At 35.3% G+C, this 72,089-nt stretch overlaps 2 protein-coding genes and 2 pseudogenes across 2 annotated transcripts; 3 read left to right on the top strand and 1 right to left on the bottom strand.

Annotated features, from left to right (window-relative positions):
• The first annotated feature begins 5,888 nt into the window (after nucleotides 1-5,888).
• LOC116136157 lies at nucleotides 5,889-14,314 on the top strand (annotated as a pseudogene).
• Nucleotides 14,315-27,298: 12,984 nt separating this feature from the next.
• On the top strand, nucleotides 27,299-42,278 carry LOC116136132 (annotated as a pseudogene).
• Nucleotides 42,279-44,318: 2,040 nt separating this feature from the next.
• On the top strand, nucleotides 44,319-52,366 carry LOC116136131 (disease resistance protein TAO1-like). Its single transcript, XM_031421837.1, has 6 exons — nucleotides 44,319-44,411; nucleotides 44,494-44,642; nucleotides 46,541-47,645; nucleotides 48,471-48,562; nucleotides 48,626-48,887; nucleotides 51,629-52,366. The coding sequence occupies exons 1-6, from the start codon at nucleotides 44,319-44,321 to the stop codon at nucleotides 52,364-52,366; spliced, it is 2,439 nt and encodes an 812-aa protein (XP_031277697.1).
• A 2,803-nt stretch (nucleotides 52,367-55,169) lies between these two features.
• On the bottom strand, nucleotides 55,170-70,648 carry LOC116136163 (phospholipid-transporting ATPase 3). The gene is made up of 27 exons (XM_031421857.1): nucleotides 70,272-70,648; nucleotides 68,367-68,432; nucleotides 68,154-68,215; nucleotides 67,773-67,854; nucleotides 67,430-67,540; nucleotides 66,118-66,195; nucleotides 65,886-65,982; nucleotides 65,116-65,222; nucleotides 64,641-64,706; nucleotides 64,172-64,293; nucleotides 63,942-64,038; nucleotides 63,783-63,860; nucleotides 63,579-63,695; nucleotides 62,023-62,172; nucleotides 61,825-61,929; nucleotides 60,198-60,340; nucleotides 59,858-59,959; nucleotides 59,706-59,769; nucleotides 59,408-59,620; nucleotides 58,331-58,496; nucleotides 58,136-58,215; nucleotides 57,776-58,015; nucleotides 57,139-57,360; nucleotides 56,887-57,054; nucleotides 56,030-56,392; nucleotides 55,776-55,882; nucleotides 55,170-55,527 (listed from the first exon to the last, which is right to left on the bottom strand). Exons 1-27 carry the CDS (start codon nucleotides 70,443-70,445, stop codon nucleotides 55,224-55,226), a joined length of 3,684 nt encoding a protein of 1,227 aa, XP_031277717.1. The 5' UTR covers nucleotides 70,446-70,648; the 3' UTR covers nucleotides 55,170-55,223.
• Between the last annotated feature and the right edge of the window lie 1,441 nt (nucleotides 70,649-72,089).

Genomic DNA, 72,089 nt, shown 5'->3' with positions numbered 1-72,089 from the left:
TAATCAATTGGTAAGATGTTGAATATTACTTCTTTGGTCTTAGATAATACCATGATAACAGAGTTAATAGGGAGGTTGGAGAGACTTAATACATTGAGAATGAATGAGTGTAAGCAGCTGCAACGTTTACCAAGAAAATTTACCAGATGAATTCGGGATGCTTTCGAGCTTAACAATAATAAGAGAAGAAAAAACTCATACTCAACAAAGCCTTAAGCATGTTCTTCCATCTTCTTTGTCAAACCTCTCCTTGCTGAACGACTTGGATGCTCATGCTTGGAGATTATCTGGTACAATTCCTGATGAATTTGAGAAGCTGTCATCACTAGAGAAATTGGATCTGGGTCACAACAATTTTTGCCACCTCCCATATAGTCTGAGAGGTTTGTCATATCTGAAAGATCTAGTTTTGGCCAACTGTAAAGAGTTGAAGTTTCTTCCTCTACTTGCCTCAAGTCTGGTTAAATTGAATGTGGCAAACTGCACTGCATTAGAAAGCATATCCGATCTGACAATCTTGGCGAGTTTACTGGAGTTTGATCCTACAAATTGCACCAAGAACATAGATATCCCAGGTCTTCAATGCTTGAAGTCTTTGACAAAGTTATACATGGGTGAATGGGATGCATGCTTTCCAGAAATGAGGGGAAGACTTGGTAAGGTTCTCTTTCTCCCCTCATCAACACACACAAACAGGCACACATGTATGTTATATTAATTTATGGAAATGACTTGCACTGCTTCTACCTCCTAATGTAGGTTGCTTTAAAGTACTTGCGCAATTTGAGTGTCCTAGGAAGTGAAATTCACGACTAGTATGCGCAAGAGATCCCTTGTTTTGCAAACCGCATAAACCATTCAATCAAAGGTATCATTATAGTTGTTGTCTTCTCCCTTGGTCAGACTAAACAGGAGGCTTTCAGAGATAAGCTAACAGGAATTGTTGACATTCACGCAAAGATAATCCGACTGGATGTTACAATTTATACTACTGTACTAGATTTGAGGGAGGTTCCAGAGATAGATGAAGATCAACTCCACTTGTGTCGATATGTGGACTTCAGCAAACTGGTTTTAATGCTCAAAGAAGGTGACAAGATACAGATTGCAACACGAGAGACACCATATTTTAATGGTCTAACTTTGAAAAAGTAGGGAATTCATCTGGTGTTCGAAAACGATGATGATTTTAATGACGAAGACGACGAAGAATCATTAGATGAACACCAACAGGCAGTATCAATGAAACTAGCCAATATTTATTGGCTCTTTGTAAACCAATCAAATTGTTACTCTCAGGCATATTCAATTGGACCATGTATTCTATACACTACTGTTTTGCATTGTCTTGAACGTTGAAGTGATTGCATATTCTTTTTTATTCGTCAAAAAATAACTTACTCACAGTAAATATTTGCTTGCTTCATTTCTCTTCTTCAATAACAGTCATCTATTTACAACAGATTGGGTGAGTAATATTGACTATACTATACTACCACTTGTTTTAGAAATATTATTTAGCACATTACAAGTTTACAACACAAACAATGATCATGGCTAAAATTTAATGTTCATGGCTAACATTTAATATGCACAGTGACTCATTTGTAAGATAAAGAATATTTTATTGTTGTACCAACTGTCAATGCGACAAATACCATCTGAAGAAGTCGTTTAAAAGAGACATTTGTTTAAAATGCCAAAAACGAACACCAAATAAGATTGTTCAAAAACTCTAGCCATGAAAAAATCTAAGTTTTCTAGGTCATGAATAACAACCAGAGTTCAAAGCATTTCCGAAGGTCTCAGAGTACGATCAAGCCTAGGTCACCAGATCTTAATAAACAATCACCTCAAATTGGATGCACAACACTCAAGCCACAATTCACGATCAACCACTAGCTCGCGGATCAAGATAAAGTCTCATAGATAGCATGAAGCGACCAGCTTTCAATTCTTAGCAACTAGCATAAGGTCGTCTCTAGTAATGTGGTCACCTTAACTCTCAGATCGGGTGCATGTCTCCAAGATTAGCCAAGTTAGGTCGTGGCATAATTATGAAGTTCTTGAAAGCCAACACTTTGAATCTCAAAAACTGGAGAGCTTTTGTTATATCTAAAATAAGGGCTAATCTATGCTGGTGTCATTAAGCACCAATCAGAGTTCAAGAAAGTTTTCCACCATTCAAAACATGTCACATCTCCAAAGGCAAAAGGACTATAGCTGTTAACAACCAGCTAACTCAAGAATTTGTCTATGAATGAATTTGGTTCGTACACTTGTCCAAGTGCCATTTAATTTAAAGATATTCTTTGAGTTCTCAACGAATTGGAAGACATGAGAGATTTGAACGAAATCAGGCCACTTGTAAAAGTGTAATCATTACATAGAGCACAACGGGTATACATAGGTAGCTCTCCCTCACAAAAACGAGATCAGAAACTCTTGAATTCAACAAAGAAAATAACAAAGACACACTACTAGAAAGAGATTGACTTGACATTCTCTAAAAACACTTAAAATATCAAGCACTTGTAATATCAAATCACAGTTCGCAACCTCTTGTAATTCTGTCTAATGACCAGCAACAGATCGATATAAAATAATACAGTAGATGTATGATTTTCTTTAAGCATCTGAACCACTATAAAAATCTTATTTTCTTCTTTATTTTTTACATCTTTGCATACTATTGTACAAACAATACCTCACTCATTTACTATAATCGGTCACGTGTAATTTCTTAGCATTTTACACTTGCAAAGTTGTTGGTGTCAAAATCAAGTATCAACAGTATATATATAACTCATTTCATGAGTTACAATTCGACCTCGACCCTATTCAATGTCAAATAGACTGTAAAAATTTTAGTTTAATTTAATTCAAGAAAGGTCAAATTCGATGCAATATAATTCGTCCACAAAAAGTAGTTCAATATTACATGAATAGACTAACATTAATAAATAGTTTATGAAAAAGCTACCATTGAGTATATAAAAAATAAATCTTAATTATAATAAATAGTTTTAATTTCTAATTTTTGGAACATTTCTTGTAGGGTTTAGAGCACAACCTCTTTTTTGTCACACCTCTTTATATATATATAATTCTTATATTAAAAAAATTATTTTATCTTATTTCTTTATTAATGTTATTTCCTCGAATTTTCTAGATTAATGATTCTTTTTACATATATTTAAAAATAACCCTCTCAAATGTTTTTTTTTTTTTTTTCCTCTTAAGGACAAGTAATAATAGAGAACACAATGGTTGCTTGTCTTGCATGCAGTATATTCGAGAGGCTGATCATCAATAATCAGTATTCAGTAGTGACGATTATTATTGAGTCCCTATAGTTAGATTTCTATGCGCTTTCTGTTAGAGCGCAGCATTCTCTCCAAGTTCCATTTTTGACAGAAAGATAACACCATTTTCAAATGATGTCAGCCCTCATTCTACACGTAACAAGTATACTAACGTTTCCAGTAATATTGAGAGCTTTAGTAGGTTCTCACGTTACTTATTGTGAAATCTGTCAACTAGTCTTTGTCACTTAACACACACACACACACACATATAAATATTGCAAGAGGTTAAATCTTCCGGTATTTTACAAGGTTGATCCTTCGGATGTCAGGAGGCAAAAAGGTCCATTCGAGGAGGATTTTGTGAAGCTGGTGCAGAGGTTTGGTGAAAATAAGGTTGGTCGATGGAGGAGAGCTGTGGAAAAAGGCTGGTGACATCTCTGACTGGGATTCTAGAATTTGGTAATATTTTTTTTTTTTAATTTCTACGTTGCTTTCTGAACTTTCTTTGTTTGCTTGTTTATTTTCTCATGTGTTAGTTGTATTGGAAGACTAAACAAGACTTTTGATTTTCGAGAGGAGAGAAGACTTTTGAGTTGGACGGGGAAGAATCTTTTTGTATGTTAAACTTTGATTGGTAAATCTTACATAGAAATAGGGTTTTAGATCTGCAATTTGGAATAGACTTTGCATTGCTTTTACAATGTGGACTATTTTCTCATTAATGTTTATTTAATTTGGAATTGGGTTATTTGGAGATTTTTAATCTAAAGTTGCTTAGTATTGAGATTTCAGCAATATTTCCTAAATATTTCAGGATCTTTTTATTTCATCAGTTTTAACATTCTTATAACTTTCCCGATATCCTGTAATTTCTTAATTATATTTGCATATTGTAATTCACGAGTCAGCTATTGCAACACAAGAGACATTATATTTTAATGGTCTAAGAACATCTCCAATGGTGCTCTTTATTTTAAAGAGCATCTTTCATATAAATAAAGAACATCTTTATTAATTTTTAAATATAAAAAACACAATTTTTATTCAAATTCAATAGAGTCTTTAAATTTAATGAAGATACTCTTTATTTTTTAAAAAGAGACTTAATGAGAGAGATAATTAATAAATAAAATGCATAGGAATTTGTAGTTTATTAATTAAAATTAGGATAGAGAGTGAAATTTAACTCTCTAAATGTGAAGAGTCAAACTCACTCTCTAATTTATATTTTAAAGATAAAGAGTATGTTAGACTCTTGCTTTTATAGATAGACTCTTTATAATAAAAAGTTTGAATTATATAAAGAGTCATTTGAAAATGCTTTAACTTAAAAAAAAAGTATGAAATTCATTGTTCTTCGAAAACGACCATGATTTTGATGACGGAGACGATGAGGAATCATTAGATGAACACCAACAGTCAATATCAATGAAACTAGCCAATATTCATTGGCTTTTTCAAAGAGCCTCTTTGTAAACCAATCAAATTGTTGCTCTAGGCATATTCAATTCAACCATTTATTCTGTACACTATTGTTTTACGTTGCATATCCTTTTTTATATGTCAAAAAATAATTTACTCAGTAGACAGTAAATATTTGCTTGCTTCATTTCTTTTCATCAACCCATCAATTACGGTCATCTATTTACAACAGATTGGGTGAGTGATATTGACTATACTACCACATTTTTAGAAATATTATTTAGCCAATTACAAGTTTACAACACAAGGATATAATATTTTATTAACAATAAAGATAGGCTGACAAATCTTTCTCCCGGACTTTCTCTCACAAACGCGACGTAACAACTCACAATTAATCACTTTGCAATCGGGTAGGCAAAACTCATTATTGGGCAAGCGGGATCTATTGCGAATTAACCAATTGCTAGGGATGATCAGTTCTAGGTACTTTGTATTTTTTAAAGGAACCAGAAGGGGAACCGATTGGTTCCTGAAATTTGGAACCGGACGGTTCCGGTTCCTTAGTACCTAGAATAGAAAACTGTAAACTGGAAGACAAGAGCTTTGGTAAGAATGTTGAAAAGGTTGAGAATAACCTTCATCAATACGGCTCTTCACATTCCACCACCACCACCGCTAACGATGTCAAGTTTATCAATTGAGAGAGAGCAATAGGGACGGAGAGATACGATGGAAAATCTTTTTTCCGAAAATCCCACAGAATCATTTATATGCAACAAAATTACCAAAACGCCCCACTCTTTAATGTTATTTTTATATTAGTCTCGATTCTCAGTTCCTATTCCGATTCTGGTTTCTGACCGTAAGAGTCGAAATCGGAACCATATAGTATTGATTTCAGATTTTTGGAACTGGAACCTACATACCAGTTGATAGTCGGTTTTGAAAAGGAATCGAACCCTAAGTATCCACCGATTCCGGCTGCGATAGATTCTTTTTCATATCCCTACCAATTGCGTGGTGACACTAAGTGAGAATGTTCGGTAGACCTAGTATTACCCTTATATTAATTATTTGCAAAGCAACTAATATTCTTTATTTCTTTGCAAAAGCAACTAACATTCTTTGCAAAAGCAACGAATATATTCTTCCTTTTTCTTCTTCTTCTTTTACTTTTACTTTCTGACAACCAGAGCCTCGACCTTGACATTAATGACCCAAATGGCAAGTGATGCTGCTTCATACACACCGGAATCTTTCAGGCTCCGTTGGGACGTGTTTTTAAGTTTCAGAGGTGAAGATACTCGCCACACCATCACGCACAGCATATACGACTCACTTCATCAGCATGGAATCAGAGTCTTTAGAGACGACGAGGGCTTGAACCGTGGGGAAGAGATTGCCCCTAGTCTGATTGAAGCCATCTATGACTCCGCGGCTTCCATTGTCATTCTCTCGCCCAATTATGCCTCTTCTAGGTGGTGCCTTGAAGAGCTGGGTAAAATATGCGAGTTGAATAGACTGATTCTGCCTGTATTCTACCAAGTTGATCCCTCCGATGTTAGGCGACAACAAGGACCTTTTAGAGAGCATTTTAAGAGCCATGAAGAGAGATTTGGACAAGAAATGGTGTTGAAATGGAGGAAAGCTATGGAAAAAATCGGTGGTATTTCTGGTTGGGTTTTCGTTAACAGGTAATTGGTTGATTCCACGTTGGGTTGTGTAAGCTTGGAAAGCTAAATTAGATATTTAATTCCATGTTGTTTGTATTGTACTAGATAATAATTTAATATGGCAAAGAAACCCCAGGTGCATTTTAATATTCTTTAATGTCCAATGAATCCTTTTTACTCGCTGACGAGCTCAATTAAGGGAATTTTAAATCAATCAAGAACGATCATGGGACCCCAACTATATTTTTATATCAAATGTGCACAAGTGCATTATAAAAATGGAAAAGTTATTTCTGCTTTTGGTCAATTATTGTTGTTGATGATCATATAATTTTGCAGGGACGAAGAGCAGCTGGTGCAACTTTTAGTCAAAAGGATTTCGACTGAATTGAGTAATACTCCAATAAGAGTGGCTGCTTATCCAGTTGGACTTAATTCTCGTGTGGAACAACTTGTGAGGTTGTTAGATGTAAAATCCAGAGGCATTCTGGTTCTGGGGCTTCATGGGATGGGTGGGGTTGGTAAGACAACCCTTGCAAAGGCTGTTTACAATAAATTTGTTGGGCAATTTGAGCATCGCAGTTTCATTTCAAATGTTAGAGAGATTTCAGGAAAAGATGATGGATTGATATCTCTACAAAAGAAACTTATTGATGATCTTTACCCTGATAATAAGGTGGTTATTACAAATGAGGTTAAAGTAAATATTGAGGCTATCAAGAGGATACTTGAAGAGAGAAAAGTTATTGCCGTTTTCGATGATGTTGATGATATAAGCCAACTACATGCACTATGTGGAAAGAAAGAATGGTTCTGTGAAGGAAGTCGAATTATTATTACCACAAGAGATAGAGGCGTTTTACCTGAAAATTATGCGCACCACGAGGTACAAAAGTTGGATCCCTCTGAGTCACTCCGACTTTTCAGTTACCATGCACTTAGAAGAGAGAAACCTGCAGACCAGTTTTTGGATCTGTCTAAGCAAATTGTATCACTTACAGGAGGGTTGCCATTGGCTCTTGAGGTATTTGGTGCTTTTTTGTTTGATAAGAGGAGGATCCCGGAATGGGAAGATGCAATGGGAAAGTTAAGAAAGATTCGTCCTGATAATCTTCAAGGAATACTAAAGATAAGCTTTGATGGGCTAGATGAACAAGATAGGTGTATATTCCTTGACATCGCATGTCTGTTTGTTGAAATGGAGATGAAGAGAGAAGAGGCTATAGACATATTGAAAGGTTGTGGATTTAGAGCTGAGATAGCAATCTCAGTCCTTGTGGCAAAATCACTCATCAAGATTGCTGAGGATGATACTTTGTGGATGCATGATCAACTTAGAGACATGGGCAGACAAATTGTTCAACAGGAGAACCTTCTAGATGCTGGACAGCGTAGTAGACTGTGGAATCGTCATGATATCATGTCTGTGTTGATGCTGAAAAAGGTAATGGATAACAGCAAATGCCTCTTGATTAACAATCCTTATTTGTTCTGCTTTTTTTTCTCTCTCTCTCTCTTTTTTTAGAACAAATTTTCTTAAATCCCTAGACTTCATGTGCAATTGCAAAAAAGCATTAGACCTGACCAACTAAACTAAATTTCTGAAGTTTCTTTTGCTGAATGAAATCTCCTCATACCATCAATTTGGTCGAATGAAATTAGAATTTCACCAATATTGTGTTAGCATGCCAAGTTCTATACCAGCGACATTTTCGCAGTGACAGATTTTTTGAATTTTTGGATGCAAGAGGAGCTCATGCGTCCATGTTTTCATATGAGAGTAAAGTGGTCTGTTATTTCTGGTTCACTCTCCCTGTACTGTATTTGTAAATTTCCTTTCCACTTGTAGATTTGGGTGTCGCTGTCAATATAAAAAATCAGTATAACCACTGCAAAACAATGTAATTTAGTTCAGATTTTAACATGCAGAAATTCACTTAACTGGCAAAGGTTCTCCCGAAGTGCATACACGGGTGTGTGCACTTGCATACCGTTGTGGACATATGTCACTTAAGAGTTTTTCTTTTTTCCTTTTTTAGTGACAATTTGCTTCAGTCACAGTGAATTAGCATATCAGTATTGATAATTTTGTTGAGTCTTGGATGAAAGAGAAAATAACTATGTATATGTGATATAATTTTATTAATAGCCATATGAGTGACATTATATCCTCATCCTATCTTAGACTTTACATGGTTTTACATTGGGAGTAGTTGTTTTCCCTCCTAATTGGTTCTGTTCGTCTTTAAAGTAGTATCCATATTTTTGGCCACAGGGAACAAGAAGTATACAGGGTATTGTCCTAGACTTTAAAGAAGGAATCTTGAAGAAGAAGAATTCAAGTGCTGACACAAATTTCTGGGGTAATCATGAACGAAGGCTAAGTCTTATCCCTGCTGTTACATACTTGAAAGAAAGATACAAAAAATGTTATCAACATGGATCAGAAAATGAGAGAGAGACTATACTTTACACTTAATCTTTTGAATCAATGGTTTGTCTGAGACTGCTTCAGATCAATTATATAAAATTGGAAGGGAAGTTTAAATTTCTTCCTGCTGATCTGAAGTGGCTGCAGTGGAAAAAATGTACAGTGAAAACGCTTCCTTCTGATTTTTGTCCTTTCCAACTTGCTGTTCTTGATCTCTCAAATAGTGCCATTGAACATGTGTGGAGTTCGTACACTAACAAGGTATGCTTCACTTCTTATCATCATAATTTTGGCTATGACCACAAAAATAAGATGTTGGTAACCAGGACGATGTTTTTGGTGCCTAAGCAGGCTTCTCACTACATAGTTTTCTGCTTTCTTTTAGTTTGAGTTACCAAAAGCCACTATAATGCTCAGGGTTTGTTCTGCCAATATGATGTTGGACTAATAGAATAGGCCTTAGGTTATTTTAGTCTTTGCTTCAATTAGATTAGGGATTTGATTTGTCTAGAGTATTTTTAGAATTTTATTTTGTTTGTGACTGTTTTTTATGTTTATTTCGTATTTGCTTAGGATTAGATTTTTGTTTTACAAATTTACAAAGAGTAAATGACATGTAACCACCCTGTTTCATAAATTCTAGATTCTAACACTTAAATTAACACCGTTAATAGTTTTTAGATTTTGGCACGGTATAAAGAGTGTTATTATCAAACTTCCTTGACAAATAGATTAATAAATTCTTTTTAACCCCCAAATTAGTAGAATTAGAATAATCATCTTACTTTCAAATTTATTTCAATAACACCCTCTTCTTCAACCCTCCTTCCCTTCTCGTTGTCCACAAAACCACAAACAGGTGGTGTGCACTTTCTGGCAATGTTTTAAAACCCAACCCGGGGTGAAACCCGACAAAGTTTTCGGGTCCCTGGTTGACCGGTTTAACCGGTTAAAAATTTTAAAACTCAGCAAATACACCCCTAAAAATTACCTGCAAGTCCCTACATGTTTGAACTTTATCAAACACACCCCAAATGAAAATCGACCGGCTCTTGATCGACAGCGGCGACACCCCAGATGCAACCCCAATCGTCCCCTGAGCCTATTTCCATTAAAATCTATCCAAGATCTGGCTGAAATAGGTTTGATTTCAGCCAAATCTCACCGATGCCGGCGTGGGTATTCCAGGCCAGATCTCATCCACGTCGGTGCCGACAAACCTCCCCATCACCCAGGAATTACTCCCTTGTTCCTTCTGACCAAAACCCACCTCACCGCACCCCTGCTAGCCTCTCTAATCGTTGGAAAAATCCCATTGTTGCCGTTGCCAAGTTTGTTCGATTTTCGATCGATTTACTCACCGGAAATCAACGTCGTCACCACCATTGCATTCACCGGAACTTAGTCTTCAAAAACCCTAACCTTCCGGCCGTCGATTGTTCGCCGATCATCCTCCCAAATCTTAGGGTTTTGGGATGAATCGGAAAAGTTGAACCTGGCTCGTTGAAGCTGCCGGGTCCCAGTTCAACCGGTAGGGCCGGGCTGGGTTTTAAAACAATGCTTTCTGGGCAGACTTCAATCGCCAACTCCTGAAATCAAATCAAAACAAGAAAATCAACACAGATACATTTCAATCAACCGCAAACAAACTCCAAACAAAACCACAGTCTAAAACTCCTTTCAAAATCTCCGAAAATCCAACCTCCAAACAAACCGATAAACACCAAAATCGAAAACCCTAGAAGGCGAATTGCAGGCGATTGGGGGCTGGGTTGTTGGGGTTTTTTTCGGAGAGATGCCGGCGAATCCAATGGTGGTATCGGGGATAATTTCCAGTGGCAAATTCGGCCAGAAAGTGGCTGAAAAAGTTGGTAATCGCACGAAAAAAAACAGGTGGTGTTCGCGAGCGATTGGTGGGTGCTTCGGGGTGGGAGTGAGATGGGGTTTCGTGGGGAAGATGTTGGGGTGTCAATGGTGGAGTTGGAGAGGTTCATTGGTGCTAGATTTTGGCCAAAACAGGCCAGAAACGGCGGCTGTTAGGATGGAAAAGGCATCACTCACCGTCGATTGATTGATTGTTTGATTGCCGTTTGCGATTTTTCTAGGTTTTTATCTTTTGATTTCGTTGATTGATTGTTTGGTTAAGGGTGATGAATCTTGTCGATTTGGGTGAAAAATCCGGCAGGGATTCACGGAATACGGGCGTTGGCAATTTTTATTTTATTTCAGATTTAACGTAACACAAATGATTGATCGATACTTTAAATAATTTTCTATTAATTTAAAAGTAGTAATCTGGAATTTATGAAAAGAACTTGCCGTTTCGCTAAACCCCATGTGAGAACGTGTCGTTTACTCATTTACAAAATAAAAACTTTTTATTGTGTTTGTTTTGATATTTTTATCTTATCCTGTTTAAAATATATGTGTGTTACTATTCTCAAAATTCAATCTTGCTCTCTTCAATTTAAAATATTTAATTTTTTTTAATCTTTTAAGTTTATTAATTTAACTAAACACTTTTAACAATAAAAATTTATAAATTAATAAAACCATTTTCACCCACTCACATATTCTCGATAATTGGTCATCACCGTTAGCATTTAATAGGCGGATAGGAAGTATTTTTGTTAATTTTAAAACTTTTATTATATGGAATGTTTAACTAAATTAACAAATATATGAGATTAAAAAAAAATTTATCAAACATATTTTCAAATTCAAATCCTATCTTTATAATAATATCTTAACTCAACTTTTTAAAAAATACTATTCAAAAATACTATTATTATTAACAAACTTTGGTTGGTGATTGATAAGAACATGGCTTTTCTCCTCATGCTTTATCTGTTTCTCTTAGAATTTCTCTGCTTTTTTGCTTGTTCTCCTTGATATATCCTTATTCATTCTCTCTATTGTGCAACTCCATAAAAAAATTCAATATGATTGTTTTCTTTTATCACAAAGGAAAATTTTATTGTTTGCCAGGTGGCTAAGAACTTGATGGTCATGAATTTTCGCGGTTGCTGGAATCTAGCTGCTATTCCTGATTTATCCGAGCATCAGATCCTGGAAAAGCTTGTTCTTGAGGGTTGCATTAAACTGACTAAGATTCATGAATCAGTTGGTAATATGAGTACATTACTTCATTTGAACCTCAGAGCATGCTCAAGCCTCATTGAATTCCCAAGCGATGTCTCAGGTCTGAAACATCTTGAGAAACTTATCCTCTCTCGTTGCTCTAAATTAAAGAACTTACCGGAGAACTTAGGCAGCATGAGATCTTTAAAGGAACTTCTTCTTGATGGAACTGCTATAGAAAAACTGCCTAAATCAATATTTTTCCTTGTAAAACTTGAGAAGCTAAATCTAGATAACTGTCAACTTTTGAAACAACTACCTGAATGTATAGGAAAGCTGGATGCTCTGAAGGAACTCTCTCTTAATCATTCTGCAATAGAAGAACTACCAGATTCTGTTGGATCCTTGGCAAACCTTGAGCAACTAAGTTTAATTGGCTGTGGATCAGTGACTGCAATCCCTGATTCTATTGGGAATCTCAAGTCCTTGATAGAATTCTTAATTGGTGGAACTGCTATAGAAAAACTGCCTACTTCCATTGGTTCATTATCATATTTGAAGGCTTTCTCAGTTGCGAAGTGTCAACTCCTTTGCAAATTGCCTGAATCAATTGAAGGATTAGCTTCACTTGTTGAGCTTGAGTTAGATGGGACATCCATCAAAGATCTTCCAGATCAGATTGGTGGCTTGAAAATGCTTGACAAGCTTCAGATGAAGAATTGTATATATCTTAAAAATTTACCGGTACCAATTGGAAGCGTGTTGAGTCTTACTACTCTGGACATTTTTGAAGCCAATATTTCGGAGTTGCCCGAATCCATTGGGATGTTAGAAAATCTTATTATGTTAAGAATGAACAAATGTAAACAGCTCCAGAAACTTCCAGCTTCAATTGGAAAATTGAAGTCTTTGGTCCATTTGCTAATGGAGGAAACTGCCATAACAGAGTTACCAGAAAGCTTTGGTATGCTTTCAAGCTTAATGGTATTGAGAATGTTTAAATAGCCACGTTTAAAAATGCCTGGAAAAACTGAGCCAATGGTTACTAATGTGGTACTGCCAACATCTTTCTCAAATCTCACATTGCTGGAAGAATTGGATGCTCGTTCTTGGAGAATCTGTGGTAAAATTCCTGATGATTTTGACAAGTTGTCACGTTTAGAAATCTTGAAACTAGATAACAACAATTTTCACAGCCTTCCATCTAGCCTGAGGGGACTCTCCCTTCTCAAAAAGCTTTGGTTGCGCGACTGTGAAGAACTCCAGTCTCTCCCTCCTCTTCCCTCTAGTTTGGAAGAGGTAAATGTTGCAAACTGTTTTGAATTGGAAAGAATACATGACCTTTCAAACTTGGAGAGCTTAAAGTTACTGAACCTTACAAACTGTGAGAAAGTGATGGATATTCCTGGCCTTGAATGTTTGAAGTCCTTGAGACGTTTGCACATGAGTTGTTGCAATGCATGCTCTGCAGTAGTGAAGAAAAGACTTTCTAAGGTTCTCTCTCAATCTCTCTCAGTTCCTCAATTCCTATCATGTGTGTGTAAATTGTTACTCTTATAAATTTTTCTCAACTACGACCATCCTAATACTCTTAATGCTGAGTTCCATGAAGAAGATTTTGTCTAGTTTTGACTGCCTCTTATTGCAATTTGTAGGTTCATTTGAAGAAATTACACAATCTAAGTATGCCTGGAAGCAAACTTCCAGAATGGTTTACTCCAAATATTGTTAGATTTTCAAAACGGAAAAACCTAGAGATCAAAGCTGTGATCATAGGTGTAGTCGTCGCTCTTGACCATCAGATACCAGATGATGTGAGATATCAACTCCCTGGAGTAGTGGACATTCTAGCAACAATCACGACACCGGATAAACCTATATTTAACACCACTTTGGATTTACAGGGGGTACCAAAGACAAACGGTGATCAACTTCACTTGTGTCGATATTCAGTGTATGATGATCCTTTGGTTATGATGTTGAAAGATGGTTATAAGATACAGGTATCCAAAAGAGACCCACCACTTGTCAAGGGGGTTGAACTGAAGAAATGTGGGATTTATCTGGTTTATGAAAATGATGATGATTATGATGGGGATGAGAAGTCATTAGAGGAAAGCCAACTATCTGTATCAGAAAAGCTAGCTCATTTTTTTGCTTCTTTTGGAGAAGATGAAGATGATCAAATGTCTGAAGCAGGTACTCAAGTTGAACAAGAAATGCAAGAGACCAAAGAAAAAGAAGGTACAAGTTCATCCAACAATGATAGTTACTTTACTTTTGTCGCAATTGTTGTTTCTTTTACCATACTGTTGATTAGTTGGTTGTGCTTCTTTTTGTTGAGAGAGAGAGGTTTATGAAACTTTATTATGTGAATAATATTTTATTTTATTTTAGAGTAAGCNTTGTTGCAATTTGTAGGTTCATTTGAAGAAATTACGCTATCTAAGTATGCCTGGAAGCAAAATTCCAGAATGGTTTACTCCAAATATTGTTAGATTTTCAAAACGGAAAAACCTAGAGATCAAAGCTGTGATCATAGGTGTAGTCATCGCTCTTGACCATCAGATACCAAATGATGTGAGATATCAACTCCCTGGAGTAGTGGACATAAGAGCAACAATCACCACACCGGATAAACCTATATTTTACACCACTTTGGATTTACGGGGGGTACCAAAGACAAATGAGGATCAAGTTCACTTGTGTCGATATTCAATGTATGGTGATCCTTTGGTTACGATGTTGAAAGATGGTTATAAGATACAGGTATCCAAAAGAGACCCACCAGTTGACAAGGGGGTTGAACTGAAGAAATGTGGGATTTATCTGGTATATGAAAATGATGATGATTATGATGGGGATGAGAAGTCATTAGAGGAAAGCCAACTATCTGTATCAGAAAAGCTAGTTCATTTTTTTGCTTCTTTCGGAGAAGATGAAGACGATCAAAGAAAAAGAAGGTACTCAAGTTGAACAAGAAATGCAAGAGATCAAAGAAAAAGAAGGTACAAATTCATCCAACAATGATAGTTGCTTTACTTTTGTCACAATTATTGTTTCTTTTACCATAATGTTGATTAGTTGGTCGTACTTTTTTGTTTTGAGAGAGAAAGGTGTATGAAATTTTATGTGAATAATATTTTATTTTATTTTATTTTAGAGTGAGCTTAAGCTACATGCCATTTAAATCTGTCACAGCATTGGGTAACAATGAATCATTTAACGCATTAAGCAACTCACGTACAACTTGAATCTGGAATTAAACTAGCTTAAATTGCACTGTCGAAAACAATCTCCTTGGTACTTTTTTAAGTAGCTGTACATGCATGACAAACCTGGTAAATTCTATGATGGATTCGTCAGAAAACAAAAAAAAAAAAACAGATTTGTGGTGGAACAAAAATTAAAAAAAAAAAAAAAAACAACAAAATATGCACAAGCTAATTTTACAAATTTTTGTAAAGATGACCGTCAAAATTTCGTACACTAGTAGTATTTATGGGATTATTAGTTCTTTTTTGGTAATTTAGGCCGTGACCTCATGCTCACTGTTTTAAAAGCTGGACCGGACCGGCCGGTCCAACAGATTGGACCGTGAACCGGTCATGTGTCCTGTTTGAGTCAGTATAAAAACCGCTATTGCGCAATAAACCGTTTTAACCCGTCATTGGACCGTTTAAACAGTGCTGGATCGCCGGTCCAATTGGACCGCAAGAAAAACAGGCCCAACCTGAAAAATGAAAAAAAACCCTAATTTCTCGCTTTCTCCTTTTGCGTTGCGCAATTCCTTCTTCCTCAGTTCCTCTACGCGCAAAAAACTCTAAAAAAATTTGAATGAAATCACGAAAATCTAAAAAATATCACAAATCAAAACTCAATCTTGCTGAAATCGCAACCATTCATTGCTGAAATCACAACCATTCGTTGCTGAAATTGATCGCAACTCCAGTCTCTGAAATCGCGACGATCCTCACCGGAAATCGACAACGCGTTCCTCCTCACCGGAAATCGACGTACATGAACCAGTTCGAAACCAGGTTCTTTCTCTCATTTTAGTTTCTCTGTGTGTGTTTGGTTGTTAAGAAAATGTAGGAAAGAAAGAAAGAACTGTAATTTTTTAGATAGGTTCATAATATTCGCTTTTTTTTCTCTCTTTTATGTGGATTTAAGTGGAGGGACAGAATGTTGTAACTGATCTTATCTGATATTTTGGAATATTTTTTGGGGTGGTTTTATTTGACTAGTTTTAGATGTTTAAGAATGAAGCCTTTGATTTTTTTTTTTTTTTTTGGTAATTTACAATATAATTTCGAAGGAAGATATGATATGGTTAAGTTCTTGAAGTTGGTAGCAGAAGCTGGACTTTATGTTCAACAACGCATCGGTCCATATGTCTATGCTGAATGGAACTACGGGTGAGAATTTTTTCTATTCTTTATTCGATAATGGTACTGCATATTTGTATTTTCGATTAAACATTTAAAGTAAAATTTTATATAATTTTCTTTGATTTTCTAGGCAGAGGATTTCCTCTTTGGTTGCATGTTCTACCGGGAATTGAGCTTCGAACTGATAACGAACCATACAAGGTTTTCACTATGCCTATTTTATGCTTTCAGTTTGTTGATTATTGGTGTTTATTGATTTGTCGGTTATTAAATTTCTTGGTTCTCTGTTTCAGGCTGAAATGCAGCGCTTTACAACCAAAATTGTTGGTCTGCTGAAGCAGGAGAAACTTTATGCTTCTCAACTCTCAAGGAGGACCCATCATGTTATCACAGGTCCTTACTTTGTTTTTAATAATGTTTTACTAATGATGGTGTTTGGCTTTATTTTTGAACTCTAATAAGTTGATTTATTTTCATAATTAATAAAATGAGTCATATATTGATTACTGTTTGACTTTCTTATTTTATTGAAGAGTAAAATCGCTGACAGTGTACTTATTTTTTTCCCCATTTTTGTTTTGCCAGATTGAAAATGAGTATGGAAACATTGATTCGGCCTACGGGGTTACTGCAAAGTCATATATCAAATGGGCAGCAAGTATGGCTGTATCTCAGGATACAAGAGTACCGTGGGTCATGTGCCAACAATCAGATGCTCCTGATCATGATGTGTGATGACATCACCGATCCAACCGACAGTGTTGGACCGGTTGAACCGTGACCCAACCAGCAGAGCGGGTTGCCCTCCGATCCGGTTTTTAAAACAATGCTTATGCTGGCTGTCCTAGCAACATACCATGCCTTTTGTGGTGCATATATCATGGTTATTAGTATTCTACAATACGTGAGACGTATCCTATGATACGATTCGATATGGGTCGTCAATGATACATATCAAAGAGTATATCTTAAACTTTTCGATAGGTTGATATGTATCCGTTCGTATCCTTAAAAATATCGATATAAATCGATACGACTTTATTAATTTGGGTCAAATGCCCAAAAATTTTTGCAGGTCGGATCTGGGTCACCCAACTCGGTTCACTAAAACTTACCCAAATTTACCAATTTTTCATGGAAAAAGTGAAAAGAAAGATGTGTTGTCCATTTTGCATGATAATAATAATACAAGTGGAGATATAGATATTAACATTGATCTTGGAAATGATATGAATGGTTGAGAAGAAAAAATATAGATTCTTAATTTTGTTATTAATTTTTATTATGTAATACCATAATTTAAAGCCAATAATACCACAAAATTCATTAATTAATCATGGGGATGATATTAATTTTTAGAAAATTTTTATTATTTTATAATTTTTTTTTTTTAAAAAGGCGTATCCTACCATACGATACACAATACACGATTCGAAAAATCTGGTATTTGATACACAATACGATACGCGATTTGACAACCTTGGCATATATACCTAACTTTGACGCAAAAAAAGACTCGTACCCGAGCGAATCAATCGCAAATACAGTATGTTTTGATCATTCTCGTGGGAGTTGAGCTATTGCAAAGCTTCTTGCCTCTTCAGGTGTAAGCTGGTTAGCAACCCCCAACAACCCTGTTCTTCTTCCGTCAAGTTCGTGCCGGTGGATTTTTTGTGTTAAACAATCAAAAGAAATAAGAAAAAGAGGAGGCTAGGGTTTCATTGATACTGCACAATGCAATCAAATACAAAAGAATGATTTAACCTAAATACAAAGAGACTATATATAGGCTAAACAGAGGAAATAATGAAAAGACTATTCTACCCTTAATAAACAATAAAACAAAATGACGCTATATTTCTTAACATCTCCCCTCAAACTCATGATGCAATGGCTACAAGCATCGAGAGTTTGCCAACTAGAAAACGAAAACGGGAAATAGAATGCGACTTGGTAAAGAAATATGCAATCTGCAAAGAAGAATAAACAAAGGGCAAGGTAATGGTGCCATGCTTGAGATGATGACGAGTAAGGTGACAATTGATCTCAATGTGCTTAGTTCGTTCATGAAAAACCGAGTTGTGAGCAATCTGAATAGAACTCTAGTTGTCTCAATACATAGGAGTGGGATGAGAAAGAGAAACTCCCATATCTGTAAGTAACCAACGTAATCAAACAATCTCTTTGGTAGTAGATGCCATAGCATAATATTCTACTTAGGTTGAAGATTGAGAAACAATAGATTGTTTCTTGCTCTTCCAAGAAATAAGAGAATCACCCAAAAATATACATGAACTAGTAACAAACTTGCGATCTGTGGGATCACTGCCATGATTAGCATCAGAGTATGCACGCAGCTCCAAGGAAAAGGTGGATGGAAGTAAAAGACTCTGAAAGACTGAACCCCAAAGATACTGCAAAATACGAAGAACAGCTGCCCACTGAACTGTAGTAGGAGAAGCAACAAACTGACTAACAACATGAACAACATATGCAATATCTAGACGAGTAATAGTGAGATATACCAAGCTCCCAACAATAGTACGATATAAAGTAGGATCTGACAAAGGTAAACCATCAGAAGAAGAATACTTTGCGTTAACCTCAATCGGAGTATCTACAGTCTTATTATCAGTTAGTCTAGCCCGCTCAAGAATATCTGTAACATATTTCAACTGAGAAAGAAGATAACCTCTAGGTGAGTAGGCTACCTCAATACCTAAGAAATATCGTAGAGAACCCAAATCCTTTATTTCAAACTGTCTAGCTAACTCTGTCTTCAAAACTGAAATACCATCAATATCATCACCAGTAGTAATCATGTCATCAACATATAAAGACAGAATGAGACGACCTGCATCAGTGCACTTAACAAAAAGAGCAGAATCATAATGCTAGAAGCAAATCCAAGGGAAGAGATCATAACAGAAAATTTCTCAAACCAGGCACGAGGTGCTTGTTTAAGACCATATAACACTTTCTTGAGCTTGCAACCATACCCAGAATCATGTGAAACACTAGGAGGGGGTGCCATATAAACTTCTTCTTGAAGATCTCCATTCAAGAAGGCATTTTTAACATCAAGTTGAGAGATATGCCACTGACGAACCAAAGCCATTGCAATAAAAGTATGAATAGTAGTCATTTTTGCAATTGGAATAAATGTCTCGTCATAATCCATACCATACTGTTGAGAGTACCCTTTTGCAACCAACCTAGCTTTGTATCACTCAATAGATCCATCAGAATTAGTCTTGATCTTATACACCCAACGACAACTAACAACACTTTTACCAGGAGGTAGAGGAACCAAATCCCAAGTACCCGTCTTATGCAAAGCAGAAAGTTCCTCATCCATAGCTTGCTACCAAAAAGGATCAAGAATTGCCTCTTTATAGGAAGAGGGCTTAGAGAGACAATGAATAGAAGCTAAAAAGGAAGTAAAATATGAAGAATAACAAGAATAAGCAAAATCTGGTAACTTTGTGGACTTACGAATGCGTATGGATTGACGTATAGGTGAGATATAGGTGAATCCACAATCTCAGACGGAGCTTGAGGGACCATAGGAGAAGAGGGAGCTTCAAGTGTGCCAGAGAGTAAAGTGTCAGTACCTACAGAATGATCAGTATGAATTGGTCGAGTATAAGGTAAAGGTAACTGGGTAAGAACATGAGAAGGGGTATTTGAAGTACTAGGAACCTGAGATGACAAACTATCAGAATCCTCAGAAAAAGGATCTATACGAATAAGATCAGATCTAGTCAAGTTATGAGTAGTGAATGGAATAGAAAAGAAAGGTATATGCTCAAGAAAAACAACATGACGAGACACATAAAGTTTATGAGTAATTAGATCAAAACAACGATACCCTTTTTTACCTTCACCAAGAAAGACACAAATAGCAGATCGAGAGGACAACTTGCTACGTTCTACATGAGGACGAAGAATGAAACAAGTACAACCAAAAACTCTAAAGAAAGAATAATCAGGGGCATACCCATACAACTTTTCGAAAGGAGAAAAACTTGAAATATGAGAAGATGGAATTGTATTAATCAAACCTACAACAGTAAGAACAGCTTCACCCCAAAACACACTAGGAACAGAAGCAGACAACAAGAGAGAACGAGCAGTTTCAACAATGTGCCTATGTTTTCTTTCAGCAACACCATTTTGCTCAGGAGTATCTGTACACGAAGTTTGGTGAACAGTTCCATCCAAGGCAAGCAACTCACAAAATTTATTAAAAGTGTATTCCCCACCCAAATCACACATAAAACATTTGATAACAGTAGAATGTTGAGTTTTTACAAGAGCTCGAAAGGTTGTATATATCTCAAAGAATTCAGAATGATGTTTCATTAAATAAACCCAACAATAACAAGTATGATCATCAATAAAAGAAACATAATATTGAGGCCCTCCTTTTGTGGCAATAGGAGAAGGTCCCCATACATCAGAATGAATCAAATCAAATGGAGAAGAAGAAATAAAAATACTTCGATTAAAAAATAAAGCTGAAAATTTTGCTAGTTTACATCCACTACAATCAGAAATATCACAAGTTTACAAATTTCCTAAAGCCTCTGTGGAGGCCAAAAATCTCAAACGAGAAGACAAAACATGACCTAAACAAGAATGCCATAAATAAAAACTAGAAGAAGAAGGACTCAAACGAAAAGAAGACAAATCAACACTAGTAGCAGCAACAACTAGCACTTTTAACTCATCCAAAATATATAGTACCCCCTTCCTACGGCCTATCCCAATCAGCTTCTGAGACTGCAAATCCTGCACATAACAAGAAGAAGAGGAAAAAGTGACTAAATTACCAGAATCACATAACTGACCAACAGAAGCAAGATTTAATGTGAGTTTCGGAATATGATAAACATTAGGGAGAGACAAGTGAGATGTGACAACAGAACCAACACCTGCTAAAGGCATAGGAGTGCCATCAGCAATTATGACAGGAATAGAAGACGAAGGAGACACAAAAGCAAAAGATGAAGAATCTGGAGACATGTGATGTGAAGCACCAGAATCCAAGACTCATACAGAATGTGACATACCTGAAGAACTATGAGGGAACTGACCTACGGAAGAAGAAGCAGACATAGCTTGTGGTTGTAAGGAGAGAAACTTCTGAAATTGCTCAGCCAGAGTACTAGGATCGGTGAAAGGACCTGATGAAACTACTACTGCAGTATTAAACTGTTGTGGTTTGTAACCCTGAGGTGGTCTATGAGCATTAGATTGTGACTAGTTGCTAGGCTTCCAAGCTTGAGATTGCTGCTGCGATTGATTCTGTTGTCTCAACTTAGGACATTGAGCCTTCTAATGACCTTTTTGCTTACAGAAACTGCACTCGTCGAAGGCAACCCTTGTGTAAGACTTATTCTGATTATTAAATAGTGGCTTAGAAGCTACTACTAACACAGAAGGATTAGAAGTAGAAAGAATTCCCTTTTCAGAATAAGACTTAAGACGTGTTTCTTCAGCCAAAAACTCACTGACAACTGAGTCAACAGAAGGAAGTGGAGAACAATGCAAAATTGAACCTCTAAGTCCTTCAAAATCACTGCGAAGTGCCATTAAAAACTGTACCAACCGTTACTGCTCTCTACGAGCAATATAAGCACCACATGCCTTTAATTCTGCAGATTCTATAAGAGTCAATTGATCCCAACGATCTGTCATAGTAGAATAAAACTCCTGAATACTCATATTCTTCTGCTGAAGAGCTCGTATGTCATTCTCCAATTGATACTGCGTTGCAAAATTTCATTGAGTAAATAACCTTTGCAGATGATCCCAAACCTCCTTTGCTGTCTCATACTTCGCCAACTGTGTACCTATGGAATGCTCAACAGAATTGTTAATCCAAGTAATAATTTTTGCATTGTTGCTTCCTAGGCATCTATCAAAGCAGTATAACCCTCATCAGTATTCCTAGGTTTCACAGAAGTTCCACTAACATATCCCCACATCTTTTTATCCTTAAGAAAATTTCTCATCACATAACTCCAATACGAATAATTCTTTTCAACTAACCTCACACTCACAGACTGAAGCGAATTGTCTCTTTCAATAGCCATAATAATAAAAAAAAAGAAAACCAGAACGCAAAAGAAAGGAAAGTGAAATACCAGACTACAGAAACTGAATGAATACCCTCTCAAAATTGTACGATCACTCCAAAAAAATAAAAAAAAATCAAAAGAAATAAGAAAAAGAGGAGGCTAGGGTTTCATTGATACTGCACAATGCAATCAAATACAAACGAATGATTTAACCTAAGTACAAAGAGACTATATATAGGCTAAACAGAGGAAATAATGAAAAGACTATTCTACCCTTAATAAACAATAAAACAAAATAACCCTATATTTCTTAACATCATGAACAATATGAAAATTAGGGAGCAAACCATCTTTAAGCACTGCATTCAAATGAACGTTAGAACGAAGTGTCAAAAATAACAAAGAGAAAATGTACCTTAAGGCACCACCAAAAATCACAAACCACATAAGCCAGAATCATGACAAGCAACAAAAAGAGAACTATCAAGGGCAGAGATAATTAAGATCACATGCACAAAAACATTTGGTGTCAATATTATCACAATGGCTAGTTTTTTTGGGTGAAATCTAGAGCATTGAACAATCATGTATGATAATTATAAACAATACATTGGCCATACACCTAAGAAACATGACATTTATAAAAACTGTAGTATTTCAAGATACGTGTTTCTGAACCTTACCCTTGGTAAATGAAGTCACTGAAAAGCCCAACTACTGGTACAAGAGTAAGTGTAAAGTAGAAATAGAATGTACTCATTAAGACATATATGACGAAATAAACATTCTCCTGCATTGAATATAAGAAAATAAAAAAGAGAAAATCAGAACATATACAATTACAATAGAGGCATCGATGATAGACATCCCCCATAAGAAAAATTATAAAATAAAGCAATGTAACAAACGCAGAAAAAGGCAGAGCACTCACCTGTCTCGATCATAAGGGGTCATAATACGCGCGTATATAAAAACAAATATAAACCATGCTAAAATGCTGCCTCCAACAGTTATATAATGATATCCCATGATCGAATTGCATATCATAAGAAGATGGAAATTGACAGTTACTACAACAAAAGTGAAAGTGATATGCCTACTATGTCTAAGCAAGGTTTTAAAACCCAAACCGGAGAGCAACCTAACCAAGTCACTAGGTCCTGGGTTTGATGGGTTGGATGATCTAACCGACCAGTAGGACTGTGACATCATCATGCTGATGTCAGCAAAAAACTAAAAAATAGTGAAAAATTATAGATTTTAACATTGATAATAAAAAATCTCCTGTAACAAATTCATCCAAATCTGAAATGAAATTAAAACTACAACATACCAAGTTATAAAGTATAAACAAGTAGTTTAAAAGAACAAAATGAAACCAACATCCTATATTTCTATTACATTTCCATTTGATTCAAGTCAAGGCTGATTTTTGGCACCAGATCCAAAGGCAAAATTACTTATATCAAGATCATCTTCATTGTTGTTGTCGTCATCATCAGCATAACCAGCATCTACAAAAAATTGCAGGCAAAAATAAAGTTATTAGTTAATTTTTTTTTATTGTAAACTAAATTGACTAATGTAATATAAAATTTAACAAACTAAATTAAATAACATAAATGAAAGTTATTAGTTAGAAGTTAAAACCTCTAGCAACTTCTATAAAATCATAATCGGTAGGGTGATCACCAGGACCAATGGTGATCCCTCTCCATAAAGTGCTTGTTCCAATTCCTCGTAATTAAGATCAACATCCTTCTCTTCCTTGTCAAGCACCCAGAAGCCAGTCTTGTCAATGCTCTCATAATCAATAGGATCAAAACTAGTTTTCTTATAACTCATCCTAGAAGACAATTTTTAACTATTAAAATTCAAAAGCATAACAAATAAAAAGATCAAGGAAAATAAGAATAATGAGAAAACGAGTGCAGCGTAATCGACAATGTTTTATACCTATTTTTCAACCGCAAGTTATAATGAACAAAGACAAGATCATTTAATCGTTGATGCCCAAATCTATTCCTCGTTTTTGAATGTATGCACTCAAAAACACTCCAATTTCGCTCACACCCGGAAGAGGTTGAAGTCTGACTAAGAATTTTGATTGCAAACTTTTGTAAATTTGGAGCACTACACCCATATGTTCTCCACCATTCATCTACAAGAAAAAACTTTAATTCATAATGTGGAAATCAAACTTAAAGCTCACAAATTAAATAACTATTACATAATACATACCAGGTCGTGTGGTTTTGCATGTTTGAATTGCAAGTTCTCGAGGAAAGTCCCCCTTGCAGTCTTGAAATAATCTACTCCCCTCCACCAACGCATTCTTGTTTAATTTGAACGCACTCGCCTTACTCTCAACAACATCAAGGAAACCACATTGAACCCCGATTTGGAGCTAAATCCACTATCATATTGGAAAGCTAGATTTAAAAAGTAAGTTGTAGCATGAACATCACGACGTAACATCCTATCCCATCACAACTTAATAATGTTTGTATAAGGCTTGTACAATCTCTTCTTATTCATAAACAACTTCTTGATCCCCAACCTCTTTCTGTACATGCCATCATACACATATCCTATGGAAGGACTCTCATTTGAGTCTACAATCCGTAGCATACGCATCAACGGATCCACAACTTTGGAAATTATACACATTGCATCCCAGAAGTCATTGTCTAGAATTATGGGAATAACTTCCTTGCCTTTATGACCTTTTGCATATGTAGAATCCACAAAAAATCTATCTGTCACCATGGCTTGCAAGTCATGTTTGTGATCCTGTAGACTTCTCAAGGCAATGAAAGTTGTAGCAAAACGGGTTACTCTTGGGCGTACAATATCCGTCCAACCCTGTTAAAGGGACAGAAGACAGATATAGATGTTAGTAAAATTGTTTTCTAGATAATAATTAATATGTTATGACTTATAACTTCACAATAAAATAAGCTAAAGATACATTACATGTCTTTTCCTCAACCATGCTATCAACAATGTATGATTATACACAAACTTTGTCACCTTAGATGCACGTTTCGCAAGAGTGCCTATGTAATCCATCTCAGCTGTATCCTTTAACATCAAGTTTATGCAATATGCAGCACAAGGCTTCCAAGTTATACTCTTATATTTCTCAACCAAAATTCTTCCCACAGCTTTATAATTTGCTCTATTGTCAGTGACAAGATGGACAATCTTATTTGGTCCAACCCATAAAGCTAATTCCTCAAGTAAGGTGAACAATGTCCCAACATCCTTCACAACATTTGAAACATCCACTGACTTCACAAAGGAAACTCCTTTAAGGCATTACACAAGAAAATTAATCAATGACCTTTGGGAATTATCAGTCTAACCATCCACCATTAACGTACATCCAACCTCTTCCCATGTTTTCCCATAACTGTCCACAAGTAGTTGCACTTCCTTCTTAGCATCTCTTAATAAATTGACCTGCATAGCATGATAAGTTAGGTGTTTATACCCAGGACCTATTGCAGTTATAGCATCCACCAATGGGTTGAAGATAAATTGAATTTATTGCATTGATAGAGATGCAAGCATCGTAAAAAAACCTTGCAAAAGCCATATTATCTCTCCACATAGCATCTTTCCTAGCCAAAACACTCTTAATTGAGGGCTGAGACCCTAGAGTAGTCCTTGGAGCAAAGTAGTTACTAATCCCAACTGGTTTATTTATATTAGTATTAGGGATTGTATGTGATTTTTTTTTCTAGCAAAACCACCTTCATTCACGGTCATTTCTGATGGATGCACCTCTTGACAATCTTCACCTAACATGTCGCCCTCAAATCCATGAACACTAGCACCATAAGGATGTGTATGCTTACAAGTCTCTGCTTTTTGGGTATTCTTTACCCCAATATCATTTAGTGCCTCTTTCATATGAAATTTAACATCAAAAGGAACCCTGAAATACGTTCCAACTTTCCTTTTTACTCCTGCTAGATGGAGTTTCATACGATAAATACCTCCCTTTCTAATCACCTTTGAACAATGTAGACATGCTAATGTCTTCCTTCCATTTTCATCAATGCCCTCAACAACATGTCCCCATGCTATATCACTCTTTCCTTGATAAGACTGTGAGGAAGCACCCACATACAAAGAATGTTGTCTAGACCCAGATGATGACATTCTCAATTTTTGTTTATTTCCTAACAACCAACAACAACAAAGATAAATGTTAGCACTTATCTTATATTATTTAAGCAATGAATTAAAAAATTGAAAATAAATTTGGGACTATGCATATGTGAGAAATAGCACACTGTAGTGTGCAAAAACGGAGTGTGGATTTGCACACCCTCTTTTACACATTGCAGTGTGCAAAAATGGGGTGTGGAAATGCACACTGCACACAACCAACCAATGTCAAACACACCATTTTTGCACACTTCAATTCTCAAACACAACCAATCTCACACCAAACAATCAGCTCTTCAATATCAAGTTTCAAACCTACTTCTTCACTATCAAACAATCTCACAGCAAACAAATGAGTAAGCAAACTGCCTATTGCTTCAATATAGAAGCAGATCCAAGAACTTTTGAAGAGGTTATGAAGTCTCATGATTCAGCTTTTTGAAAGGAAGCGATAAATGATGAAATGGTTTCAATCATGGGAAATAATACTTGGGTATTGGTAGACCTTCCACTAGGTTAAAAAACAATTGGATGTAAATGGATTTTTAAAACAAAAAGGAAAGTTGATGGATCCATTGACAAGTTTAAAGTTAAGTTGGTAGCAAAAGGTTTTATACAAAAACAAAGGATCGATTATTTTGATATATATTCTCCAATTGCAAGAATTGCTACCATAAGAGTATTGATTGCACTAGCAACTATACATAAGTTAATTATTCATCAAATGGATGTCAAAACAGCGTTTTTGAATGATGAACTTGATGAAGAAGTATACATAGAACAACCAGAAGGATTTGTTGTTCCAGGACAGGAAAGGAAAGTTTGTAAACTTATTAAGTCCTTGTATTGACTAAAACAAGCACCAAAACAATGGCATCAAAAATTTGATGATGTTGTACTTGCTAAAGGATACATGATCAATTCATCAGATAAATGTGTATATAACAAGTTCAATGGTGACAAAGGTGTCATAATTTGTTTATATGTGGATGACATGTTAATCATTGGAATAGATTGAAATAACAAAACAATTTTTGTCCAAAAAATTTGCAATAAAAGACATGGGTGACGCTGATGTCATCTTAGGAATCAAAATTGTAAGAGATAGAGAAAGTTGAAAAAATTCTTAAAAGGTTCAATTAGTTTGATTGCATTCTAGCCTCTACACCGTTTGATCCTAACATGAAGTTTATGAAAAATGTTGGAAATCCAGTGTGACAACTGGAGTATGCTAAAGTGATTGGAAGTCTAATGTATGCAATGACTTGCACTAGGCTAGATATAGCCTTTCCTATAGGAAAGCTAAGTAGGTGCACTAGTAATCCAAGTAATTTACACTGGCATGGTGTTAATAGAATACGAAGGTACTTAAAGAAAACAATAAACTATGGCACAAACTATGGAGGGTATCCTTCTATTTTGGAAGGTTACTCTAATGCAAGTTGGATTACTAACAGAGAGGAACATGCCTTGACAAGTAGGTGGATTTTTATGCTTGGAGGTGGTGCAATTTCATGGGGTTCAAAGAAATAGACCTGCATAACTGACTGCACCATGGCTACTAAATTTGTAGCACTAGCTTCTGCAAGAAAAGAAGCGGATGGATACTAGATTTGTTATATGAGGTACCATTGTGGCCAAAACCAATAGCACCAATTTATATACACTGTGATAGTGAAGCTACATTGTCAAGAGCGTATAACCATGTATATAATGGAAAGTCAAGACACATTGGACTTAGACATAGTTATGTAAGAGATTTAATCTCAAATTGAGTAATCACAGTTAACTATGTCAAGTCAAGTCAGAATCTAGCCGATCCTCTAACAAAGTGATTAGCAAGAGACTTGATAAATAAAACATCTAGGGGGATGGGTCTCAAGCCTATTGAATATAATCACCAATAATGAAAACTCAACTTAACTTCCGATACAACGTCAAGTCTTGAGTTCAATGAGTCAAAGTACATTATTAGAGTGATTAGAAGTACTATAAATTTTTTCTAACATCCAAAAGCAAAATATAGTACTTGGTTCCCATAGTCTTAAAAGGAAGGTTAAGTATTTAATCTTAATAGACCTATTGATGGTTTTTCATCGAAGTGCTAAAGCAGCGGGGGCACTTTTGATAGAGTCTACCTACATGAGAGTGAAGTGGTGCCGCTTCTAGGAGCTTAAAGTCTTGGCTCTAAAATCTCTCACGAATGATATGGACACATGGCCTTTTACGTGTCAACCACAATTGAGATGTTTTGGTATCAAAGTGATATGTGTGAACTTTGGACAACTTGTCAAAAAGATTGTATGGTTTAAAGCATGTCTACCATATTGTTTAGATTTGTTGTAATAAATTTTCACTGTGTAATGGTTCAAATTGCAAAATATCATTATTTATGCATATTACTTATAGAATTGTTGTTGGATCTAGTTTGTCAGGACCAGGGGCTATCCTCTATCGTGCCACCTTCGGGCTCAAAGGTTTTCCCCGCATGGTGGACACGTCCAAGGTATTGTCCGCTATGAGTCCTTCTAGCCACGCCTCCTTCAGACCCTCACGACTTTGTTTCGCTTCATGGTCTTTTTTCCACCTTGCGAATGCCTCCCCCATGACTTGAACCTTGGACTTATACCTTGGCCAACTAACATGAGTACCATTGGGCTATATTATAATACACAAGATGTCAAAGGTATGTTCCCAACTCATAATAGTCATTTAGATGTTAATTTTATGTTAAAAAGCATAAAATCTAACTAAGGGCAAAATAGTCAATTCATTTGTAATGTATGAATCAATTATCCATAAAAGGATATTAGGGGAAAAATAGTCATTTTGCCTATGGATAAGCATTGTAAAGGTCAAGGATGAGTAGGCTTCATTGCATTTAATGGCATTAATTAAGTAATAATTATGTTTAGTGCCAAATGACCAAAATGCGCTTATATGAAGAATTAAGGACTTATAAGTTATAAAATTAAAATAATTGCGCGAATAGCATAATTTTGGAAAATAATATATTTTCCTATGAATGAGAGGAAATTAGTTCAACCCAAAAGAGATATCATTTCTTCAACCTTTCTTCCATTTTCTCTCAAATCTTCCATGAAACAAGCTTTCTCTCTCTAAGTTCTAAAGGAGTATTGCATAATCTTTCAAGGAGAACAAGATAGGAGCCTTGGATCTTCAAATTTAAAGGTTTAAGGTAAGGATTAAAAACCCTAGTTTTGATGTGATTTGAAGATTTGAGGTAGATGTTGAGGTATAATGCTATATATGTAGGATTAAGGTGTAAAAGAAGATAAAGGCAAAGGATTTGGTGGGGGAATTCTTTAAAAAGGTAAGGAAGAACCTCCCATGACTTTAGGGATTATGCTAGGGTTTGTAGATTTTAATGAAACTTAAATTAAGGCTTTAAGGCATAGAATTAATTGATGACAAGTGTAGTTGAACTCATTAATGTTATTTATTGCCTTGAATTCATTATACATGAAGTTATTGCCATTTATGTTTTATGAGTTGTTTTGTTTTAATTGAATAAAATGAAGTATTGATGTTGATTGTGGTAAAACTTGTAATATTGGAGGCCACATGGTGTTGAATGGTTGCTATTAGAAGTGTTGATGTGTTGTTTGCATTAACTTACAATGTTATAGCAATGATAGATGATCATAGGAATGAGGTTTTACAATTCCTTTAAGATGTTAAAGACTATTAAGGGGAGGTTTAATTGATCCATAAGTTGACATATTTGTTAATTGTCAATAGAAGTTGATATGACATGGTTTAATATGAAAAATTCGGATGGCAATTTTAGGGGTTATGTTAAACATGCTTCAGTATTTCAACCATAACTTGAGTTATAAAAATCAAAATGAGATGATTCTTGAAGCATTAGAAATTTAAGACATAGTCCTATAACTTTCATGTTTACGCCAAGAGCCAATTTGTTTGAGAAATGGATTGAAAATGGCTCGAAGAATGAACTTCTGATTATTAAAGTTTAAGATTTAACATGATTAATTCTTATGATTATTAATTGATTATTAATGTATTGTTGTAATTAAGCCATGTAATAATGTTTACCCATTAGTTAATGATCTTTGAAAGATATACATGGTCATGGATGCGAATGCATAATGTTATGAAATGACATGAAGATGCAATGTAATATATGTTTCAAGATGATGAATGTGAGCAAGAGGTAATGTAAATAGATTGATAATCCATAGATGAATCAAAAGTATTAAGCTCACTAAAACATGTATTTACATACCATAAAATGTTAGAGATGCATATAGACATGATGGAAAACACGTCAGCGTATCCTCGTATACCGATTGAGGAAAGATGAATATATGCTTTAGATGCTAAATAACGCGTAAGCACACCTCTCGATGATATAAGCTCTAGATGAATTTGAGGCTAGATGAGAGGAAAGATGAATATATGCTTTAGATGCTAATTAACGCGTAAGCATATCCTCGTATTTCGGTTGAGGAAAGATGAATATATGCTTTAGATGCTAGATAACGCGTAAGCACGCCTCCCGATTATATGAGCTCTAGATGAATTTGAGGCTAGATGAAAGAAAAGATGAATATATGCTTTAGATGCTAAATAACACATAAGCATGTCTCCCGATGATATGAGCTCTAGATGAATTTGAGGTTAGATGATATGAACTGCTTAAGACGCTTAGAAACGTATGATCGGCTAGACGTTAAATGATTCATATGCATTTAGTTGCATTACATGAGTTATGATGTTATTTACATTATGAGATGATTTGTACTCATGTTAGATGATATTTAGATGTTACTTCATGACATGTGATGTGTGTGCACTATGTTTACATATTTATTTGTATGTGTACACTTGATGTTTTATATGACCATGGGGAAGATGATGAAAAGTATGAGTTAGTAAAGAAAAGGAACCATACTTAGATGCTAAAGACGTGTGGTATGTGAATGAATGTTAAATAACATACTTGGTATTAAATGGATCATTCCTTACTGAGCGATTAGCGTTCACCTTTTCATGGTTGAATGTTTTACAAGTAATCCAAAAGTGAGGGAAGTTGGAGACAGCAAGGCTATGCGTGAGGGGAGATAATTTATTGTCATCTTGATGTAAATAATGTAAATGACAAATGTTTTTTAAACACCTTTTTGAAGCTTCCACCATATGAATGAAAATGGCATTAATATCTTTTGATTGATTGATGCCTAAATGAATTTAAGTTTTTATTTTTATTTTTGAAGGTATAAATTTTGATCATGTGGTACATCTTATAGTAATGTTTCAAACATTATTATTATTCTTACACAAGTTTTCTAAATACAACTCATTCTTCAAACATGAATTCTCTGGATTCTCATTGAGGGATATTCAAAGGGTACCTGACTACTAGGGAGGGGTTTTACATAGTATGTATTATCAAATTAGAAAAAAAAGGTGGGGGATTGTGAGACATTTTTCCTAATTGGGCATGTATATTATCAAAAGGTCATGTATCTTCAAAATATCATGTATCTTCAAAAGATCATGTCTCTACAAAAGGTTGTACCCATATCTTAAAAGGGTTTTCCAAAAGGTACCTTCTCTTTAAAAGGTACCAATAATCCTATATAAGGAGTTGGACTTTCTATAAAAGTACATAACAAATAAAAACTACAATTCTATTGTAATCAAAACTCTCTCCAGTCTACTTCTGTTTTGTGCGTAACACAAGTAGGTTCTTTATTGAATCCTAAAGAAATTTGCTAATACTATTTGCTCTACAAAGGGGCGAAATTTCCTTTAGGAAAGTGGCATTGATACACGCTTTGAAATTGGTAATCAATCAACATATATCTATATATATATATATATATATCACATGAAATGAAGCATGAACCTTATTTGATAACAGTTATTTTTGTTTTTAGTAGTTACCTATGAAGGCGTCAACTCGATTTAATCAAATTTGAAGTACCTGTTATCAGATATCCAATCTGGTTTTTGTATGTAAAAAGCTTTTGAGTTATAACAAATTTTAATTGAATGTTATACCATTGAATACATAGGCTTCGTTTGGCTGGATTTTGGGAATACTACTTTTAGTATTCCCAAAAAAGTAAACAGTAAAATACCAAAAAACTCACAATAGTTTCAACATTTTTAAACCCCTAAATTTGTAATTCAATTAAATACTCCTAAATTTTAATGTTTTTGTTACGGGACTCCGGCCCCCCCCCCCACCCCCCCCTGTTTTTTCGGGCGGTGGGGGCAGGCTGTCAGGTCTTGAAGGGTAGATTGGGGGTGTTTTTGTTAACTTTTAATGTTTTATTATAAGGGGTGTTTTGTAAAAAAACAAACATAGGGGGTATTTTACAATTTGTAAATCCTACATCGTAACACCCGCCCAATTCAACTTTTTTTTTTAACTTTTTTCAAAAAACTTTTCCCAAAAACACAAAATTGTGAACCAAACGGAGCCATATTGTTTAATCCTGGTCAAATCTAGTTAAACACATTAGCTTTAAAACTTACTTGATTGTGTTAACATTTCGTATTCCCAATGTGAATGTGATATCTCCAATGAAATATAATTTTCCTCAGAAAGTCTAAAAGCTTTCGTTAAATACCATTAAATTTTAAAGCTAGCTTCTCGGCAGATGTGCAATTGTTTTCTTTGAAAAAGGCCGGCTATGCACAATTTCGTGCATACCATTCATTCTTAATGCCTGAAGCACAGTCATAATTTGTGCGATCACCCTTTGCTATATCACCTACATAGGTAGGGGTGAATATGGGTAGCGGATAGAACCGAAACTTGCGGGTAGAACCGGAACCGAAATTGGAATATATCCAAAATCAACACTGTGCGGGTAGGTTTCGATTCCATTTTTTTGGAACTAACACTGTGTGTGTGCGGTTTTGGTTTCGATTCCTACATATGGAGGAACCAGAACCTAGAAAAAAGAACCTGCAATAGGTACCCTACTTGGAACCTACAGTGGTACCCAGTTTGGAACCTGTTTTGGAACTTGGGCTGAAATGAAGTATCTGTGAAGAGTGGGGGGTCAATTGTACTTTTACATATAAAAAAATTTAAAATGGAAAAAATTAAATTTTTACAATAACCTAATTAAATAAATATACAATTATAATTATTACATATAAACTACACCATATAAAAAACTTTAATACATTAATATTAAAGTTTTAATTAATTAAGTGTATAATTGGAATTATGACCAATTAAAAGAGTTTTAATGTTATTAAAAAAATTATTTTTGAAGAAAATAGTATATTTGATTGAATAATAATGTAATATTTAGTTATTTACTTCAATTATCAACTTCTAAGTATATCTGTAGTAAATTTGTAATTAATTAATTATATATGATAAATTGATAAACATTAATACATTACTAGTTAAATGATTACTTAATCAATTATAACATTACATTATATAGTGCGTTTGGTTCAGAGAATGTTGTATTATTGGGAATGTTATATTAATAGAAATATAGATTACCTTAAAGATTATTGTAAATGTTTAAGAAAATGTGTTTGGTTAGGTTGGAATAAATTGGTGGGTATATTATATTGATATGTTTGGTTGGGAGGTAAATGGGTGGCTATGTTATATAGATTACTAAATTGCCTTCCTTTTAAAATATTAATATAATATTATTTTTTAAATCCTTACATTTGAAATTTTGCTAAAACACCCCAACCATATAAAACTTTAATTTGTAGCAAAATCATCCCCACTCACCCCAACGCACTATTGACAGCTAGCCACCACCACGGGCAATTGCCAGAATGGTCGCTGGTAAGGTCGTTTCTGACAAAATCTGGTTGTTTCACGGCCAAAGATGTGGTCGTGATTTGGTTATTTCCAGCTAGATCGAAAGTCGATAACAGCCATATCAGTGCATGGCTGACTAGATCCTACCAGTCGTGCACCAATATGGCGATTGCCACCAGCAACTGACGGTGGTCTTGGATGACTAAGGGTATTTTGTTAACTTTTAAATTTTTTTGTGATTGTGGTGTCTTAGCAAAATTTTCAAATGTAGGGGGTTTGGATTATGGTTATTTGGTAGACATTTGAGAGCAATTATGTCCGAAATGATGTTTAGTTAAGGGCAAAATAGGTATAAAAATCAAATTATCTCGGTAATCTTCTAATAACACCCCCTGACAAGGTAATTTGATTACCCCCTATATTATTAACAATAAACACTATTTACAATAAAAGATTACCGTAATGTTTTATTACTTGCAAACCAAATAAAGGAATCTTGAAAATTAAACGAAGATTATCGGAGTAATCTTATATGACCCTGAACCAAGCGCACCCATAGTTAAGTGATTACTTAATTAATTATAAGTTTATAACATTACATTAGTAATTTAGTACATTACTTAATTAGAAATTTAATTAATTATAACATTACATTATAAACAAATTATTACTTAATTAATTATAACATTCTATTATAAATATTAGTGCAATACTTAATTAATGATTAGAAATTTAATTAATTATAATATTACATTAAAAATTTATAGTATGATTACTTAATTCATCATAACATTACATTATAGTATGATCACATAATTAATTAAAACATTACATAATTAAATGATTACTTAATTAATTATGACATTATATTATAAACATTAGTAATTTACTACATTAGCACAATTCTTAATTAAATGATTAGAAATTTAATTAATTTTAGTATTTATAGTATGATTACTTAATTAATTATAACATTACGTTATAAACAACTTATTACTTAATTAAATAATTACTTAATTAATTATAACATTCTATTACAAACATTAGTACAATACTTAATTAAATAATTAGAAATTTAATTAATTATAATATTACATTAAATATTTATAATATGATTACTTAATTCATTATAACATTACATTATACTATGATTACATAATTAATTATAACATTACATAATTAAATAATTACTTAATTAATTATGATATTATATTATAAACATTCGTTATTTACTACATTAGCACAATACTTAATTAAATAATTAGAAATTTAATTAATTATAACATTACATTATAAATTTATAGTATAATTACTTAATTAATTATATCATTACATTATATTATAATCACTTAATTAATTATAACATTACATAGTTAAATAATTACTTAATTAATTATAAATTTATAACATTACATTATAAACATTAGTAATTTACTATATTAGTACATTACTTAATTAAATGATTAAAAATTTAATTAACTATAACATTAAATTATAGATTTATAGTATAATTGTTTGTGTTTTGGTTTTGATTTAGGAATTTTATGTGAATTGTGATGAATTGATTGAATTCAAGTGTTGCCAAGAGATTAGAGGATTTATGAGTCACATTGGACACAAGTGAATGAGTAATCAAAATTTGTTAGGGGTGTATTTGTAAACTTTTAAGGTATTTTTGTCATTTTTTAAACTAATAGAGGGGTACTTAATTTTTTACAGGGTACTTGGGAAAGAAACTAGAACCTACATTTTCGGTTCTAGTTCAGTGGTTCCTTGAATTTAAGAACTTGCATTATGCGATTCTGGTTCTGGTTACTTTTTTTGGGAACCTGCACTATACGGTTCCGATTTTAGTTCTCCCAAAAAATGCAAAGTACCTAGAACCGCTCACCCCTATACATAGGTGAAGATATAAAATTGATTTGGTATTCTTAGGTAAAAAGGGTCTAAAGGAAGTGGGTCTAATAAAATAATAGTGTCCAGTAGCATTGCCCTGGTTCATTTTGCATGCATAAATTACCTTCATTCCCATCTATTAGATATTTTAATATTATTGCGTTACTGTCACTAGAATAGATGAATTTGATTTTGTCATTGACAGGCTGCCGAGAGGTTGTTGGTTATAGATCTTCACAATACTGATATCCCAGATTTATCTCTTCACTTTGTCTTGGAAAAGCTGATTCTTGAGAATTGCAAATGTTTAGTGTAGATGTAAAAATGTACCTATACGGAAGAGGGGTCCGATCCTGTGAGGTTGAGGCCACTAGCGATCCGTTGTACCTACACACGTAGGAAACAAGCGTGAAGCGAACAGAAAACACCAAGGTGATGTTTGCCGTAGGCACTCCGACGCTCAAGTCAGCAAGGCTGAAAGAGGCTAGTATAGTGAGGGCTAAGGAATAGAGACGTTACCGAAAGTCTAGTTGGGGACTGTGACTACGGCAGTGATGTGAAGCTCTCAAGTAGGAGCTTTGAGTATGAAGGTGTAATGTAATGTGTCTTGTGAGAGGGCTGCCTCTGTTTATATAGTGACTGTCTGCTCTCCCAATCTTGGTGAGAGTAGGAGTCCTAGTATGACTCTGATACGAACCCTAAAGGAGTTAGGGCAGTGGCGAGCTGTCTTGCCAGTGTTCGAATAGGAAGGTGATCCCGAACAGGAAAGTAACTTCAAGTAGGGGATTGATCAGGAATAGGAAAATGATCCGTGGGGGTCGTGGGCTCTGAACTCGCTCACAGGTCCAGGAAGTGAGCTAGGATTGGGGGGCCTGTGCTCAGATGGTTTAGGCTGGCTGTATCTCGAATAAAATGGGCCTGCACCGGGATTGGGCCTGGTCTCTTCCACACAATCAGGCCTATTTTCCTATTTGGGCCAAGGGCGATTTTTGGCCCCAACATTTAGTTAAGATCCAAATCACATTGCTAACTTGAGTACATTACGCTATTTTGACCTAAAAAACTGTTCCAAGCTAGTTGAATTTCCAAGTGATGTCTCTGGGACGTGGGTTAAAGCATCTTGAGAGCCTCGTCCTCTCTAGTTGTTCAAAATTGAAAGAACTACTAGAGGAGATGACTAGTATGATATCTTTAAGGGAGCTTCTGATTGATGGGATGGCAATAACTAAACTACCACCAGAGTCTATATTCCCCCTCAAGAAACTTGAAAAGTTCGGTCTAAAAGATTGTCGGTCATTGAAACAACTTACTGAGATCACTAAAAGAACTTTCTCTAGTTCAGCCCTAGAAGAACTACCTTAGTTAATAGGATCATTGGCCAACCTTGAGATTATGAATCTGATGAGGTGTAGGTCACTTACTGCACTTCCTTATTCCATTGGCAATCTCAAATCATTAATAGAACTTCTCCTTGATAGTAGTTCAATCAAAGAACTACCATCTTCTATCGAGTTTGTTGATGCTAGATTTTGATACCAACTATTCGCACGTGCAAAATGCTAAGCTGACTTATAAATTACATGTGAAAGGGAAATGAAATAAATAAATGGAAGATGATTTTAAAAGTGGTTTGGATGTTCAAAGCAAATCCTACATCCATTGTTATTTTGTTATTCTCTGACTATTTCTATAATATTGCCCATAAGGCATACAAAGATAGAGAAATACTTTGTTTACAGAGAAAAATAAGCTCTCATATGCCCAGCCCCTCATTTTTCACGAAGAGAGGTGCCCATTTATACACTTTTGAGGTCAATGTAATGAGTGCTTTTGCAAGTTGCCTTGACACATGTAGAGCTTTCATTCGTCTTTATCTTAAAATGAGATAAGATTGGTATAAAATATCTTTGAGGCGGTATGGGCTTGACAGCTAGTACACTTTGTCTTTTAGGTAGAGCTGACATCAATGTGATTTTTTAAGTATAACAGAACCCAACCCCCCCCCCCCCCCCCCCCAATTTCTTATATCTGAATGGCTGTCACACTATAGGATGCAGTCTCAAATTGAAGAGCTTGAACTATCTCTGGCGCGATCAGGTGCTGAGAGCTAGGATGTGATTTGAGCACTTAGAGCGATTCAAAGCTAACCACAACTTGATAACTGACATAAATGTCTAGTAGATAAATTCCTAAAGAGAGCTGATGTCAGAAGCCCAAATGCAAGGCTTAGAGGCCTTAAACGGACAACCAACATAAAACAACCATAACTTTTGATCTAGGAGAAGTTTTGGTGCCTGTAAGATATCCACAGAAAGCTTGTTCCAGAGCTCTATGTCATGGCAATTGGGGAAGCTGGTTGTGGCCATTTTTGGGGCCAAAATCCTCTGTTTTTTTTTTTTTTTTCATGTTTTAGGGCTATTTTAAGTTTTCTATGCGTTTTTTCTGACGCTGGCAGCTGGTCGTGATCTGATAACTGAGAAATGATCACGATCTAAGAACTGAGAACACAACCTAAGGTAGTTTGCAATCTCTGAGCTAAGAGCTAATCGCGATTTGAGAGCTAGGATCTGATCGCGATATGATAGGGGCTCAATTTGAGAGTCTGATGCACGCGATCTCAAGCAAACGAGTGAGCTTATGAGCTCAATCAGAGAGCATAAGGAGCTCGATCTGAGAGCATAAAGAGCTCGATCTGAGATCATAAAGAGCTTGATTAGAGAGCATAAAGAGCTCGATCTAAGATCATAAGGAGCTCGATCAGAGAGCATAAAGAGCTCGATTTGAGAACACAAGAAGTTCGATTAGAAAGTGCGAAGCTTGATCTAAGAACAGAGGAAGTTCGATCAGAAAGCGAGAAGCTTGATCTAAGAACATAAGATCAACGATCTAAGCACTCATAAGCATGATCTAAATGATCTAAACGCGCGATCTGAGAAATCGGATGTGTGCGATCTGTGATCTGACCACGTGATATGAGAGCTGAAGATTAGAGCGATCTGAGCGTGTGATTTGCGATCTGACCACACGATCTGAAGCTAAAGATTGGAGAGTACAATCTGCGATCTAACCACGTGATCGGAGAGCTCTGATGCATGCGATCTGCAATCTGACCACGCAATTTGAATCTGAAGATCAGAGCGATCTAACCACGTGATCGGAGAGTCTGATGCATGCAGTATGTGATCTGACCGCGCGATCCGAGAGCTTTGATGCATGCGATTTGTGATCTAGCCATGCAATCTGAAGCTAAAGATCAAAGATATGAGGCTGAAAATCAAAGCGATCTGAGCGTGCGCTTTGCGGTCTAACCACGTAATCTAAGAGCTCTGATGCATGCGATCTGCAATCTGGCCACGCGATCTAAAGCTAGATCAGTGATCTTAAGTTGAAGATTAGAGCGATCTAAGCATGTGATCTACGATCTAACCACGCGATCTAAAGCTGGAGATTAGAGCAATCTGAGCGTGCGACCTGAGCATGCAATCTACGATCTGGCCACGTGATCTAAAGCTAAAGATCAAAGCGATCTGAGCGTGCGATTAGCGATCTGAAGCTGAAGATCAGGGCGATTTGATCATGCGATCTACGACCTGACCATGCAATCGAAGAGCTCTCATGCGTGCAATCTGCGATCTGGTCACGCGATTTGAAGCTAAAGATCAAAACGATCTGAGCGTGCTATCTGCAATCTGACCACATGATCTGAAGCTAAAGATCAGCAATCTGAAGCTAAAGATTAGAGCGATCTTAGCGTGCGATCTGTGATCTGGCCACGCGATTGGAGAGCTCTGATGTGGAACATGCTTCAGTATTTTGGCAATAACATGAGATGTAGACCTTGGATTTTGATGATTCTTAGACCATCGGAAAGCTAATTCCAAGAGCTACAACTCTTGAATTTACCATATCACCAGATTCACCTACTCAGATTTCCACATCAGATGACATGAAGATTTGGAGGCTTGCTGGAAAAACATAGAGAGCTGATGTGAATCATGCCCTCCTTCTAGCACCAAACTGTTGATGCTAGATTTTGACACCAACTATTTGCATGTGGAAAGTGTTAAACTAACTTAGAAATTACATGTGAATGGGAAATGAAATAAATAAATGAGAGATGATTTTTAAAGTGGTTTGGATGCTCAAAGTAAATCCTACGTCCATTGTTATTTTGTTATTCTCTGACTATTTCCATAATATTGCCCGTAAGGCATATAAAGATGGGGAAATATTTTGTTTACAGAGAAAAATAAGCTCTCATATGCCTAACTCTCATATGCCCAGCCCTTATATTTTCATGAAGAGAGATTCCTATTTATACACCGTTGAGGTCAATATAATGAGTGTTTTTGCAAGCTGCCTTGACACATAGAGAGCTCTCATTCATCCTCATCTTAAAATGAGATAGGGTTGGTATAAAATATCTTTGAGGTGGTATGGGCTTGACAGCTAGTACACTTTGTCTTTTAGGTAGAGCTGACATCAGTGTGATTTTTTAGGCATAACAGGGTTGTTATCCCATTTGAAATGCTTGTCAGTTAGTTATCGTCGATCTCTGAATAAACTACCTGATTCCATTAAAGGTCTAGTATCATTAGTTGAATTCCTGTCGAGGGTTACTCCTATCACAGAAGCCCTAGATCAGGTTGGTGCCTTGAACTTGCTCAGGAAGCTTGAGATGGAAGATTGTGAATCGCTCAAATCTTTACCATAATCAATTGGTAAGATGTTGAATATTACTTCTTTGGTCTTAGATAATACCATGATAACAGAGTTAATAGGGATGTTGGAGAGACTTAATACATTGAGAATTAATGAGTGTAAGCAGCTGCAACGTTTACCAAGAAAATTTACCAGATGAATTTGGGATGCTTTCGAGCTTAACAATAATAAGAGAAAAAAAACTCATACTCAACAAAGCCTTAAGCGTGTTCTTCCATCTTCTTTATCAAACCTCTCCTTGCTGAACAACTTGGATGCTCATGCTTGGAGATTATCTGATACAATTCCTGATGAATTTGAGAAGCAGTCATCACTAGAGAAATTGGATCTGGGTCACAACAATTTTTGCCACCTCTCATATAGTCTGAGAGGTTTATCATATCTGAAAGATCTACTTTTGGCCAACTGTAAAGAGTTGAAGTTTCTTCCTCTACTTGCCTCAAGTTTGGTTAAATTGAATGTGGCAAACTGCACTGCATTAGAAAGCATATCCGATCTGACAATCTTGGCGAGTTTACTAGAGTTTGATCCTACAAATTGCACCAAGAACATAGATATCCCAGGTCTTCAATGCTTGAAGTCTTTGACAAAGTTATACATGGGTGGATGCGATGCATGCTTCCCAAAAATGACGGGAAGACTTGGTAGGGTTCTCTTTCTCCCCTCATCAACACACACAAACAGGCACACATGTATGTGATGTTAATTTATGGAAATGACTTGCACTGCTTCTACCCCCTAATGTAGGGTGCTTTAAAGTACTTGCACAATTTGAGTGTCCTAGGAAGTGAAATTCACGACTAGTTTGTGCAAGAGATCCCTTGTTTTGCAAACCGCATAAACCATTCAATCAAAGGTATCATTATAGGTGTTGTCTTCTCCCTTGGTCAGACTAAACAGGAGGCTTTCAGAGATAAGCTAACAGGAATTGTTGACATTCACGCAAAGATAATCCGACTGGATGTTACAATTTATACTACCGTACTAGATTTGAGGGAAGTTCCGGAGATAGATGAAGATCAACTCCACTTGTGTCGATATGTGGACTTCGGCAAACTGGTTTTGATGCTCAAATAAGGTGACAAGATACAGATTGCAACACGAGAGACCATATTTTAATGGTCTAACTTTGAAAAAGTAGGGAATTCATCTGCTATTCCAAAACGATGATGATTTTAATGACAAAGACGATGAAGAATCATTAGATGAACACCAACAGTCAGTATCAATGAAACTAGCCAATATTTGTAAATCAATCAAATTGTTGCTCTCAGGCACATTCAATTGAACCATGTATTCTTTACACTACGTTTTGCATTGTCTTGAACGTTGAAGTGATTGCATATTCTTTTTTATTTGTCAAAAAATAACTTACTCACAGTAAATATTTGCTTGCTTCATTTCTCTTCTTCAATAACAGTCATCTATTTACAACAGATTGGGTGAGTAATATTGACTATACTATACTACCACTTGTTTTAGAAATATTATTTAGCACATTACAAGTTTACAACACAAACAATGTTCATGGCTAACATTTAATGCATACAGTGACACATTTGTAAGGTAAAGAATATTTTATTGTTGTACTAGCTGTCAATGCGACAAATAACATCTGAAGAAGTCGTTTAAAAAAGACATCTGTTTAAAATGCCAAAATGAACACCAAATAAGATCGTCCAAAAACTCTAGCAATGAAAAAATCTAAGTTTTCTAGGTCATGAATAACGACCAGAGATTTGAACAAAATCAGGCCACTTGTAAAAATATAATCATTACGTAGAGCACAATAGGTATAAATAGGTAGCTCTCTCTCACAAAAATAAGATCAAACACTCTTGAATTTAACAAAGAAAATAGCAAAGACACACTACTAGAAAGAGACTGGTTTGACATTCTCTAAGAACACTTAAAACACTAAGCATTTGTAATACCAGATCACAGTTCGCGACCTCTTGTAATTCTGTCTAACGACTAGGAACAGATTGATATAAAAGAATATAGTAGATGTAGGATTCGCTTTAAGCATCTGAACCACTATAAAAAACTTACTGTCTCCTTTATTTTTTACGTATTTGCATACTATTGTGCAAACAGTACCTCACCTATTTACTATAATTTGCTCACGTGTAATTTCTTAGCATTTTGCATGTGTGAAGTTGTTGGTGTCAAAATCAAGTATCAACAGTATATGTATAACTCATTTCATTAGTTACAATTTGACCTCGGCCCTATTCAATGTCAAATAGACTGTAAAAAATTTAGTTTAATTTAATTCAAGAAAGGTCAAATTCGATGCAATATAATTCGTCCACAAAAAGTAGTTCAATATTGCATGAATAGGCTAACATTAATAAAAAGTTTATAAAAAAGTTTCCATTGACTATATAAAAAATAAATCTTAATTATAATAAATAGTTTTAATTTCTAATTTTTGGAACATTTCTTTTAGGGTTTAGGGCACCACCTCTTTTTTGTCACACCTCTTTTTTTAATATATAATTCTTATATTAAAAAAAAATTGTTTATCTTATTTCTTTATTAATGTTATTTCCTCGAATTTTCTAGATTAATAATTCTTTTTACGTATATCTGAAAATAACCCTCTCAAATGTTTTTTTTTTTTTTTCCTCTTAAGGACAAGTAATAATAGAGAACACACTGGTTGCTTGTCTTGCATGCAGTGTATTCGAGAGACTGACCAACAATAATCAGTATTCAGTAGTGATGACTATTATTGAGTCCCTCATTCCACACGTAACAAGTATACTAACGTTTCTAGTATTGAGAGCTTTAGTAGGTTCTCACGTTACTTATCGTGAAATCTGTCAACTACTCTTTGTCACTTAAAACACAACACACACACACACACACATATATATATATTGCAAGAGGTTAAAGACACTTTCTTTCTTTTCTTTTTTTCACACTTTGGTAAGTGAAAATTTGGTATTTTTAGAAAGTTTAGAAAGTCTATGGCGCACACTATAATTCCAAAAAATTAGCGGTTAAATTACAATATTTAGAAACCTCAAGGTTATGCTACAATTAACCATAATCATTTTGGACTGAGTCGACTGACGTACGAACATGCAGTTATTAACTTCTTACGCATCGTATCGACACTTCACTTTTTTACTCCGTAACCACAAGCACGCAAAGGAAGAAAATTCAAAATTACACTGGAATCCAACTCCAGTCCCATCCATGCAAACAAACTTCTGATCTGAGCCCTCCGACCAGTTCCATCACTTCTTTTAATGGACGACGACGACATCATCTACTCAACACCTTCATTCCGATACCGTTGGGACGTGTTCATTTCGTGATGACGAGGAGCTGGAGAGAGGAGAGGAGATCCCTCCGAGCCTGTAGAGGCCATTCAGGATTCTGCAGCTGCTATAGCTGTCATATCAAGCAAGTACGCTCCTTTAAGATGATATCTTGAGGAGCTTGCTAGAATAGTAGAGTACAGGAAGCTAAATCTTCCGGTATTTTACAAGGTTGATCCTTCGGATGTCAGGAGGCAAAAAGGCCCATTCGAGGAGGATTTTGTGAAGCTGGTGCAGAGGTTTGGTGAAAATAAGGTTGTTCGATGGAGGAGAGCTACGGAAAAGGCCGGTGACATCTCTGACTGGGATTCTAGAATTTGGTAATATTTTTTTTTTAAATTTCTTCGTTGATTTCTGAACTTTCTTTGTTTGCTTGTTTATTTTCTCATGTGTTAGTTCTATTGGAAGACTAAAGAAGACTTTTGATTTTCGAGAGGAGAGAAAACTTTTGAGTTGGACGGGGAAGAATCTTTTTGTGTGTTAACTTTGATTGGTAAATCTTACATAGAAATAGGGTTTTAGATCTGCAATTTGGAATAGACTTTGCATTGCTTTTACAATGTGGACTATTTTCTCATTAATGTTTATTTAATTTGGAATTGGGTTCATTCGGAGATTTTTAATCTAAAGTTGCTTAGTATCAAGATTTCAGCAGTATTTCCTAAATATGTCAGGATCTTCTTATTTCATCAGTTTTAACATTCTTATAATTTTTCTGATATCTTGTAATCTCTTAATTATATTTGTATATTGTAATTGATGAGTCACCTATTGCAACATAAGGGACACCATATTTTAATGGTCTAACTTAGAAAAAGTATGAAATTCATCTCTGGTCTTCGAAAACACCATGATTTTGATGACGAAGACGATGAAGAATCATTAGATGAACACCAACCGTCGGTATCAATGAAACTAGCCAATATTCATTGGCTCTTTGTAAACCAATCAAATTGTTGCTCTCAGGCATATTCGATTCAATCATTTATTCTGTACACTACTGTTTTACGTTGCATATCCTTTTTTATATGTCAAAAAATAATTTACTCAGTAAATATTTGCTTATTTGCTTGCTTCATTTCTCTTCATCAACCCATCAATCACGGTCATCTATTTACAACAGATTGGGTGAGTAATATTGACTATACTACCACATTTTTAGAAATATTATTTAGCCAATTACAAGTTTACAACACAAGGATATAATATTTTATTAACAATAAAGATAGACTGACAAATCTTTCTCCTTAACTTTCTCTCACAAACACAATGTAACAACTCGCAATTGGTTACCTTGTAATTGGGTACGCAAGACCCATTATTGGACAAACGGGATCCATTGTGAATTAACCAATTGCTGGGGCTGATCGGTTATGGGTACTCTACATTTTTTAAAAGCACCAAAAGTGGAACCGATAGGTTCCTGAAATTTAAAACCTAACCCGGGACCATCGGTTCCTGTTCTTTAGTACCTAGAATAGAAACCTGTAAACTGGAAGAGAAGAGCTTTGGTAAGAATGTTGAAAAGGCTGAGAATTACCTTCATCAGTACGGCTCTTCACATTCCACCACCACTACCGCTAACTATGTCAAGTTTTTCAATTGAGAGAGAGCAACAAGGATGGAGAGACACAATGGAAAATCTTTTTTTCTGAAAATCCCACTGAATCTTTTATATATAGCAAAATTACAAAAACACCCCATTCTTTAATGTTATTTTTATATCAGTCTCGATTCCCAATTTCTATTCCGATTCTGGTTTCTGACCGCAAGAATTGAAATCGGAACCGCATGGTATCGATTTCAGATTTTTTGAGCTGGAACCTACCTATCAGTTGACAGCCAGTTTCGGAAAGGAATCGAACCCTAGGTATCCACCGATTCTCACTGCGATCGATTCTTTTTCATATCCCTTACCAATTGCGTGGTGACACCAAGTGAGAATGTTCAGTAAACCTAGTATTACCCTTATATTAATTATTTGCAAAGCAACTAATATTCTTTATTTCTTTGCAAAAGCAATTAATATTCTTTAATGTCCAATGAATCCTTTTTACTCGCTGACTAGCTCAATTAAGGGAATTTTAAATCAATCAAGAACCATCATGGGAGCCCAACTATATTTTTATATCAAATGTGCGCACGTGCATTATAAAAATGGAAAAGTTATTTCTGTTTTTGGTCAATTATTGTTGTTGATGATCATATAATTTTTCAGGGACGAAGAGCAGCTGGTGCAACGTTTAGTCAAAAGGATTTCGACTGAATTGAGTAATACTCCAATAAGAGTGGCTGCTTGTACAGTTGGACTTAATTCTCGTGTGGAACAACTTGTGAGGTTGTTAGATGTAAAATCCAGAGGCATTCTGGTTCTGGGGCTTCATGGGATGGGTGGGGTTGGTAAGACAACCCTTGCAAAGGCTGTTTACAATAAATTTGTTGGGCAATTTGAGCATCGCAGTTTCATTTCAAATGTTAGAGAGATTTCAGGAAAAGATGATGGATTGATATCTCTACAAAAGAAACTTATTGATGATCTTTACCCTGATAATAAGGTGGTTATTACAAATGAGGTTAAAGTAAATATTGAGGCTATCAAGAGGATACTAGAAGAGAGAAAAGTTATTGCTGTTTTCGATGATGTTGATGATATAAGCCAACTAAATGCACTATGTGGAAAGAAAGAATGGTTCTGTGAAGGAAGTCGAATTATTATTACCACAAGAGATAGAGGCGTTTTACCTGAAAATTATGCGCACCACGAGGTACAAAAGTTGGATCCCTCAGAGTCACTCCGACTTTTTAGTTACCATGCACTTAGAAGAGAGAAACCTGCAGACCAGTTTTTGGATCTCTCTAAGCAAATTGTATCACTTACAGGAGGGTTGCCATTGGCTCTTGAGGTATTTGGTGCTTTTTTGTTTGATAAGAGGACGATCCCGGAATGGGAAGATGCAATGGGAAAGTTAAGAAAGATTCGTCCTGATAATCTTCAAGGAATACTAAAGATAAGCTTTGATGGGCTAGATGAACAAGATAGGTGTATATTCCTTGACATCGCATGTCTGTTTGTTGAAATGGAGATGAAGAGAGAAGAGGCTATAGACATATTGAAAGGTTGTGGATTTAGAGCTGAGATAGCAATCTCAGTCCTTGTGGCAAAATCACTCATCAGGATTGCTGAGGATGATACTTTGTGGATGCATGATCAACTTAGAGACATGGGCAGACAAATTGTTCAACAGGAGAACCTTCTAGATGCTGGACAGCGTAGTAGACTGTGGGATCGTCATGATATCATGTCTGTGTTGATGCTGAAAAAGGTAATGGATAACAGCAAATGCCTCTTGATTAGCAATCTTTATTTGTTCTGCTTTTTTCTCTCTCTCTGTTTTTTTAGAACAAATTTTCTTAAATCCCTAGACTTCATGTACAATTGCAAAAGAGCATTAGACCTGACCAACTAAACTAAATTTCTGAAGTTTCTTTTGCTGAATGAAATCTCCTCATACCATTAATTTGGTCGAATGAAATTAGAATTTCACCAATATTGTGTTAGCATGCCAAATTCTACACCAGCGACATTTTCGCAGTGACATATTTTTTGAATTTTTGGATGCAAGAGGAGCTCATGCGTCCATGTTTTCATATGAGAGTAAAGTGGTCTGTCATTTCTGGTTCACTCTCCCTGTACTGTATTTGTAAATTTCCTTTCCACTTGTAGATTTGGGTGTCGCTGTCAATATAAAAAATCAGTATAACCACCGCAAAACAATGTAATTTAGTTCAGATTTTAACATACAGAAATTCACTTAACTGGCAAAGGTTCTCCTGAAGTGCATACGCGGGTGTGTGCACTTGCATACCGTTGTGGACATATTTCACTTAAGAGTTTTTCTTTTTTCTTTTTTCAGTGACAATTTGCTTCAGTCATAGTGAATTAGCATATCAGTATTGATAATTTTGTTGAGTCTTGGATGAAAGAGAAAATAACTATATATGTGATATAATTTTATTAATAGCCATATGAGTGACATTATATCCTCATCCTATCTTAGACTTTACATGGTTTTACATTGGGAGTAGTAGTTTTCCCTCCTAATTGGTTCTGTTCGTCTTTAAAGTAGTATCCATATTTTTGGCCACAGGGAACAAGAAGTATACAGGGTATTGTCCTAGACTTTAAAGAAGGAATCTTGAAGAAGAAGAATTCAAGTGCTGACACAAATTTCTGGGGTAATCATGAACGAAGGCTAAGTCTTATCCCTGCTGTTACATACTTGAAAGAAAGATACAAAAAATGTCATCAACATGGATCAGAAAATGAGAGAGAGACTATACTTTACACTGAATCTTTTGAATCAATGGTTAGTCTGAGACTGCTTCAGATCAATTATATAAAATTGGAAGGGAAGTTTAAATTTCTTCCTGCTGATCTGAAGTGGCTGCAGTGGAAAAAATGTACAGTGAAAACGCTTCCTTCTGATTTTTGTCCTTTCCAACTTGCTGTTCTTGATCTCTCAAATAGTGCCATTGAACATGTGTGGAGTTCGTACACTAACAAGGTATGCTTCACTTCTTATCATCATAATTTTGGCTATGACCACAAAAATAAGATGTTGGCAACCAGGACGATGTTTTTGGTGCCTAAGCAGGCTTCTCACTACATAGTTTTCTGCTTTTTTTAGTTTGAGTTACCAAAAGCCACTATAATGCTCAGGGTTTGTTCTGCCAAAGTGCCAATATGATGTTGGACTAATAGGATAGGCCTCTTAGGTTATTATACTCTTTGTTTCAATTAGATTAGGGATTTGATTTGTCTAGAGTATTTTTAGAATTTTATTTTGTTTGTGACTGGTTTTTATGTTTATTTCGTATTTGCTTAGGATTAGATTTTTGTTTTACAAATTTACAAAGAGTAAATGACATGTAACCACCCTGTTTTATAAATTCTAGATTCTGACACTTAAATTAACACCGTTAATAGTTTTTATATTTTGGCATGGTATAAAGAGTGTTATTATCAAACTGCCTTGACAAATAGATTAATAAATTCTTTTTAACCCCCAAATTAGTAGAATTAGAATAATCATCTTACTTTCAAATTTATTTCAATAACACCCTCGTCTTCAACCCTCCCTCTCTTCTCGTCGTCCGCAAAACCACAAACAGGTGGTGTGCACTTTCTGGCAATGTTTTAAAACCCAACCCGAGGTGAAACCCAGCAAATTTTTCGGGTCCTGGGTTGACTGGTTTAACTGGTTAAAAATTTTAAAACTCAACAAATACACCCCTAAAAATCGCCTACAAGTCCCTACATGTTTGAACTTTATCAAACACACCCCAAATGAAAATTGACCGACGACTGATCGGTAGCGGTGACACCCCAAATGCAACCCCAATCGTCCCCTGAGCCCATTTCCATTAAAATCTACCCAAGATCTGGCCGAAATAGGTTGGATTTCGGCCAGATCTCACTAACGCTGGCATGGGTATTCCAGGCCAGATCTCATCCACTTCAGCGCCGACAAACCTCTCCATCACCCAGGAATTACTCCCCTATTCCTCCTGACCAAAAGCCACCTCACCCCACCCCCGTTAGCCTCGCCAATCGCCAGAAAAATCCCATTGTTGCCGCTGCCAGGTTTGTTCGATTTCCGATCGATTTACTCACCGAAAATCAACGCCGTCACCACCATTGCATTCACCGGAATTTAGCCTTCAAAAGCCCTAACCTTCTAGCCGTCGATTGTTCACCGATCATCCTCCCAAATCTTAGGGTTTTGGGGTGAATCGGAAAAGTTAAACCTGGCCCGTTGAAGCTGCCGGGTCCTGGTTAAACCGGTTCAACCGGCCGAGTTTTAAAACAATGCTTTCTGGGTAGACTTCAATCTCCAACTCCCGAAATCAAATCAAAACAAGAAAATCAACACAAATACATTTCAATCAACCACAAACAAACTCCAAACAAAACCACAATCTAAAACTCCTTTCAAAATCTCCGAAAATCCAACCTCCAAACAAACCAATAAACACCAAAATCGAAAACCCTAGAAGGCGAATTGCAAGCGATTGGGGGCTAGGTTGTTGGGGTTTTTTACGAAGAGATGCCGGCAAATCCAATGATGGTATTGGGGATAATTTCTAGTGGCAAATTTGGCCAAAAAGTGGCTGAAAAAGTGGGTAATCGCACGAAAAAAAAAAAAAACAGGTGGTGTTCGCGGGCGATTGGTGGGCACTTCGGGGTGGGAGTGAGATGGGGTTTCGTGGGGAAGATGTTAGGGTGTCAATGGTGGAGTTGGAGAGGTTCATTGGTGCTAGATTCTGGCCAAAACAGGCCAGAAACAGCGGCTGTTAGGATGGAAAAGGCATCACTCACCGTCGATTGATTGATTGTTTGATTGTCATTTGCGATTTTTCTAGGTTTTTATCTTTTGATTTCGTTGATTGATTGTTTGGTTAAGGGTGATGAATCTTGTCGATTTGGTTGAAAAATCTGGCAGGGATTCACGGAATACGGGCGTTGGCAATTTTTATTTTATTTCAGATTTAACGTAACACAAATGATTGATCGTTACTTTAAACAATTTTCTATTAATTTAAAAGTAGTAATCTGGAATTTATGAAACTATTTATGAGAACTTGCCATTTGGCTAAACCTCGTGTGAGAACGTGTCGTTTACTCATTTACAATATAAAAACTTTTGGTTGTGTTTGTTTTCATATTTCTATCCTATCTTGTTTAAAATATGTGTTACTATTCTCAAAATTCATTCTTGTTATGTTCAATTTAAAATATTTAATTTTTTTTAATCTCTTAGGTTTATTAATTTAACTAAACACCTTCAATAATAAAAGTTTATAAATTAAAAAAAACACTTCCACCCACTCACATATTCTCGGTAGTCAGCCACCACCGCTAGCATTTAATGGGTGGGTAGGAGGTATTTTTGTTAATTTTAAAACTTTGATTGTATGAAGTGTTTAACTAAATTAATAAATATAAGGGATTAAAAATAATCTTACCAAACACATTTTCAAATTCAAATCCTATCTTTATAATAATATCCTAACTTTTTAAAAAATACTACTCAAAAATACTATTATTATTAACAAACTTCGGTTGGTGATTGATAAGAACATGGCTTTTCTCCTCATGCTTTATCTGTTTCTCTTAGAATTTCTCTCCTTTTTTGCTTGTTCTCCTTGATATATCCTTATTCATTCTCTCTATTGTGCAACTCCATAAAAAAATTCAGTATGATTGTTTTCTTTTATCACAAAGGAAAATTTTATTGTTTGCCAGGTGGCTAAGAACTTGATGGTCATGAATTTTCGCGGTTGCTGGAATCTAGCTGCTATTCCTGATTTATCCGAGCATCAGATCCTGGAAAAGCTTGTTCTTGAGGGTTGCATTAAACTGACTAAGATTCATGAATCAGTTGGTAATATGAGTAAATTACTTCATTTGAACCTCAGAGCATGCTCAAGCCTCATTGAATTGCCAAGCGATGTCTCAGGTCTGAAACATCTTGAGAAACTTATCCTCTCTCGTTGCTCTAAATTAAAGAACTTACCGGAGAACTTAGGCAGCATGAGATCTTTAAAGGAACTTCTTCTTGATGGAACTGCTATAGAAAAACTGCCTAAATCAATATTTTACCTTGTAAAACTTGAGAAGCTAAATCTAGATAACTGTCAACTTTTGAAACAACTACCTGAATGTATAGGAAAGCTGGATGCTCTGAAGGAACTCTCTCTTAATCATTCTGCAATAGAAGAACTACCAGATTCTGTTGGATCCTTGGCAAACCTTGAGCAACTAAGTTTAATTGGCTGTGGATCAGTGACTGCAATCCCTGATTCTATTGGGAATCTCAAGTCCTTGATAGAATTCCTTAATTGGTGGAACTGCTATAGAAAAACTGCCTACTTCCATTGGTTCATTATCATATTTGAAGGCTTTCTCTGTGCGAAGTGTCAACTCCTTTGCAAATTGCCTGAATCAATTGAAGGATTAGCTTCACTTGTTGAGCTTAGTTAGATGGGACAATAAAGATTTCCAGATCAGATGGTGGCTTGAAAATGCTTGACAAGCTTCAGATGAAGAATTGTATATATCTTAAAAATTTACCGGTACCAATTGGAAGCGTGTTGAGTCTTACTACTCTGGACATTTTTGAAGCCAATATTTCGGAGTTGCCCGAATCCATTGGTGTTAGAAAATCTATTAGTTAAGATGAACAAATGTAAACAGCTCCAGAAACTTCAGCTTCAATTGGAAAATTGAAGTCTTTGGTCCATTTGCTATGGAGGAAACTGCCATAACAGAGTTACCAGAAAGCTTTGGTATGCTTTCAAGCTTATGGTATTGAGAATGAAAACAGCCCCTTTAAAAATGCCTGGAAAAACTGAGCCAGGTTACTAATGTGGTACTGCCAACATCTTTCTCAAATCTCACATGCTGGAAGAATTGGATGCTCGTTCTTGGAGAATCGTGGTAAAATCTGATGATTTTGACAAGTTGTCACGTTTAGAAATCTTGAAAAGAAACAACAATTCACAGCCTTCCATCTAGCCTGAGGGGACTCTCCCTTCTCAAAAAGCTTTGGTTGCGCGACTGTGAAGAACTCCAGTCTCTCCCTCCTCTTCCCTCTAGTTTGGAGAGGTAAATGTTGCAAACTGTTTTGAATTGGAAAGAATACATGACCTTTCAAACTTGGAGAGCTTAAAGTTACTGAACCTTACAAACTGTGAGAAAGTGAGGATATTCCGGCCTTGAATGTTTGAAGTCCTTGAGCGTTGCACATGAGTTGTTGCAATGCATGCCTGCAGTAGTGAAGAAAAGACTTTCTAAGGTTCTCTCTCAATCTCTCTCAGATCCTCAATTCCTATCATGTGTGTGTAAATGTTACTCTTATAAATTTTTCTCAACTACGACCATCCTATACTCTTAATGCTGAGTTCCATGAAGAAGATTTTGTCTAGTTTTGACTGCCTCTTATTGCAATTTGTAGGTTCATTTGAAGAAATTACACAATCTAAGTAGCCTGGAAGCAAACTTCCAGAATGGTTTCTCCAAATATGTTTAGATTTTCAAAACGGAAAAACCTAGAGATCAAAGCTGTGATCATAGGGTAGTCGTGCGCTTGACCATCAGATACCAGAGATGTTAGATATCAACTCCTGGAGTAGTGGACATTCTAGCAACAATCACGAAACCGGATAAACCTATATTTAACACCACTTTGGATTTACAGGGGGTACCAAAGACAAACGGTGATCAACTTCACTTGTGTCGATATTCAGTGTATGATGATCCTTTGGTTATGATGTGAAAGATGGTTATAAGATACAGGTATCCAAAAGAGACCCACCACTTGTCAAGGGGTGTGAACTGAAGAATGTGGGATTTATCTGGTTTATGAAATGATGATGTTATGATGGGGATGAGAAGTCATTAGAGGAAAGCAACTATCTGTATCAGAAAAGCTAGCTCAATTTTTGCTTCTTTTGGAGAAGTGAAGATGATCAAATGTCTGAAGCAGGTACTCAAGTTGAACAAGAAATGCAAGAGACCAAAGAAAAAGAAGGTACAATTCATCCAACAATGATAGTTACTTTATTTTGTCGCAATGTGTGTTTCTTTTACCATACTGTTGATTAGTTGGTTGTGCTTTTTTGTTGAGAGAGAGAGGTTTTGAAACTTATTATGTGAATAATATTTTATTTTATTTTAGAGTAAGCTAAGAAGCTACATGCCATTTTAAATCTGTCACTGCTGGTAACAATGAATCATTTAACGCATAAGCAACCAATAATGCTACGGATATCGAATTTTTGTATCGAAGAACATGGCATCATCAGACACAACTACTAGAGACAAAACACATTTTTCATGAATAACGGTTATCCAACAATTATGACGTCTGTCCATATTTAATGGATGACTATTCATCATGAATAAACGAGCGTCCAAAAAATAACAATGATTTTTACATATATATAACAAGTGTTCACCTCATGGATTCCTATATAAAATTTTAAAATAAAATAATAAAAGTTTCCATCATAGACGCGCGTCCATCACGATCTATGAAGTTCTATGTCAGTACTTGCAGAGCACTCATAATTTCTTTATTTCTCTTGTTGCTGAATGCAAGTTCCATGTGATCTAATTGGTTCTAAATAAAAAGGCATAGTTTAATATTTAAAGAAATGTATCTAGATATATGATTGCTTCTTTTGCACAAAGAAAACAATCAATAATATTAAGTACATACACAGTACAAACGTGGGAGAAATTACAGAACAATTTGTTTACAGCAGCCAGCAGGATAAGTAAATATCAGGCGTCAAAGGCAATAGCATGGAATAATTGGCTGGTCCATTTAGATGGACACCCTTCCATATAAATTATTTTTTTTCAAAAATTTATAAAACATCCATATGTGGTGACACTCATCAAAGGAAATAGACTCCATCCGTATAAATAAATAAATCCATATTATTTTCGTGAACACCATCATTCGTATACACGGTTCCCAAATATGAAAGGTGCCATAATTGTTAGACGTCGTGCATTACGAAAGATGTGTTAGTTTCAAACGTGGCTCTACGATACCACGTACATCGGTACAAAAAATTGGGGGCAAATAGTGTCCATAGCATTTATTAAGCAACTCACGTACAACCTGAATCTGGAATTAAATAGCTTAAATTGCACTGTCAAAAACAATCTCTTGGTATTTAAGTCTGTACATCCATGACAAACCTGGTAAATTCTATGAAGGATTCCTAAAAAAAAAAAAAAAAAAAAAAAAAAAAAATTATGCACAAGCTAATTTATAAAATTTCTAAAGATGACCGTCAAATTTTGTACACTAGTGTATTTGGGATTATTAGTTCTTTTTTGGTAATTTAGGCCGTGACCTCATGCTGGCTCTCCTAGCAACATCCCATGCCTTTTGTGGTGCATATATACCTAGCTGTGACGCAAAAAATGACTCGTACCCGGGCGAATCAAATGCAAATCCAGTATGTTTCGATAATTCTCGTGGGAGTTGAGCTATTGCAAAGCTTCTTGCCTCTTCAGGTGTAAGCTGGTTACCAACCTCCAACAACCCTGTTCTTCTTTCATCAGGTTCGTGCCGGTGGATTTCCTGAACAATCTGATAATCATATGGAGCAAACCATCTTTGAACACTGCATTCAAATGAACATCAGAACAAAGTGTCAAAAATAACAAAGAGAAAATACACAAGCCAGAATCATGAAAAGCAAATGCACAAAAGCATAACTATAAACAATGGCCATTTTTTCCTGGGTGAAAATATGCACCATTGAATAATCATGCATGATAACTATAAACAATACATTGATCATACACCGAAGACACGTGACATTTCAGATAAAAACTGTAGTACTTCAATATACGTGTTTCTGAACCTTACCCTTGGTAAATGAAGTCACCGAAAAGCGCAACTACTGGAACAAGAATAAGTGTAAAGTAGAAATAGAATGTACTCATTAAGACATAAATGACAAAATAAACATTCTCCTGCATTGAATATAAGGAAAAAAACAAAAAAAGAGCAAATCAGAACATATACAAATACAATGGAGGCATTGATGATAGACATCCCCCACAAGAAAAATTATAAAAATAAAGCAATATAACAAAAGCAGAAAAAGGCAGAGCACTCACCTGTCGATCATATGGGGTCATAATACCCGCGTATATAAACACAAATATAAACCATGCTAAAATGCTGCCTCCAACAGTTATATAATGATATCTTGTGATTGAATTGCACATCATAAGAAGACGCAAATTGACAGTTACTACAACACACGTGAAAGCCATCGTGCTGACATCCCAAATACCAAATATTTTGCCTGATGAATTTTGACCACCAAAACTGGAAGAGGCCACAAAGTAATAAAGGACTAGAGACTGGTAGACAGAAAAGAAAGCCCAAACTGCCACAACTCTCCATGTGAAAAAGACATTTTTTATTCCTTCCTGATATAGTTCAGGGTACTTCTTTGAAAGGGTTGCACTGACATCCTGGCAAAAAGACAATTAAACACACAAGACACATTTAAACCAATCAATTAACAAAGAAACAACATGATCTTATCGTAATTGCTTCAATGCAGTAAAAAGCTCTAGTCAAAAAGTCATTGAAATGAATGCAGTACCTTCTCGAAAAGTCCCATCGCAATAACAGGCATGGATGTAAATATGACATTAAACAATGACTGGAACCAATCATCATAGAATCTTTGACCAGAAAATCCAATGTGGAAGGTAAACCAAAATTAAGTCATAGTAAAAGTAAGATTCTTATAGAAGAAGTACATCACAACCTGCAATCAGAAATTGTCGNAGCTCAGGGTACTTCTTTGAAAGGGTTGCACTGACATCCTGGCAAAAAGACAATTAAACACACAAGACACATTTAAACCAATCAATTAACAAAGAAACAACATGATCTTATCGTAATTGCTTCAATGCAGTAAAAAGCTCTAGTCAAAAAGTCATTGAAATGAATGCAGTACCTTCTCGAAAAGTCCCATCGCAATAACAGGCATGGATGTAAATATGACATTAAACAATGACTGGAACCAATCATCATAGAATCTTTGACCAGAAAATCCAGTGTAAAAGGTAAACCAAAATTGAGTCATAGTAAAAGTAAGATTCTTATAGAAGAAGTACATCACAACCTGCAATCAGAAATTGTCGTAAACTATTATCACCCAAACACAAATAGAACTTAACAAAGTTCTGAATGTGTAATAAACACAAACCTTGCATATTCTAATATATGACCAACGACCATGCACAAGAAGTAAATCTGTAAGGTAGCGAAACTGGGCAATTGCAAAATCACTAGCCATCACTGCTTGCATTCCTTCTTGCCCACTTATTCCTATGCCAATATGAGCAGCTTGAATCATGCTAACATCATTGGCACCATCACCAATACTAAGTGTTATTTTTCTTGCACCTTTTTTTACCAGACTTGTCACCTGAGAGATTAAAAACGGCGTAAGGTATTACCACTGGTTCAACCTGTAAACCAAACTATAATTTTCCCACACCAATAACAATTTTACATGAGTAAACTAAAATGAAAAACACTATTGCAGAATTATTACTTCTCACAAGAAAACTCATCCAAAAATGCTAAAATAAACATGCAGAACAATCAGTTTAGGAAGGAACAATGTTTTTGCTGAAATATATATGTTACAACAAGAAAGCTAAGTTGTGCAACATTATTTTACAAGTGCTGCTCAGACAACACATGTTTGTTTATAGAAAGTAGCACATCAACATAACTTTGAATCCCAAGATCCATGTTTTAAAGAGAAAGAGAAACCAAATACAAGCAGAGTGACATGAAGTGTTCAAATTAAGTCTAGATTCCATAAGGAACCTTACCTGTGCCTTCTGTAAAGGAGAAACTCGGCAGCAGACAACAGAACTACAATTCAAGCTCAAGTTGAGTAGCATTACTCGCAAACTTGGGTCCAGTGCATACATCAAGCACTTTCCATCAATAACAAGAGCTAATTTTGGTCCAGATACAGAATGCATATATTGTTGTGCTTCCTCAAAGCAGGTTTTAAGGTCTCTTTTCACTTCTTCCCTCAAAACACGTGCAATCTCCACTGGGTCACCCTGACAACAGGTATTCAATTAAAAAATTATCATGTAACTAATATTTAGAGATTGACAATTGGTCAAAATTCTAACTTTTTGTACATATAAAACCATTGTTAGCTAAAGAATGCGACTTACCTTTTCTTCAACTTCTCTAATAGCATCAGTTTCCGAACTGATGATAAACTGCTTCATTCCATTGTTAATTAAGTTGCACGCTACAGCAAATTAAAAGAGATATAAATCTCAAGAAGGACAAAAAATAGAAAATAACTCTAAATTCAAGAAACATTTCAGAGAGGTAAACCAGCTCTTCTTAATTTACTGACTCACCATAAGCAATATTTATTGCTGTTTCCAATTTGTCTCCTGTTAGCACCCAAATCTTAATTCCAGCTCTAGAAAGAGTCTCTATGCAAGTTGGTACTCCCTCTTGAAGTTTGTCTTCTATAGCAGTGCAACCAATCAAAATAAGATCCTTCTCTATGAGTTCTGCCACCTGAATAATTTTCACATCTTCTCTGTGATACAAACTTAAAATGGCATCCCAATAAAAGAAAAACAAGATTAAACTATTTGGCAATAAAGAGACAGAAATAGCTGCCTCAAAATTGCATGTAATCATGCTCCATTCTCGCCATATTTTGACTAGAATCCTTTGACACTCATTCAGAATGAAATAAGGGATCACCTCTCACTTTGCCATATCTAAATCATATTAATATAGATATTTTGGCAGAACATAATAAAAATTAACTGAAAATCATACATAACTCCTAATGTATAAGCACCTCCTTCTCAAGACTATAAATCATTAAAGTAAAATAGGCAACGAAGATAACTTCAAATTAACTAAAGAAATAGTGCATAGCATCTAATGTACAAGCACTTCGCTCAACAATAAAAATCATCAATGTAAAGTTGGCAATCAAAGAGTATGGATTATCAAACTTTTTCACAAAAAAAACTGCAACTGTGAAAAAAATGTGCTGTAAGTGATGCAATACACAGCTATGTAATTTTTTTTTTTTTTTGCAAAAAGTGAACCAACATGCTTCTTTCCAAACCAATATGAAATGCCAACTGGGCAAAAAAATGTATAGCATCATACAAGTTAAAATGTCTATTCTTTAGACATTCAATTAATCCTGTTACTAAACAGTAACTTGACGAAGCTACAAAACATATTGGCTCAAGAGGAGTAACAAAAAATGACCACTGTCAACTGACCAGAAATGCATCAATTCACAGCATCATTCAAACAAACACTACATAGTGCAAAAATAATAACACCAATAAACATCTTTTCTGAAATAGAATTGGATGACTAACCTCTTGAAGAGGAAAAAAGAAAAGAAAAAGCTATCAAATTATAATAAAGAAAAGAAAACATGTTCAAACAGAATTTACCTCATCCAACTTCTGCTCACGATCTCGCAGAGAAGACTTAGCCTGAATGAATTTCTCATTCCATCTTTCATACATATCAGGATTCAAATCTCTATAGGCCAGGCAAAGGGTTCGCAACCCGGAAGATCCAAATTGTTCCAAGTGTTCCCTGGTTACTTTCTTCAAGTCTCCATTTCCATCAGCCAGTCTCTCATAAATGACAGTATCAGCACCCTGTGAAAAGCATATTTTTGGCCAAGGGTCAATTTCTTCACCAAACGCAACTAGCAATATGTAAGAATCAAAACGAAACAATTACCTTGCTGTACAAAACAAGCCTACCATCAGGATATCGACATACAACAGACTGGCGCTTCCTCGTACTATTTATGCATCAAGGATTACAATTTATTTAGTTTATCAACCAAGAACATAGAAGATGAATATATTCAAGCAAGAATATATGCCCACCTATTAAATTCGAGCACATTAAGAATCTCATATGACACATCTTGCATTTTACCCATCTTCTCCACATGAGATTCACGAACATAAATCATAGTAGGTGTACGCCTGAGAAAAAATACAAGGATTAGGCAAAAATATGGCCAAATATATCTTTAGAAACAAAAGCTCCCTCAATTTATACCAAAACCAGATGTCAAATTCCCTTAAGGCCATTGGGTTGTCAGAGAGAGCCTCATCCAAGAGCCATTAGTTGATAGGCTAATGGCAAACTACCATGTTTTAGTAACTACTGTAAATCTTAGAAGTTTCATGAGAAGGTCTAAAATAGAATAAGATTACAAACCTGTAAAAGAAAAACCCAAAGTTCTTTGCAGCAGTAACCAATGCAGCCTCATCAGGGGAGGCAGCTTGATAAGTGATCTTTTCTGGGGATTCATCACCTTCTGGAAGCACAGTATGACAAATAGCAAGGCATCTAAAAAATTCCTACATGATAAGCAAAAAATCTCACTTCAAAAACCAAAGAAAGGTAAATTGGGCTTCAAGGACACCCCTGTTCTGGAAATTGCATGATTCAAGCATCAAGCAACATCAGAATTAATAACACTATATTTCATAAATTGTTTGAAGCTCTGAGAAGAGCCAGAAATGTTCTTTGTGAAATGTCATAGGTCCTGCCAATTCTCCTAAATTGCAACAATTATACTAATAATGAAGTTTAATTTATTAAAGCATTAATAACAGATGAAAATATTACTAGAAGTAATACAATTAAACAGGCTCTCTCAACAGCAACCCAAAGCAAAATAAGAATCTAAATTTATAACTCAACTATTAAACATGTTTGCCTTGTTCCATCGACGCTAAATACCAGTTATTATGACACGCAACTATAATACTCTTGATCACACAAAGAAGAAAAAGTAATATGTTGAGAAAACAACAAAATTAACTATTGAAGGAAAGAAAAGATTAAGGAAATTATATTTTTTCTGCTTTAGGTCTGGTCATTCAGTTTGAGACATTTAACTTTCATAATATTTAACCAGACTAATTAATACTGAATTTAAAGAAACTATTCAATAGCAGAAACTGTTGAAATAAACACATTGGAAGAAGTGACAGCACCCATAGGTGGACCTACACTAGGAAGGGGAGCAGGTGGGATGCCATGAACTTTAAATTTCCATCATTTTTTGTTTTACCCTTCATTACAATTTTGCCCCCCAATAAAATCTATATCACTCAGTTTTTTATGTCAACCTTTTGAAGATCCAAATTTCTAAAAGATTCTCATGTCATTATTGAGAGGTGTTACACCATGTGAGTTTTCCTTCTATTTTCATGAATAACCATTTTCATTAAATTACAATCATTGTCTAGAATTTTTTTATTTTGACATTATTAATTTGAAATAAATTCTAATAAATGAACTTCGACAACGAAAACAAAGTTTTACATTTCCTACTTCAAAATTATTTAACTCATAATCATGATCCAGCTTTTCTTTCTCATTATATCCCCACATTTATTTGAACTTTCATTTACTTATTTAATATATTCCCCCATACCGTTGAGGTTTGTAAAAAGAAAAATTCCAAATAATGATACTCTTAAAGTGCCCCCTCAAATAAATTCCTTGTTTCACCATTGCCTCCATTTTAAAATATCATAAGAAGTTTCACATTATGCATATAAACATATATATAACTGTTAAAATAATCCAAGGAAAAAAAAAGATAGAAACTCTTAACCATTTGATAGAATTAAAGTATTCTATTTTACCATGACATTAAGTAGTTATCAAAAAAAAAAAAATTTCATGAAAAAAATAAAATTCAGGGATATGGAGAAAAATAGATTTACAATTCCAGTAAGTACAAAAGTTCATCTTTGAAACAGTATTCCTATCATATCAAATATAACAGCCACTAATCTAGCATTCTGTTCATGAAAACAAAGCAAGATACCTTGCAAATATCAGGATTAGGTTCATTCCTCCAAGCACCCCGTAGAAGCCTTGGATCGTCAAAATTAAAACCTTTTTCATGAGCTGTATTGGCTGCCTTTTCCACCTGTAAAAAGTACAATGACATTAGACATATCATGACCCTTGTAAAATAAGAAATCAGGTGCTATGATGCAATCACATAATGACAAAAGCGTACCTCCTGAATTTTTATGCCAGTCTGCATTGCAACCCCCCTCTCTATTTCAGTGATACCAGTTCCATACATTTCTCCTCCAATTGAACACTTAAAGAACTCCATTAAATTTCTTGTTAAAGTTCCAGTTTTATCAGAAAATATGTATTCCACCTGACCAATGCACAGCATAAACCATAAGAATCATAACTTTGACCGTATATTCTACATAGAATTATATATAAAATAACTTGTTGCACCTCATTTACAAAAGTCAACATGATAAGAAACAAGTTACAGTTTGACAATTTCGAGGCGGATCTCAAGCCATTGATAATAGGAAAGTTGTTATCATTTGTTGGCAAGGACTGTCCAGGAACATAGAGCATTCAGATGATCCTGCCATATATTATTGGTTGGGTATTGATCCTAGTTATCCCAAAGCCCCTTAGATCTTGAGGTCTTTAGAAATCTCTCCCCCTCCTTGGATAAAGGAGAAAACTGATGGCCTCTCCTAAGGGCACCCAGGGCACTTCTGCTAATAGTGGAGTTTCCCAAGCTCATACAAATGTTTCCTTGGTGGTATGATAATGACTCTTAGTGCTTATTATTGAAGTGAAAATCACGGCAATGATCTTGCAATAGAGTTCGCATATTCTAGAAGCTAAGACAGTTTATGGACAGCGTCTGACTCTCTTTTAGTTCTCTTATGTCTTCACAAGAAGTCCATGTCTCTCCTTGGCCTCTTCGTACTATATGGCTCAATTGCTAATATCTATTTCACAACATGAACAACTTATTTTCTCATAGCTACAAAGGGGAATTAAGTAGCAAATACTCTTGCTAACATAGGGTTGTTACATCTCTCACTCTTGATTAGTGTTTAATCTCACTCTGAAGCAGTGTATGATGTTCTCCTATTTCCAATAAGTTTCTCCACCAATTGATATTTAATTTATCTATAGTAATCCTCTTTTCTCTTATCTAATAGCATAAAACTTTAGGAGACTTCCTCTTGGATTTTTTTTTTTTTTTTTTTTAAAGGAAAAAAAATGTCAACATGGCTTAACTTTACCTGTCCTAGTTCTTCATTCAAATTGGAAGTCCGAGCCAATGCAGGAGTGTTGGTTTCAGCATGGTACATGCTTAAGTCCTTGTTAATAAACTGAGTGGATTGAAAAAACTTGATTGTCTGAAATCAAATGAGAGAGACATTTCAATAATACTTTCCCCACACAGCTGAAGCACTCAAAAAATTGTAATTTGCAAAGGAACCTACCTCAATGGAAACATACAGGGAAATGGGGATAATTGGGGAGTAGAGAGTAATTAATGTAAACATATTCAGCACAAAGACCTGTAGAACCAACAAACAGAATCAACTAAGTAAATGAAAGTCAACAACAAATGACAAAGCACTATAGAAACTATATGGTACCAGAAAACGGTTGTCAGGGTTGAATTGATCATCCTCCACACTTCCAGTCATTTTCTGAAGACCTAAGTAGTACTGCTTTTTATCTATGAATACAGCACTGCAGAATTNAAGGAAAAAAAATGTCAACATGGCTTAACTTTACCTGTCCTAGTTCTTCATTCAAATTGGAAGTCCGAGCCAATGCAGGAGTGTTGGTTTCAGCATGGTACATGCTTAAGTCCTTGTTAATAAACTGAGTGGATTGAAAAAACTTGATTGTCTGAAATCAAATGAGAGAGACATTTCAATAATACTTTCCCCACACAGCTGAAGCACTCAAAAAATTGTAATTTGTAAAGGAACCTACCTCAATGGAAACATACAGGGAAATGGGGATAATTGGGGAGTAGAGAGTAATTAATGTAAACATATTCAGCACAAAGACCTGTAGAACCAACAAACAGAATCAACTAAGTAAATGAAAATCAACAACAAATGACAAAGCACTATAGAAACTATATGGTACCAGAAAACGGTTGTCAGGGTTGAATTGATCATCCTCCACACTTCCAGTCATTTTCTGAAGACCTAAGTAGTACTGCTTTTTATCTATGAATACAGCACTGCAGAATTTCAAGAAGTAGAAAAAAATTTCGCATTGGAAAATGGATGTAATGAAAAAAGAAAAAGATAACTAAAAGGGAAAAATAATTATAGCAATTAATTGTAGAAGTACAGACAAAAGAACTGTCAAACCTTCCTATAGATCCAATCAGACACATAACAGAGAGAGTGCCAAAAAGAGCAAGTATAAGTTTGTCAAGTTTCCGCTCTAATGTACTTCTTTTGGAGGGAATATTCATGGAGTTCATCATGACCTACAGTTTCAACCCCAAATCACAATAAACCAAGAGATGAAATAATCAGAGCTGTGGACAAAAGACAGGGAATTAATAGCAAAATGACCCTTCTTATGGGATAGAAACAAAACCAGAAACTTCTGGAAACCGCATATAGTCGAACAAGTCTAAAATAAAATAAAATAAGTAACACTTAAAATCCCAGGATTCAGGATTGATAAAATTAGTAATTTATTGGAAAACATTGTGCTGACAACATTTATAAAAGGTGAAACTTACACTAAGAAAGAAAATTCCTGTCACTATGAAAGTAAAATCATTGCAAAAGAGCATCTTCTGTTGCATTGCAATTCACAATTACAAACCTTTGTTTCATGACCAGCAAAAATTACAACCCCGGTGATGTACTCAGTGTTCCTGAGACTACATCCCTGAAACCACAGTGCTTGAGTTAATGAGTAAACACAATTCCAGTTTGCAATGATTGTGGATAAACATCAAAATCAGTATCTATTAGTGAATAAAAGATAAGACAGTAACCATGAAAACAAGAGATTCCAAAATATGCATAATCTACGATCGATTCCCGGAAAAACGAAAAGAATTTCACTAATGCAAATTTTCCAACAGAATGCCAAAGAGCTGAAAAGACAATGAAAAGTGATAACTAATTACATTAAAAAAAAAAACAAGAAAGATTTAAAGGATCAACATAACATATTATCAGCAGAGTCGTGAAATTCTATAAAAGCGTTCAAGAACAACATTCTGGCTTAATTTTCAATACACTTAATGTAGACTACACAAAAAACGAAAATGTAAAGAAAATAAGGAGCATACTCTCAGTAAAATTTGGTTTGGATTGAGAGGTAACGTTTGTTTTTGCATTATAAGATTGCCAGTGAAAGTGTACAATGAATTGTTTGGATGCTCACATTGAATTTCACCTGCCATTAGAAAATTGACGGTTAATAAGATATTAAATAGTGAGGGAAATGACAGAGTAAATCAGTTTCAAATGGATTGTGAGAACCAACTCCCATCAAGCCTAAACTTGCAGTTCTGTACCGACTTCATGATATAAGTAAAGATATGAGGCAACAATTAATGATTCAGCACATGACATAAAATTATTGTCCTAGCATAAAGACTACAGCAAGGAAAATAATAATCATATAAGTTGCCACAGAGGTGCTGTAGGATGTATAGATTACAACTGAGTAAGCTTGACCTCAGTCTGACTCCAAGGAAAAAAGTGGCAGTATCCCATTATCAATACTTCAAACATGATAGAACTCGATAAGAGTAGAATTTACATTTATATATTACTAGATATTTCTATGCTTGATGCAGCACAATAACAGAATCCCATAGGCTACTACAGGACTACCCACAACAATCACTTGCTGATCTTCTTCGTCCCACCATCTTCTTACTTAACTTCCACAGGGACTCATACACAGCTCATATTTGTATCTAACTTTCACAAATGAAAACTCTTCCCAGTAACTATAATTTTCAAAATGCTGAACAACGTAATACTTCAGTGTGCATAATATAAGGTCTCTGCAGAGACGAAACTGATTAGCAGAACAATTAAAAAGGTTAACCTTTGAATTCACAGGCTTTTTCAGGAGTCAAGTAATCCCATGTCTTTTCCAATGCCTTTCTGATCTTCAAATTTGTTTCTCCATCCAAATTTGCAGTCTGCAACCAAAATGAAAATTTGAAGTACAAATAAACCATGGAGTCAAACATAGCATAACAGAGCAGCAACTTTTATCAGATAAACTGAAAAGACAACAAAACCATATCAAATAGTACAATAGAGAAGAGTAGAACCTCGATATAGCAAATACCATCTGAATTTGTACTAGCGAGGAAAAGGATATCTGCAGGAAAAAATTGGTCCTTCTTAACCTGCAAAAGATACAAGATTCCACTAATATATGATATCATATTTGATAATATAGATAATTTTCACATACTTAACCGAAAAAAATTTACAGAGATCTTATATTGCCCAAAAGAGCAGAATACATTACTCAAAAATCTTAGCATTGAAATCATAAAAAGCTGTTACTTTGTCTCAATTCATAGATCCATACTGGCAAAATGAATAATGTTAACTAGAGAAAATACAAATATAAAGCAATCAGTTTTTACTACACTTTCACTCAAAAGAGATCTTATATTGCCCAAAAGAGCAGAATACATCACTCAAAAATCTTAGCATTGAAATCATAAATAGCTGTTACTTTGCCTCAATTCATAGATCCACACTGGCAAAATGAATAATGTTAACTGGAGAAAATACAAATAAAAAGCGATCAGTTTTTACTAAACTTTCACTCAAAAGATAAGGTTTACACATATGTGATCTTAAAATATTCCCAAGTTTTGATACTATCAATTATTTGGAATCAATTTGGAGAGAAACCCTGTGGCTAAAGCAGAATGCCAGGATTCACCCATCAAAGTGAAGTTGTATTCATGCGGAAGTGGCAACCTCCCAAATGCTAAGGCAAAAACATATTTTGTCAAGTTCCTATGTAGCCTTTGTGATCCAATCACAAATATCAAAACACAAAACCACCTGTAAAAATCTGAACTAGAGAAGTATTATCATCCTAACTTAATATGCCTACAAAGGATAGAATTAAAATATTTTACTCACATTAATGTGACTGCTACAGTAGTGGGCATAAAATTAAAATGCACGTGACTATTAAAATATTTAAATAAAAAATGAAACACCAAAATGTAAATAAACAGGTATGTGTTTTAGAAGGGAAGGAGAAAAGAAGCAGAAGGTGAGTTATAAGATTTGACAAGGTAGATAGTACACATGGTCAATTAATTAGAATTCATTCTGATATTCAGAATTCCAATCACATGCATAAGGAGAACAAAGAGGAACAGGTTTGAAATAGATCAGTAAAAAAATTAGCTCTAAAAGGAAATATAACAAAGCCAATGGACACAGCTAGCACACAGTGAAAAAATAACTACTCAATGGAGGTGATAACCAACACCCCTCACAATGTACTGTAGATATCCTCCATTATATAAAAATTTACAAAGCCAGGTCTCATCATATGACAAATCAACATAGACCCCATGCTAAACCACATAAAAGAAGCAACAAACTCACCCTGACAATATCTCCAACCTGCAGCTTTTTCCAAGGAGTAGGCACCCACCTCTGATCTTGCAGTACATCTATAAGAGAATTATTTATTGCCATATCATTCTGGAAACGCTTCTGTTGCACACAATTTGAAAGAAAAAAATGAACACACAAGTAGAAATAGCAGTAAACTATTTAAACTTACTTACCCCAAGACAGATATTGTTAGACAAACTTCAGACCTCAAGCTAAACCACAAAAACACTTAAACTATAGTGTATCTCAAAAGCTACACATATACCCCATGCCTTTTTAAGAAAAACAATTAAAATGGCATACTACCATGAGCAAGAACTGCAGTACTCACCCAGTCCTCCCATGCCTCTTTAATCAGTGAGACCAAAAGCACCAGACTCAAAGGAACGACATTCGTCACAGGATTCACAGGACTGCATGAGAAGAAAAAAATTTGTTAGCGAGTTAATTGTTGGGACATATCAAGATTATACTCTGGTTTGATAAGTAATTAATTAGAGAACCTGACCAGGGGCATTATTTAATTTAACAAATAAGAGTAGTTTAGTTGAAAGTGAAAAATATGGGAGCCAAGCTGAACAGTTAGTCCAGGAATGTTTCGAAAAAAATTGTCAAAACTACCATAAACCATGATCAAGCAGCCAACAGAACATATGTACCTCCCCAACATATTCTAAAAGAAACTCTCCACCTCAATTTGGAATGGCCATACCTCATTGGTGTCGTTGACAAAATAGAGATCATGAGAAAGTAGCAATTAGCCACCCGCCTGAACTGTCAGAGTAAACACAAACTTTTTTCAGGAACAAAGAAAATCAATAAAATATATCTTTTATTGTTATCTCTAACTGGTTCATGCAAAAATGTCTAAGCAAAAAAACACATCCTCTTCATTCTAATATTAGCAAGCTTAAATCCAGGTTACCTGTTCAAACAATCCTTTTGGTAGAAAGGTCAAAACATTGTACTTAGTAGTTGCTATAGAATTCCCCTGAAACAATTGATTCAATAAAAATCAAAACCCCACCGAGTTTATTACAACCAGAAGTCAGAAAGCAAAGATTACATAATTTTATTACAACAGTTAAGATGTTTCATTTTTTTGATAACACATTCTTATAAGCGTAGTTAACAAATCAAATCATAACTCAAATATGTGTATGCAAGTGAATAGACAACGCTACCATAGGGGACTAAGAATATACATATACATCAATTTCTATGACTAACTAGTGCATCACTACTCAGATTGCTGGTTATTAAGACACCCCCTGCAGAATGGTCCATCATTAGCATAGGCTTTGAACAAACAAGGCATGTCTGTTATGGTAAATATAGACATTTTTGGCTAAATAATTTGTCAATCTCTATAGTATGTTATTTCTCTTATCAATTTACATTTAAATTATTGACCAAGAAAAACTGTGTTTCAAAAATTTGGAAAACCTTATTTCGTGTGTTCGTTTTTGGAACATAAACTAGATCAACAAATCATTTTTCCGGTTAGTAGATTGGAAATAATTAATTTATTTGTTGTCAGTACTACTCTTCCATACAGGATAAATTGATGGAAGACAGAAAAGCTTGATTGCTGGCGCCTCAAATAGCAACAGAATTATTAGACATGTCAATCGATCTTGAAGTGCTTGAGACCAAATCTAATGAAAAAGTTAAACTGGAAAAGTACATTAAGGACACATTATGACCATGGAAGAAGTCAAAAGCTTAAGTGCTTTAAGGACACGTTATGACTATGGAAAAGTTGCACCTCAAGTATAGCTCAATTGCATGCGACTCCTGCTTGCTCAAGTTTCATCTTCAAACAAGCATTTGTTTCCTTACTAGAAAAATTTGAACCTAAGATTTATCCCAACCACATCACAGCTATTACCACTTGACCTTATTCCTGTGTGCACTTCAAACGAATTTATTTTTCTTATTTTAGAATATTTGGTGATAAAACAGGTTTCTTTACTTGTGCACACTCGTGTCACTTAAACAAAAACATTTTTATACTACTTTTTTTTTTTTTTTTTTTTTTTTAATTTGTGCAGTAGAGCCTAAGCAAGAAACCTACCAAACAACAGACATCAAGTAGCAAGTTTAACAACAGAAATTACTTGTCGATGAGAGAGAGAAAGAAGGGAAGAGAACTTATTATTCCTTCCATCCATTTGGTTGAAATGATGAAGAGAAGAGAAAAGACAAAGGTTGGCAATTTCCAGTTGACTATTTGATATCCTCAGAGGAGAAAATCATTATATGTCAATTTCACCACTACAACTTTGTATATTATTGTCATTTTTATCTTAGATAAGAGAAAAAGTTTGATTTTTCTTTTTTATTCTTTTCTCTCGAAAAGAAACTACGAGACTAAATTAATTTTCTTCACTTAATCTCTTTTCCCCTTCCCTCTCCAGCCCGTTACATTTATAGGAGGATTGGTTTTTAGGGCTTTGAAAAACAACCCAACTTTCCTCCTCTTGATATTTCTTTCAAGCCACTAAGTTCTTTTCTCCCAAAAAAATTTCCTTCTTTTCTTCCCTCTTATCAAAAAATGTTGATAAGTGCCAACCACCTCTTAAAATGATTAAAGTTTATGCTCTGATGATTCTAATTTCAACTTTGCTTCACCGCTGCGTGCATGTCTACTTAGCAGCCATGAAACCAAACACTAAAACTCAATTTCATGGGTTCGTATTTTACTAAGTTCAGTGAAGTTCCTCATTTCTTGGATCATCAAGAAACGAATAAACATTTCAGTTACCTTTTTTATGCATATTATTGATAAATATATACGAAAAGAAAATAAAGAAAGAAAGAGATAAACCTTGAATCGGAAAGGTTGATTTGCTTCCCGGTCATTACAGTGTATATTTCGGTTACCAGGTGCCTGCGGCTGGACTCGGCCCAATGTAACTGTACGTGATGGCATGCGCTGGTGACCGTTCGATGATTGGCCCAATCTCGAGCTAGACGACCTAACCCTATCCCATCCGTTCATCTTCTTCTCGATCCAAACCCCAAAAGTAAAAAACTCACAACTCCCAACCCAAAGTCGATCGCCAAACAATGCTCAATTGGATCGACTCTGTTACTCGTCTCCTCTCGATTCAATTAAGGTTCGTTGATTAGACAGCCTCCTTGGCTCCTTGCCCTGACCAACGGACAAAGATGATCTGGCTTCTTGTTCTTTGCCTTCTTTTCCTTTTTTCTTTTTTTTTTTTAATAATTGGCAGTTACTTGCGCCCGTTTTTTTTTATTTTGCTTTTCAGTTCTATTTATATTTTGTTGTTTCGGTTTGGTTTTTATTTTAATCAAATAAAAATTAATAAGCGCGTTATTTTGCCTCGTAACTGCTAATTGGAATTTACTTTTCACCCAAGTCGCACACCAGCGCGTCTTCGAGTTCTCTGGGACCCACCACTTTGTGATTGGGTCGATCTCACCAAGCACAAGGTGGAGGTAGGCGCGTGGAATTTAAAAGGTCAACGGGGGTGGTTAAAAGAACAGAGTATTTGTTCCTGAAGGAACAGCATCACGGCGTCGTTTCGGGGAAATTTCCTTTCAGGGTTATATTGTTTGCTTGCTGCCTGAGAACTTGTTACATCATGACTGAAACTTTTTCGGATAATAATCATATTGTTGCCGCATCCACCAATTATTCAACCAACATTTTCTGTTAGAAAACCGTTGTATGTTGAAGGGATTATCATAAACCCCCCAATTTTTCCTAAAACTTATAATCCCTTAAGAGTTATTAACCCCCTGAGAAATGATAATACCCAAATCCCCCTAAAGTTTCCAAAATAACAGATATCCCCCTACTGTCAATGAACTGTTAGTAAGCCGTTAAAATTTACATGTTATAACTTATAAATATTATCAAATTACTCCCTAACATTTATTTTCACACCTAAAACTTAATGACGGGGGTTTCTATTATTTTAAAAGCTTTAAAAAAAGAATTGTTATTATATCATACTCATAGGGTCAGTTTGTTCGGGGTTAAGTGACATTACTGGGGTAATTCATCTTATATTACTTGATTACCACGTTTGGTTGTCAAGTAATATAAGATACCAGTAATCTTCAAATACCAATTGGTTCTATTGGTAATATAAGAGGTAATCTGATTACCTCCATCTAGGTTTTCTGAGATTACCAGGGTTATCTTTTTTTGTTACATTTTTATCCCTTATTAATAAAATTTTGGACCAATAATACCCCTACTTTAAAACAAATTTACATTAATATCCTTTCAATTTTACCCTTGTTTAATTAAAATTTGGACAATAATGCCCTTAATTTAAAAGAATTTACAGACCACCACTGCCACCAAGCCACCACCAACGGCCACCCAGCCACCACCACCGCCCCCCTGCCGCACCGCGAACAACCGCCGAAAACGCCGAGCCCCAAAAACACTGGAAATTCTGTGGGAGCTCCGGGAGGCTTCGATATGGCCGTTTTTGCCATATTGATGGCCGAAAACGGCCATACGGGCCAGATCTCCGAATAGATCTGGCCGCTAACGGCCAGATCGGTGGCCATTATCGGCCAGGTCTGGACCAGACCTGGCCGTTAACGGCCACCGATCTGGCCGTTAGCGGCCAGATCTATTCCGGCCATCTGCCCGATATGGCCT

The sequence above is a fragment of the Pistacia vera genome, unplaced genomic scaffold, assembly GCF_008641045.1.
Source record: "Pistacia vera cultivar Batoury unplaced genomic scaffold, PisVer_v2 Contig31, whole genome shotgun sequence".
Classification (NCBI taxonomy): domain Eukaryota; kingdom Viridiplantae; phylum Streptophyta; class Magnoliopsida; order Sapindales; family Anacardiaceae; genus Pistacia; species Pistacia vera.
Note: the sequence above shows the minus strand (reverse complement) of the source record. Positions and strands in the feature narration are given on the sequence as shown.

What these genes read in the sequence shown, in the direction of transcription:
- LOC116136163 (XM_031421857.1), bottom strand. Translation starts at nt 70,445, where the DNA reads ATGAACGGATGGGATAGGGTTAGGTCGTCTAGCTCGAGATTGGGCCAA. An exon ending in CCCTGTATGTTTCCATTGAG is followed by an intron (nt 63,696 to 63,782) that starts GTAGGTTCCTTT and finishes ATTTGATTTCAG; the next exon opens with ACAATCAAGTTTTTTCAATC. An exon ending in CATATATTAGAATATGCAAG is followed by an intron (nt 57,055 to 57,138) that starts GTTTGTGTTTAT and finishes TTCTGATTGCAG; the next exon opens with GTTGTGATGTACTTCTTCTA.
- LOC116136131 (XM_031421837.1), top strand. Translation starts at nt 44,319, where the DNA reads ATGACGAGGAGCTGGAGAGAGGAGAGGAGATCCCTCCGAGCCTGTAGA. An exon ending in ATAGCTGTCATATCAAGCAA is followed by an intron (nt 44,412 to 44,493) that starts GTACGCTCCTTT and finishes GTATTTTACAAG; the next exon opens with GTTGATCCTTCGGATGTCAG. An exon ending in CTGTGTTGATGCTGAAAAAG is followed by an intron (nt 47,646 to 48,470) that starts GTAATGGATAAC and finishes TTTTGGCCACAG; the next exon opens with GGAACAAGAAGTATACAGGG.